The sequence below is a fragment of the Oncorhynchus kisutch genome, linkage group LG26 (assembly GCF_002021735.2).
Source record: "Oncorhynchus kisutch isolate 150728-3 linkage group LG26, Okis_V2, whole genome shotgun sequence".
Lineage (NCBI taxonomy): Eukaryota > Metazoa > Chordata > Actinopteri > Salmoniformes > Salmonidae > Oncorhynchus > Oncorhynchus kisutch.
The window spans coordinates 18,544,865-18,605,812 of record NC_034199.2 but is presented as its reverse complement, the minus strand read 5'-3'; the positions used below and the strand labels follow the sequence as shown (position 1 = coordinate 18,605,812).

The 60,948-nt window shown below is 41.6% G+C and overlaps 1 protein-coding gene across 3 annotated transcripts; it reads right to left on the bottom strand.

The window, feature by feature from the left end:
• Positions 1 to 752: 752 nt before the first annotated feature.
• Positions 753 to 41,174, bottom strand: LOC109871074 (tissue factor pathway inhibitor). Of its 3 annotated transcripts, none has more exons than XM_020461879.2 (7): positions 40,978 to 41,174; positions 9,740 to 9,940; positions 4,393 to 4,569; positions 3,426 to 3,527; positions 2,700 to 2,756; positions 1,623 to 1,820; positions 753 to 1,307 (listed from the first exon to the last, which is right to left on the bottom strand). In XM_020461879.2, exons 1-7 carry the CDS (start codon positions 41,063 to 41,065, stop codon positions 1,240 to 1,242), a joined length of 891 nt encoding a protein of 296 aa, XP_020317468.1. In that variant the 5' UTR covers positions 41,066 to 41,174; the 3' UTR covers positions 753 to 1,239. The 3 variants fall into 3 exon arrangements, with proteins under 3 accessions (XP_020317468.1, XP_020317467.1, XP_020317469.1); XM_020461878.2 differs by having other exon boundaries at positions 9,740 to 9,943; positions 40,978 to 41,173; XM_020461880.2 differs by lacking the exon at positions 3,426 to 3,527 and having other exon boundaries at positions 9,740 to 9,943; positions 40,978 to 41,172.
• Between the last annotated feature and the right edge of the window lie 19,774 nt (positions 41,175 to 60,948).

Here is a 60,948-nt window from a genome sequence, read left to right as displayed (position 1 = left end):
GACCTAGCTAGCCAGTAACTAGTTAACAACAGACACAGATGGAGACCTAGCTAGCCAGTAACTAGTTAACATCAGACACAGATGAAGACCTAGCTAGCCAGTAACTAGTTAACAACAGACACAGATGAAAGGGGAAACACAGTATAAGGATCTTCACCACAGATGAATAAGGTAAACTTTTAATTATATTTGCTAACACACTCCAGTCAAATTTTGGCACCAGTAGAAAAGCTTTCTAGCTATGTAAACCATATCTCTCTGCACGCACACCTTATCCTATGTTGGTTACAAGGCAGTACTTATTTAAATTAGGTAAATATCATGTTACCATTAGTGTTTTTTAAAATGTGAGTTAGGGTGAGGTCACCCTATCCCCTTAATAAAACTGCCTCCTGAATCCAAGTGTTTGACATGGGTACAGGGACCAGTAACTTTATGATCAAACTTTGTAGAAGCAACATTCATTTTTTAATATTTTGGTCCGCATTCTTTTATCTGGTTTCATCCAAATATCCTCCAATTGAATGAAAAACATGATTTTTACTGTTCATGACCTTTAAGGTAAGGGTTACGGTTGAGGTTAGGGTTAAGGATCCTGTATAGAGTCTACGATATGGAAATGATAGCCTATTCTGATAATACAACACTGCCCCCTTGTGTCTGAATAACAGTCTTTTCAGCGGAGCAAATTCCAATTGCATACATAATGCAATATAAAAGGGTGCTTTGAACAGAATGAAAATATCCAGAAATGCAATGTGAATGACTATGCAACATTTTATTTAGGCTCCAATTGGTTGATTATATATGTTCTTTCCAACTATGTTAAAAAAATTTAATGTGCATTTACTCACATGAAGGAATGATCTTAAATACTTACACTGATAATGTAAATGATAGAGCTTTATATTTCATGGGCAGTGCAGTGCTATTGGGTTCCTTAATGTTAATAATTTGTCAATAAAAACAAACTTGTCTGGTGTCCTCAGGAAAAAAAATACAATGATATACCATTTTTTAGGATGTGACAAGGGAAAAAATGTCAAAATGTTGATATTACAAAACCACTCCTCATACAAAGAGCTAAAAGGTTCAAATAACAAAATGACATAATAGGCCAAAACAAGCCTTTTGTACAATTGCTGTAAGACGACCACATAATACCACAGTCAAATAAGAATTAAAAAATAAAGTGTAATTAAAAAGTAGTGTAAGAATGATTTAATACAAGTCCTTGATTTAGACAGTTTGAAATAAGATGTTGGTGTTCTTCTTTATCCTGATGGTCTTCCTTTTGTGAGTGGGATCTGGAAATGGCACAACACAAATGACAAGTTGCAATCTTTTCAAACACTTCTCTATGGCACAAGTCAAGAAAGAAACATTGCATTCTTAAGGTAAATGCTATTTAGCAAAAACACACCTGATTTTTAAACGAAAGGTCAAAGAGTGAAACAAGTGTGGCACTAACACACCTCTTTCAAATAATCAATTAATCATGGTCTTCAGTCTGGATGTTGATCATTTGAATCAGGTGTGCTAATGCTGGGTGGGAACAAAAGCCTGCACACCCAGTAGCTCTATAGGACCGGTGTTGGAGAAAACGGTAACTTGGATCTTACTCGGCTTCATACACATCTTCATGCAGTGTCTCTTGAGGACAAAGTTGTTCTTGTTGCCCCCACAGCCCCTGTTACGCAACCAATGACATCTCTTTGTCTTGGGGTTGTACGCATATCTCCTTCCCGTTCTCCTCTCCTCTCTGTCACACATTGTGCCCTTGTCATTGGTACTGAGACAGAACTCTGGAGGACTGAATTCTGAAAGAATTATTAAGGCAATAGTAAACTGAAATGACGTACAACAATGACTCCATCATACCAAAGACACATTGTATAACACTAAAGAAAGTGTGTAGGCTACATTGCCAATGCAACACTGATAGAACATACTTTAATAAAAACATTTTTTTAAATTTTAGCTTTATGGAAATGAGGCTAATGGTAATCTACTGTAAAAGTGACTACCCACTGGGCACACACTGGCTGAAACAAGGTTATTTCCACACAATTTCAATGAAATTACACTGAACTAACATGGAATAGACATTGAATTGACATCTATACCCAGTGGGTACTTGATTCTATGACTTTTTCTTTTACATTTGAAATTTACCTCAACAAAGGAAACATTGTTTTTACTACCTCAAGAGTCAAACTGTGGAAAAGCCACAAGATGTCAGCCTTGGGTTACGGGAGTACTGTAGGTATCCTATATCACTTCACTGGAATGACAAATACGAATACAGAAACACTCCTTTCCTGAATTCACTGACCTGGGTGGAATTTTGTAACATGAATCATAACTACTTGTCTGTGACTGAGGGATGGCAGACTCCCTGTGCCCCCTTTTAACTGTGTTGTGACTGTATCAGACAGTGGTGGTCTATGAGTACTTACTCACGCCTCATACACCATACCCTCCCATTTTAATAGCAGTGAATCAGTGTTACATGGAAGAAGGAGGTATGGTGGGCGATATGCTGGCTTTATACGTTGTAGTTTGTTTACCTAACTTCTTCTGAAATGGCGCATATAAAATGACTGTCCCTCTTACCTAGCTATTGCAGCAGTTGCAGCATGGTATGTGTGCAATAGTACACATGAGAAATGACTGCATTCCTGGGTTACAGTACTAACCTGTGGCCTGGTGTTGATGATTCTGCTGCATGTTGGAGGCGCTTAAAGCAAACTCATCTGAAAGAGGAAATATTCAGCATATTCACATGCTGCTTTCAATATGAGACTGGAGCATGGTGGAGCATGCATTTCTCCTTCCTTTTACCAGTATTAGAAGTTGTGATACTGTAGTTAACTTAGGAGTTAATATCAACTCACCATGACAGAAGAGATATATACTGTAGCAATACAGTTCCAAAAGGGTACATGGTGTTGTCATTTCTACTCTCTCTATAAACCTTCTCCCTCAGCTTTTTCCTCTCTCCCTCAGAATTGTCTTAAACCGAGCTGACAGGATATCAGCCCTTCCACTTAGTGTCTGTGGTTCATAGTCTTCAGAGACCCCACAACCCCACTTTCCTGGCCCTGCCAATCAGAAGGGCTGACAGAAGGGCAGACTGGCATGCTGGGAAAATGAAAAGCTTCTTGGACAAACAGTTTAATATACTGAGGCTATGTACAGTATCATGAAGAATTACTGTAGGGCTACATGCAACATTAATGCACAAATGAAACAATTACTTTCTGTCTGATTATTGAAACATGTTTAAAGACATCCATTTTGTTAAATCAGATTAGGCCTGCCTGAAATATCTTTGGTGCTACTGCACAATTAATAGTCTTCTTTAATCAATTACTAGAGCTAACATTTGTTTAAGAAATAAAAATACATAAACATCGTCTTACCAGTTACTTTGACAGGTTGTATATTAGGTTTTCTAGTGGGTTTTGGGACGGTGACCTCCAAATGAGGAGTCACATCCAATTTAGGGGCCACATTGGCGTTTTCTGCCATGAAACCAAAACATTAGAGTTTACTTACATAATAAGTTACAGATAGAAATGTAGAAATGTAATAGAAATGTAATATAATACAAACTGTTTACTATTGTTAAAACCTGTTTACCGAGGAACTATTGTAATATGATATACTGTACAACATACAGTTATTATACTTATGGATTCAGATTTATTAAAGAGATAAATTATTTTGAGCCCAATGAAGATGGATTAAGGATTCTGATACAGAATGAAAATGTAATTATCTTTGAGTTGTCATCAATACTTTTTTTTTTTTTTTACATTGTTTGTCCATTCATATTAACACAGACTTCCAGCTAGCGTTGGTCACAGTAGAACAATTTATCCAATATTTTCTTTGACAAATGCAGTAAATAAATTAATTTAAATTAATTCAAATCGGACTAAAATAATTAACTATGCTCAAAAGGCCAAAAAAACCTGATCTAAATGAAAAATGAAGATGAAGCATGACTTGATGGTTTGAAAAAAATCCATCAACAAGATAATTTGCAAGGTAGAGCAACATCGACTGGGCAACTACATTGAAATGACTCTCCTGTGGGTATTTGGTCTTTTAAAGAGGTATGACTGCCTAAAAGCCCAGGCATCACAACAATGACATTAATGCATTTTGAAGAAGTAATATACTCCCCTAGCACATTTCTATTAAAATAAGCCTTGATAGTGCTGCTATGGCCGTAAGTCCAAACCTTTTTCCTTACATTTGAAAATATTGATTAGCCTCACTGATCAAATCTTTCTTGCAAATCATATGATTGGTTGGTCCCTTTTAGACTACTTGGGTGTCACGCAGTGTTTTGAAGAATAGTGTTCGATGCCGATGCACTACCTGGGTTCTGGCACCTGTCCTGGCACTCTTTCATACTCTTGAAGTTATTGGCGTTGCCGAAGCAGCCTCCGTAGTAGAATTGCTTGCACTCCTGGCTCTGGCTGTCAAAGAAGTAGCGCGTCACCAGACCTCGGCATGGCCCCGGAGCCTCATCCAGGTGACAGGGACTCTTGTCAGCTGGGGGGAGATGGACAAAGAGAGATGGAGAGGGCAGAGAGAGAGAGAGAGAGAACATTATTGAGAAACTGAAAAGGGGGAGAAATGGATACTAGCTACTGGGTCATTTGAAAAGATGATAGCTGGGAAATGTGAAAAAGTGCAGTATAGGGAATGGGCTACTGAGACATACTGTTCACTGAAATCAAATACAAATCTACACTAAGGACCCTTCGTACCCAGTCAATTGACTTAAAGGGAAATTGTAAATCATAGGAAAAAAAGTGGTGGCACTAAGACTGGAGTGCTTAGAGAGACTGACTGAAAAGCTGGAGAAAGGAAGAGAGAGAAGACATACTTAGGCATGGAGGAAGATAGTGTGGGCTGCTGACACAGTCATGAATAGATAGATGTAAAATAGATGTGGAGAGAAAGGTGAATTGACTGGAGAAAAAAAGAGAGAGAGCGAGAGGGGAAAGTGGAGATAAGAAAAATACACCACATTACATTGAGGAGAAATGGAGGTGCAGAGATGCTGACTTGAAAATCTTACTGGAGCCATAGTCAAATGCTCTAGTGTCGATGAAGCATGTGATGAGAACTAAGCAGATACAGTGCATTTGGAAAGTATTCAGACTCCTTGACTATTTCCACCTTTTGTTACATTACAGCCTTATTCTAAAATGGATTAAACAGTTTTTTCCCCTCATCAATCTACATACAATGCCCCATAATGACAAAGGAAAAACTGGCTAAGAATTTTTTTTAAATGGATAAAAAAATTTAAAACTTCAATATCATATTTACATAAGCATTCTGACCACTCAGTACAAAGCACTCAGTACTTTGTTGAATCATCTTTGGCAGCGATTACTCCTCGAGTCTTTTTGGGTGTGACGCTACAAGCTTGGCACACCTGTATATGGGGAGTTTCTTCCATTCTTCTCTGCAGATCCTCTCAAGCTCTGTCAGGCTGGATGGGGAGCATCGCTGAACAGCTATTTTAAGGTCTCTCCAGAGATGTTTGATCGGGTTTATGGGCCACTCAAGGAAATTCAGAGACTTGTCCCGAAACCACTCTTGCGTTGTCTTGGCTGTGTGCTTAGGGTCTACGGTGGCAAGAAAAAGTATGTGAACTCTTTTGGAATTACCTGGATTTCTGCATAAATTTGTCATCAAATTTGATCTGATCACAAGTCACAACAATAGACAAACATAGCGTGCTTAAACTAATAACACACAAATTATAGTATTTTCTTGTCTATATTGAATACATAATTTAAACATTCACAGTGTAGGTTGGAAAAAGTGTGTGTGAACCCCTAGGCTAATTACTTCTCCAAAAGCTAATTGGAGTCAGTTAACCTGGAGTCCAATCAATGAGACAAGATTGGAGATGTTGGTAAGAGCTGCCTTGCCCTTTAAAAAACACTCACAAACTTTTAGTTTGCTATTCACAAGAAGCATTGCCTGATGTGAACCATGCCTCGAACAAAATAGATCTCAGAAGACCTAAGATTAAGAATTGTTGGCTTGCATGAAGCTGGAAAGGGTTACAAAAGTATCTCTAAAAGCCTTGATGTTCAGTCCATCAGTCCACAGAATATAAGACAAATTGTCTGTAAATGGTGAAAGTTCAGCACAGTTACTACTCTCCCTAGGAGTAGCCGCCCTGCAAAGACGACTGCAAGAGCACATACTCAATTTTTAGAACATGCTAACATCTCTGTTGATGAGTCTACGATACGTGAAATACTAAACAAGAATGATGTTTATGGAAGGACACCACGGAAGAAGCCACTGCTATCCAAAAATAACATTGCTGCACATCTGAAGTTTGCAAAAGTACACCTGGATGTTTCACAGCGCTACTGGAAAAATATTCTGTGGACATATTAAACTACAGTTGTGTTGTTTGGAAGGAACACACAACACTATCTGTGGAGAAAAAAGGGCACAGCACACCAACATCAAAACCTCATCCCAACTGTAAAGTATTGTGGAGGGAGCATCATGGTTTGGGGCTGCTTTGCTGCCTCAGGGCCTGGACAGCTTGCTATCATTGACAGGAAAATGAATTCCCAAGTTTATCAAGACATTTTTTAGGAGAATGTAAGGCTATCTGTCCACCAATTGAAGCTCAAAAGAAGTTGGGTGATGCAACAGGAAAACGAACCAAAAAAACAGAAGTAAATCAACAACAGAATGGCTTCAACAGAAGAAAATACACCTTCTGGAGTGGCCCAGTCCTGATCTCAACCCAATTGCGATGCTGTGGCTTGACCCCAAGAGAGCAGTTCACGCCAGATATCGCAACAATACTGCTGAACTGAAATGGTTTTGTAAAGAGGAATGGTCCAAAATTCCTCCTGACCGATGTGCAGGTATGATCCACAACTATAGAAAATGTTTGCTTGAGGTTATTGCCGCCAAAGGAGGGTCAACCAGTTATTTAAATCAAAGGGTTCACATACTTTTTACACCCTGCACTGTGAATGTTTACACGGTGTGTTCAATATAGACATGAAAACATATAATTGCTGTTTGTGTGTTTAAGCAGACTGTGTTTGTCTATTGTTGTGACCTAGATGAAGATTAGATCAAATTGTATGACCAATTTATGCAGAAATCTAGATATTTGCAAAGGGTTCACATACTTTTTCTTGCCACTGTGTCCTGTTGGAAGGTGAACCTCCGCACCTGTCTGATGTCCTGAGCACTCTAGAGCCGGTTTTTATAAAGGATCTCTCTGTACCTCGCTCCGTTCATCTTTCCCTCGATCCTGACTAGTCTCCCAGTCCCTGAAAAACATCCCCACATAATGATGCTGCCATCACCATGCTTCACCGTAGGGATGGTGCCAGGTTTCTTCCAGATGTAGATTGATGAAGAAAAATATATAATATTATCCATTTTAAAATAAGGCTGTAACGTAACAAAATGTGGAAAAAGGGAAGGGGTCTGAATACTTTCCAAATTCACTGTATATCATTGATGCAATTTCGATGTTTGAGTTGCTTTGTGTATCACCAACTTTGATTGAGAATATATTACTGCAACACTTCTCACTGCATCCAAGTTGCTTGACATAGGCGTTTCAAAGAGCTGTCACTCAAGGCGAGCTCAAAAATACGAGCTCCTCACCCACAGCCTGTCTTTCCAAACTTTCTGGTAGTTAGCCATGAGAGAAAAAGTAATTTTCAGAATGACTGTTCAGGACCCATAACATTTTAAAGAACGGTTTGTTTACGTTACGCCTTTCAAACTGGAACAACAATTTCAGTAAGGGATGCAAAAAAATCGAACTGATTGGATTAGTTTAGAAAAGGTATGTTATTCATCTTTATGAAGCATAAGATACATCAATCAATCAATAAACCTGCAAAAACTATTTTAAAAAAATCTATCTGCAGTAGAGCATGCTAGAAATTAGACAATGATGGGTGTGGTTTTGATTCAACAATGGCTATTAACACCAAGAGTGGGGTTATGTTACACCAATGAGTGGTTTTGGTTCGATGTGCTGTGTATGAGGTTCAGACCCTTGTATTAGAGTAAAACTAGGCCTTCAAAGTAAGGCCTTATGAAACACTTTTGTTATCGTGTTGCATTATATATATATATATATATTTTTAAATATATATATTTTAAAAATATATATATATTTTTTAATGATAACGTTCACTTAGGATCTCATTTGGTGAAGTCCATTTGACCCAAAAAGTGATGAATGCAACAACCATGTCTCTGTCACTAACAAATAGACATGGGTGGTAAACTCTACAATTCACTCAAAGGTAAGGCACTCTGGGAAATATTCAAATCGGTTTTTACACTAAACCAGTGGTTCCCAACTCCAGTCCTTGATTACTCCTAAGCATACACATTTTTATCGTAGCCCTGGACAAGTACACCTGATTCAACTTGTCAACTAATCCTCAGGCCCTCAACGAGTTGAATCAGGTATGTTTGTCCGGGGATATAACAAAAACGTGTGCTGTTGGGGGTACTCGAGGACTGGAGTTGGAAACCACTGCACTAAGTAGTGTGTTAATTTAACATTGGTTCCAGTGTGTATGTCAGGGTTTCCCAAACTCAGTCGTCAGGACCCTAAGAGGTGCATGTCTTGGTTATTGTCCTAGCACTACACAGCTGATTCAAATAATCAACTAATCATCAGCATTTCATCACTTTAAATCAGCTGTGTAGTGTTAGGGGGGGAAATAGTGATGTTACGGTTGATACTAGAGAGATGAGTCATGCGTCGAAATTACGACATTTGAAGCGGCATCCCGATGCTCATATGACTTCATTAGAAGCATATGATCAATGACATCCAAAGATTCATTTTGTCGAACAACCACCTGATTGGTTTAGTATGGGTTTCGGTAGAAGACAAAAAAGACTGTCCTGTGTGTGCGATGTCATCTATAATAATTTGGCTGTTCTAAATTATTTTCACCAGCAGGTGCCACTAGTGTAAACAATGTTGCTCAAAGGCTCGCGTAATGAACCTATTTGACACAATTGTCTGGAAAATCTCAAGGGCTTCAGGAAGCTTAGTTTCCCCATCACTAGCAAAAACCAAAACGTTCACCCCTTGGGGTCCCGAGGACCGAGTTTGGGAAACGCTGGAATATATGGTCCCACTCTTTCAGTGTTATTTAACAATGAATAATTTGCTGTGCAAATCATTGCTGTGCGTCATTGTCACAGTCTTGCCAATAGATTTGGCTGATAGTTTAAAAGAAAAACATCCACATTTCTTTGAAATGGCACTGTGTGCATTATGGGAATGTGTTTGTGAGTAAATGTTTGGTTTGACAGTCTTATCAAAGTGAAAACAATGATAGCGTTCCTCCCAAAACCATAAAGCACTAAAACTATATTGCTAATTTTAACATATGATTGGACACTGTGAGCTACTTACTATCATTCAATAAAACCTGCATTCCAAAGCAACTACGTCGATGATGTCATTGTGTTTATTGCCTCAAAGATAATGTCTAATCTATTTTGATACATTGGTAACATGGCTGATGATTAAGTTGACCAGGGAACAGAGTAAAGCAAGTACAAACTACAAAAGGTACATATCCGAACAAAATGTGTATGCTTGTTTCATATTTTTCACATATCAACAGTCACATTTGACCTGCAGAGAAATCAGAGAAAAGGTCCAACAACTCACCAGACACCAGGCACATTCCCTCACAAGCTTCCAAGGTCTCAAAATTGTTGGCGTTGCCTCTGCAGCCACCGAACTCAAAGGACTCGCAGTGGCCCGTGTCAATTTCGAAATAGAAGCGCTCCTTTAACACCTTGCAGGGCCCTTCATCCTTCTTTAGGGCACACAACTCGTGGAAAATGAAGAGCTCGGGCTGGGCTCCATCTGCTATGAAAGGAAGAAAGCCAAAGTTGGCATACAGCCATGCACAGATATACAGAATCCCATGGAAATGCTCTAGTGTAATTTAGGTCATCGCTGTGCTTTAACCTGAGGCTTTGGACTAGGTTAGAACTTATCTCTGGTACATTCCAAACGACTCCAATTTTAGTAGTTCAAGACCCCTCGCTGCGTTCGGATAAATTATTTGACATTACAGCCTCGCTGGTAACTCTCAACAGTCCTGAATAGAATTCAACATGTACAGAATTCTCAAGAAATGCACCTAATTAGACGGACTTCCAGTAAGTGCACTCAACAACAAAACCCTAAACAGTATAGCTGTGACTTTCACGGTGATCTTTAAATGCATTCCACCAAACGCACATACCACGTGTTCTACAAGACATGGGAACAGATTACTTGGAATAGTATCAAAACACTGTAGCATCTTCACAGCAAGCCATCAAGATGTTAAATCACCATCTCAGTCTGGGGCTAGATTCAGCCCGCTGTGAAAGTACCGTTCCTTCAGATCAGGGATGGGAGGGGGTTGAGTGACAGCCTGCTTTCCAGTGGTTGGATCACTTAACTTTCAACATCCTGATCTTCATCTGCCAAAAGGGACTGGGTTTTCCTTTTCCACACATTGTAGATCAGGTTAGTTGACCCCTCTGTTTGCTTATGGCTACCTTCTATCATATACAGCTGGTCACACATATAATGATTCAAACAACTGCAACGTGACAATCAAGATCGATACCCTCTATCTTATATCGAAACTTGTCAAACATCAACAGTCATCCAGCGTGTGTCGCTTTGTTTGTGAGGGTTTGATAGCAAAACACCCTGACAACTATTAATTGCTGCGGGATTCCCTGCCCAGCAACACCTGCAGACTCCACAACCCCACCATTTTGCTCAGGCCCCAGCCAGCCCACAGCAGGTCAGCTGTCTCAACAAATACCCTCTCGCCAGCCTGCTGCTAATGAGAACACAGGCGTGGCATTCCAATCTGCCACCTCAACCGCGGATACAATTCCTTCTTGTAACGAGGCCGGAAACACTCATCAAAAATGCAAACCTCTGGGTTTATGGCGGTTCGCTTTTGCAGGGGAGATGAAATGTTTTTAGAGTATGACTCCAGATATTTTTATTTACATTCCTTTGTCCGGGCAGATAACCAGAGAGAGAAGAGGCCCTTCCAGGGGATAATTACACAGCAGGCAGGCAATCCACATTCTGTCTTCGTCTCTGTACCACTAGGCCCTCTTTGGCTGTGTAAACATGCATCTGTCCTTAGACTCCCTGAACAAACTGCACAGGGCAATAACGACAAGTTCATGCCTGGTCTTTCCCTCACAGCCCACACAGCACCACCCTGGGTGCAACAGGAGTCACTTCGCTTGTCAGTCCTAAGATCTTTGAAAAGTAAAAGAGGGGAAAAAGTGACTGCTCATTTGTTCCACCGTGCTTCTTTTAAGTGGAAACTGGGAAAACAGCTTGTTTTTTCAAAGATGTGTAATAAGCGAGGAGAACTCTTCCCAAAGAGGAAAGAGAAAACAGCATGTTCCTATTGATTTTATCTGCCTGGTGAGGCCAAGAGAAATACTGTACAACAGACAGTGTGTATTTCCTTCACTTATTGTCCAATGTCCAGCCGTGCTAATGTGGGCCATCCAAAAATACAACACACCTAGAGACAACCGTATTGTCTCAAATGTTGGGCAACTAAAAACTTGATCTGAATAAAAAAGAAAATCATTGTTATTGCACCAGAGACTATTTTCCATAAAAATATGATCTTAGAAACTTGAAAAAAGTTAGCCTTGGTGCACAGTAACTGTAAACAAGTTGTGTTCTACCTAATCAAGCTATTCATTATTTGAAATAACACAGAATTGGACATATCGTGAAAATCAAGTGACACTTCACCAAAAGACCTCGTTTGACAGTACAGTGCACACATAAGTTATTTTTCAGACCCCTTCTCATTTCTTCCCTTCCACCCTCCCTCCCTATCAAAGTATGTCTGCATCTCAAGACTGGACCAATGTGCCCTTGCACTGAATGCCAATGAGTTGGGACTATTTATGTTCATCTTCCCACAATTATTCAACAAAAGCCTGGTTGATGCCAACCAATAGATCAGCTTTTTCAGCTCACCCCAATACATGTACTGTAGAGCCTGGCACAAAATGTACCAACACATTTTTGGCCTCTTAATTTGGATAATGAGCTGAATTACTCAACACTGGTGATGTGCCTAACTTCTTGGTAATGAAGAAAACAGGCAGGTTGACCCTAGAAGAGGCTTAGTCGTAGCTTGTTTAGAGAAATGTCAGGGGGAAGGCAGCATTAATTTCATTGAGATAGGAGACTTGACATTTGTCAGGCCTGAAAAACAAACATCATTCAAAATCAACAATGTGAGGGCATACTATATTATAACCCCATAACATGATAAATTGAAGAAGACAAATTGGATTGGTTTAAAAGGTGTGTCCAAGTGATTGTTCCAAGTAGTTCCAAGTCCAAGTTAGTCACCATTATCAAAACAAAATGAATCGTGTGGATGAGGATATAAGTCTAACTGTAATGTCAAGAAGTAAGGGTAGGTCAACTGATAGTAACATGAGTCAGCGATTATGTCACCCTTATGACGGAGGGTTCAAGTGTCACCACAATTTATTTATGTGACCAAATGTTGCAAGAGAGGTTTTCATCCTAGTCATAAGGTAGGCAAAGTTGGGTGTGATCACTGTAATGACAGTATATAAAGTAAAGGGCACATCATCCCTGGCTGTGCAAACAAAGCCTAAAAAGATACCAGAGCAACAGGCCATGTTCATTTCCAATGAAATATGAATTTCCAAGATGTAGTAGTTTGGTTCTGCTTTCCCTGTAAGTTGAGAGAGAGAAGAGAGAGAGAGAGCATGAAGTAGTGAGAGCAAGACAGAAATGGGCAGAGGAGAGGCAGGAAGAGAGGCTCAGAAATAAATAGGTGACAAGCACCATTCAACTATGAATCAGAGTATTAGAAAAGGAAGATGATACAGAATGATACAAGGAGATTGATAGATAACGGTGATGACAGAACACGAGTCATGGGTCCTTGAGAAAATCTCACACAAATTAAAGGATACCTTTCAGAGGTGACTAATTATGACCTCATAATCACAAGCATCCTGTGGTTGCTATAGAAGAAGGCTTATCTAACTTCACATTACAGATAAAAGATGCCTCAAGCACTTTCCAAACGAGATCCCCCCAAAAAAACAGATCAAAGGAGCCTGGGTGAAGTGTTTTCTACATGGAGTACACTGTTACAACTTCCATTGATATTAAGTGCTTGGCTCTCCAAGAGACTTTCAGAAAAGCAAGGTTCATTAGCAGACACCTTAGTAACCTCTAACTTCAAACCCATTCATTTTTGTCTTGTTTGCTGGAACTGCAAGCAAAGCCTTAATTTTCTAGAAGTCTACAACAAAAACCATTCTTTTTTTATGTATTAGTGTTGCTCAGACAGTTTCTCTCTCTTCCATAGGGACAACTAGGGATGCAATAACAGATGCATATGTTGTAACCACTTCGCTCAATAACTTATCCCAATTGACCGTATTGGGCTTGAGTTTGGATTCAATATAGGTTGTCTTTAGTGCAACTGCTCTACCATGATATGGCATCTCCAGAAACATCCCTTGACAAGAGGCAGAAAGAGTTATTTGTGTCATTGCTGTCAAGGATGACCAGTGTGTAACCCAAAGGAAGGGACTTGGATGACACTAGTCGACGTGGCGCCAGAGGAAATGGCAGCAGTTTTACGGGCACCCAACTATTGTGCTATTATGCGTTTTTTTTTTGTTGCGTAAATTGTAACTTGTTTTGTACATATTGTTTCTGCAACCGTATCTTACGGCAAAAAAATAGCTTCTGGATATCAGGACAGAGATCACTCAACAAGATTTGACAAAGATTTTTCTTCAACAAACAAGACATCCTCCAAACACCCGGCAGGGCAGATATCCATGTTATTTGCAAGAGGAAGCGACGCAGGTACAGAGGACAGAGCCGGATGCCTGGTCAGGACCCGAAAAAGGCGAGTGGAAAAGCTGCCGTTACCGTCAATACTACTCGCCAACGTGCAATCATTGAACAATAAACTAGACGAGGTACGATCACGAATATCCTACCAACGGGACATCAAAAACTGTAATATTTTATGTTTCAGGGAATCGTGGCTGAATGATGACATGGATATTCAGCTAGCGGGATATATGCTGCACCGGCAAGATAGAACAGCACACTCCGGTAAGACGAGGGGGAGGGAGAGGGGGGCGGCGGTCTGTGCATATTTGTAAACAACAGCTGGTGCACGAAATCTAAGGAAGTCTCTAGATTTTGCTCGCAGTTAAACCAAATTTCCATCAACATGATAAATGTGCAATCAGAGGGGAAAAATATATATTTCACCTGTACTCCACACACAGAGACACGTACAAAGCTCTCCCTCACCCTCCATTTGGTAAATCCAACAACAACTCTATCCTCCTGATTCCTGCTTACAAGCAAAAATTAAAGCAGGAAGCACCAGTGACTCGGTCAGATGAAGCAGATGATAAACTACAGGACTGTTTTGCTATCACATAATGGAACATGTTCCACATCAGTCACTGGCTTTATCAGTAAGTGCATTGAGGACGTCATCCCCACAGTGACTGTACGTACATACCCCAAACAGAAGCCATGGATTACAGGCAACATTCGTAATAAGCTAAAGGGTAGAGTTGCCGCTTTCAAGGTGCGGGACTAACCCGGAAGCTTACAAGAAATCCTGCTATACCCTGCGACGAACCATCAAACAGGCAAAGCGTCAATACAGGGCTAAGATTGAATCATACTACACCGGCTCCGACGCTCGTCTTATGTGGCAGGGCTTGCAAACCATTACAGACTACAAAGGGAAGCACAGCCACGAGCCAACCAGACAAGCTAAAATCACTTCTATGCTCGCTTCGAGGAAAGCAACACTGAGGCATGCATGAGAGCATCAGCTGTTCCAGGCGACTGTGTGATCACACTCTCCTTAGCTGATGTGAGTAAGACCTTTAAACAGGTCAATATTCACAAGACAGCGGGGCCAGACAGATTACCAGGACGTTTGTTCCGGGCATGTGCTGATCAACTGGCAGGTGTCTTCACTGACATGTCCCTGATTAAGTCTGTAATACCAACATGTTTCAAGCAGACCACCATAGTCCATGTACCCAAGAACACAAAGGCAACCTGCCTAAATGACTACAGACCCGTAGCACTCACGTCGGTAGCCATGAAGTGCTTTGAAAGGTTGGTAAAGGCTCACATCAACACCCAGAGGTGTGGGATAATCCCAAAAACCCTAGACCCACTCCAATTTGCATGCTACCCAAACAGATCCACAGATAATGCAATCTCCATTGCACTCCACACTGCCCTTTCCCACCTGGACAAAAGGAACACCTACGTGAGAATGCTATTCATTGACTACAGCTCAGCGTTCAACACCATAGTACCCTCAAAACTCATCACTAGGCTAAGGATCCTGGGAATGAACACCTCCCTCTGCAACTGGATCCTGGACATCCTGATGGGCCACCCCCAGGTGGTGAGGGTAGGTAGTAACACATCTGCCATGCTGATCCTCAACACTGAAGCTCCCCAGGGGTGCGTGCTCAGTCCCCTCCTGTACTCCCTGTTCACCTATGACTGCATGGCCAGGCACGACTCCAACACCATCATTAAGTCTGCAGACGACACAACAGTGTCTGATCACAGCCTATAGGGAGGAAGTCAGAGACTTGGCCGGGTGGTGTCAGAATAACAACCTAGACCCTCAACGTAACCAAGACTAAGGATATTATTGTGGACTACAGGAAAATGAGGACCGAGCACGCCGCCATTCTCATCGACGGGGTTGTAGTGGAGCAGGTTGAGAGCTTCAAGTTCCTTGGTGTCCACATCAACAACAAACTAGAATGGTCCAAACACACCAAGACAGTCGTGAAGAGGGCACGACAAAGCCTATTCCCCCTCAGGAAACTAAAAAGATTTGGCATGGGTCCTGAGATCCTCAAAAGGTTCTACAGCTGCAACATCAAGAGCATTTCCCTTTTCCCTGACTGGTTGCATCACTGCCTGGTACAGCAACTGCTCGGCCTCTGAGCGCAAGGCACTACAGAGGGTCGTGAGTACAGCCCAGCACATCACTGGGGCTAAGCTGCCTGCCATCCAGGACCTCTACACCAGGTGGTGTCAGAGGAAGGCCCTAAAAATGTAATAGACCCCTTCCACCCCAGTCATAGACTGTTCTCTCTACTACCACATGGCAAACGGTACCGGAGTGCCAAGTCTAGGACAAAAAGGCTTCTCAACAGTTTTTACCCTCAAGCCATAAGACTCCTGAACAGGTAACCAAATGGTTCCAGGACTATTTGTATTGTGTGCGTCTTGGGGCTCATCGGAAGTTGGTACAGCCAATCTGGCAACTTCTGTCCGAAGAATTTTGGTTAAACACTAATATGGTGAGACTCTCAAGAACATGTACATGTCAGTTGTTTTGCTCTAGGATGCCCATAGGCCTCACAAGACTCGACTGAAGGTGCCCGAGTGTCAGTTGAAATAAATGAATGGAAGTATATATGGAGTGTTTAGAGACAAAAATAAAGGGTTAAATACATGAAACAAATCTAAAAATGCTTCCGGATCTTTTTAATATCTCTCAGATATAGTACAGACACTTCAGAATAAACTTCCTTTAGTTTTTTAAGGGGGGGGGGGGCTATTTGTTGTTCAATGCATTTGTATGGGCTAGGGCTGACCCCATTGAGTCGACTGGTCGAGTGTTTGGTCGACCAAGTATTTTTTTAGTCGAGCAGTTGCATGTAAAAAAAAATGTTTTTACGGCACATCTTAATTGAAGCCTGTCTCAGTGTACTAATCCACTGCAGAGGCCGCGGCGATGGCACACCAGTATCACCAGCAGTACCTTTCATTCCCATCATCTCTAATCTACAATGTTTATTTGGTAACCACCATTTCTGTTAATTCATTCAATATATTATTGTTACAGTCTTTTACTGTTCTCATTGTCAGAGTGGACACATTGTTTGCAGAAAGCGCACAACCTAGGCTGAAGAGAGTAGGGAATCATGGTACCATCTTAAATCACTGTGAAATATATTTTCAATAATAAAACATGATTGTTTTTTACAGCTGTTTGATGCTGTAAAAATTGTATTTGTTATTATTCAAAATATATTTCACAAGGATTTATATGGTAGAATGATTAAACTTTTCTTTTTAATTACAATGCAAAAACTCTAAAATACCCTATGTGTAGCACCTTTAAGCTTGGTATAGTTAGCATACTTATTATCTATATACTGTATACATATAATTGACCACTTTCCTTTCATAACACTATTTAATTGGAATATGTGTGTGGGGAAAATCATTATTGGTTTCATGGTGGTATCGTCATGGGGATTATAGTTGTTTTTTCACAAAACAAGAGAACACAAAGCTCGAATACTGTATGCACACAGGAGACCTTGAGCAATCAGCAGAGTAATCACCTCTTTGTACTTGTTTGTGTTTGTTTGTTCAAAAAGGTCTCCCATCTGCCAAGTGAGTCCGAGAGGGACTATCGTGGGACCTCTACATTGTAACAGTAGTTTTAGCGGTTAGCTCTGCTAGCACATCAAAGGACATCCCTTAAATGATTTAAAACCTCTTTATTACTACACATTAAACCCTTTGAATTTAAGAACTTAAGAAAAAGGTGCTAAATAGACACAGCTATTTAGCCTGAGTTACAACAAGAAAAAGTTACAAGAAGCTGAAACAAGTGTACAAGCGACACCTGAAGTAAAAGCGCAACCAATGTATACTTGAGGTTACTATTATAGTGCTGATTTTGGACTGCGATATCTGAAGTACAAAGCAAATATAAGTCAGATGCACCTGAAATATCTGAGCGTTTCAAAGATACAATTCACTATCCAGTATTTATGCGAAAATGGTTTCTGCCAAACCAACGAGTCCATCCTTGAAGAGGATGTGATTTTACTGTAGAACCGATGGAATAGATAGGAAACCAAAAAGAGCTTTGTCTGATGTCACCCTTAGACCGATCCACACTGTAAGTGCGCTCTTGATTAAATGGTAAGATCAATATGTACTTGTTTTCTGCAATGCAGGTTATCAACATTAAAACAATACAAATGAGAAAAAAGGGACTCCACATTCAATATACAGTTGAAGTCAGAAGTTTACATACACATAGGTTGGAGTCATTAAAACTCATTTTTCAACAACTCCACAAATTTCTTGTTAACAAACTATAGTTTTGGCAAGTCAGTTAGGACATCTACTTTGCGCATGACACAAGTAATTCTTCCAACAATTGTTTACAGACAGATTATTTCACTTATAATTCACTGTAATACAATTCCAGTGGGTCAGAAGTTTACATACACTAAATTGACTGTGCCTTTAAACAGATTGGAAAATTCCAGAAAATGATGTCATGGCTTTAGAAGCTTCTGATAGGCTAATTGACATAATATGAGTCAAATGGAGGCGTACCTTCAAACTCTGTGCCTCTTTGCTTGATATCATGGGAAATGCTGGAGGAGAAAGTGTCTATATCCACAGTAAAACGAGTCCTATGTCGACATAACCTGAAAGGCCGCTCAGCAAGGAAGAAGCCACTGCTCCAAAACCGCCATAAAAAAAAGCCAGACTACGGTTTACAACTGCAACTGCACATGGGGACAAAGAAAATATCCTCTGGTCTGATGAAACAAAAATAGAACTGTCTGGCCATAATGACCATCGTTATGTTTGGAGGAAAAAGGGGGAAGCTTGCAAGCCGAAGAACACCATCCCAACCGTGAAGCACGAGGTTGGCAGCATCATGTTGTGGGGGTGCTTTGCTGCAGGAGGGACTGGTGCACTTTACAAAATTGATGGCATCACGAGACAGGAAAACTATGTGGATATATTGAAGCAACATCTCAAGACATCAGTCAGGAAGTTAAAGGGTCTTCCAAATGGACAATGACCCCAAGCATACATCCAAAGTTGTGGCAAAATGGCTTAAGGACAACAAAGTCATGGCATTGAAGTGGCCATCACAAACTGACCTCAATCCTATAGAAGATTTGTGGGCAGAACTGAAAAAGCGTGTGCTAGCAAGGAGGCCTACAAACCTGACTCAGTTACACCAGCTCTGTCAGGAAGAATGGGACAAAATTCACCCAACTTATTGTGGGAAGCTTGTGGAAGGCTACCCAAAATGTTTGACCCAAGTTAAACAATTTAAAGGCAATGCTACCAAATACTAATTGAGTGTAGGTAATCTTCTGACCAACTGGGAATGTGAAATAAAAGCTGAAATAAATCACTCTACTATTATTCTGACATTTCACATTCTTAAAATAAAGTGGTGATCCTAACTGACCTAAGACAGGGAATTTTTACTTGGATTAAATGTCAGGAATTGTGAAAAGCTGAGTTTAAATGTATTTGGCTAAGGTATTTCAATATTTTTGAATTGAAAACACTCTAAAGCTTCTAAAACCGTTTAAATTATGTCTGTAAGTAAAGCAGAACTCTCAGGGCACTCATTCTCCCAAACTCTCTCTTGTCATCATAAAAGTTGGCCCAACTTTGACGTCTTCGCCCCCACTCTTCCCAAGCACCTACAGTCCTGGGAACAGTTCCTATGCCTTCAGCGCGGTGTCCGCTTTCAATGGGGCTTCTCATTGTGTGAATCGCGTGCTCACGAGAGTATTGGCGGGCCGAATCCTTTCGGTCACGCGAGAAAACAGGTTACTCTCATGCGCGTTCTGCTCCGGTGGTGTCTTTCTTCCAAGATTGATTAAACGATGCCTGTGTTTCTCTTCGTCCTGAGAATTGCTGTGAAGCTATATAACATGCTAACGCTGCGTTCTGAACATAGTTTGACAAGTTTAGTCGACATATAATATGTAATTTCAACGTTTTGGTGCGCTCCCACTTTACTTTTTGGCTGCATTTCAACCGAAATATGTCGTGTTTGATAACCGAAAGACACAGACTTCAAAACTAAAGCTGTTTTTGGTAAGTATAAACCCTTCCAGGTCTTCTGATGGAAGAACAGCAAAGGTAAGGGAACATTTATGTGTTAAATTTGGGTTTCTGTGGACTCCGAGATAGAGGAGCCAAAATGCTAATTCCTGAGCGCCGACTCACATTATAGCCTAGTGAACGAAATCCGTAACGTTAAAAATAAATGTAACACAGCGATTGCATTTAGAAGAAGTGTATCTTTCTATATATATGTAGAACATGCATATTTAGTCAAAGTTTATGTTGTGTATTCCATGTTAGCTGACGGCATGTGCCGAAGCCAACGTCATTTCTCCGGACATTTGAGTAGCATTTTTTTAACATGGCGTCATTGTAAACAGAGATTTATGGATATTTATAGCATATTATTGAAAAAAACATAAATGTACTGTGTAACATGTTATATTACTGTCATCTGAAGAAGATTTCAAAAGGTTAGTGAAATTATTTTTCTTTTAATCCTGCGTTTGGTGATTGCATATTTTGTTCAATGTGGCTATGGAAATTAGCTGTGTCTTCGGTGTGTCTTCGGTGGTGGTTTGACATAAATATGTGCTATGTTTTTGCCGTAAAATATTTTAGAAATCTGACTTGCTGGCTAGATAAACAAGTTGTTTATCTTTCATTTGAGCTATTGGACTTGTTAATGTGTGGAGGTTAAATATTTCTAAGAATATTTTTGCATTCCGTGCGCCACCGTTCCAGCTGACGGTGGGGGGGCTGATCCCCAATTGGGAACCAACATCTTTGTCAGGCTAAGGTGTATGCAAACTTCCGACTTCAACTGTATATACAAAAGGTATGTGGACACCCCTTCAAATTAGTGGATTCGGCTATTTCAGCCACACCCGTTGCTGACAGGTGTATAAAAATCGAGCACACAGCCATGTAATCTCTATTGACAAACATTGGCAGTAGAATGGCCTTACTGAAGAGCTCAATGCCTTTCAATGTGGCAACATCATAGGAAACCACCTTTCCAACAAGTTAGTTTGTCAAACCTCTGCCTTTATAGAGCTGCCCCGGTCAACTGTAAGTGCTGTTATTGTGAAGTGGAAATGGCTAGGAGTACGAACCGCTCAGCCGCGATGTGGTAGGCCACACAACCGGTACCACCAAGTACTGAATCGTGTAGCATGTAAAAATCATCTGTTCCCAGTTGCAACACTCACTACCGAGTTCCAAACTGCCTCTGGAAGCAACGTCAGCACAATAACTGTTCGTCAGGAGCTTCATGAAATGGGTTTCTTTGGCAGAGCTGCCGCACACAAGCTTCAGATCACCAAGCGCAAGCCAAGCGTCGGCTGGAGTGGGGTAAAGTTCGCCGCCATTGGACTCTGGAGCAGTGGAAACGCGTTCTCTGGAGTGATCAATCACACTTCGCCATCTGGCAGTCCGATGGATGAATCTGTGTTTGGCGGATGCCAGAAGAACGCTACCTGCCCGAATACATAGTGCCAACTGTAAAGTTTGGTGGAGGAAGATTAATGGTCTGGGGCTGTTTTTTATTCTTCGGCTAGGCCCCTTAGTTCCAGTGAAGGGAAATCTTAACACTACAGCATACAATGACATTCTAGACGACTCTGTGCTTCCAACTTTGTGGCAACAGTTTGGAGAAGGCCCTTTCCTGTTTCTGCATGACAATACCCCCTGCACAAATCGAGGTCGATACAGAAATGGTTTGTCGAGATTGGTGTGGAAGAAATTGACTGGCCTGTGTCATGTAAAAATCTTTCCAGTGTGAAATAGATCCCAATCGTTCTGATTGTGTTGTGATTGTGACGTCATGTTGTAAAATGTCTCAGAGCGTGAAAATAATAATAATGGCACGCGTCTCTTGCGGATGGCTGAGCTCCTGCGGATGTCTCTCTCATCCTCAACAAACTTTTCTGGGCATGTGCTTTTGCTAAATCTGCCAATGCAGACTCCAGCATTATGTGCTGAGGGTTTATGTGAGGAGATGTCTTGTGATTGAAAAGACTGCTCTACTTTTTCGATTGATAGCCGTCTTGAACAAATATATGCATTCTCAAAACTAACGCTCGAGGCTGAATGGAAGCAAGTCCCCACAGCAATGTTCCAATGTTTTATAACACACTTTTTGCAAAACTGTCAACACAACTCACTGCTTTACACTCAGTTTGCAAAATAATTACACACTTCTAGCAAAACTGTAAATATTGGTCTCTACATTGCTACACTATTTCGCCAATTGCCTTTCCATATTGACACATGTAATGAGTTCACTTACAAATCAGAGCTTGAGCCCTATAAATAGGCCACAGGTAAACATTTGGTTTGGACAACAATGGAGGCCAATACTGGACAGAGAGTGAGAACTAGAGACAGATGGGTGAGAACTAGAGGAGGACGAGGAAGTGAAGAAGTGAAGAAAGAAGTAAGAGGAGGAGGAAGAGGTGAAGTAGGACATGGGAGAAAGAGAGGACGGGGAAGAGGAAGGGGAGTCAGAAACACAATAACTGATGAAATCAGAGTGACTGTGGTTGACCATTTTGACAACCATGGGATGAGCATGAGGGAGGCTGAGCAACAGGTTCAACCAAATCTGAGCAGCTATACTGATGCAGGTATCATCCGGATGTTACGAAAAGAGAACTGGTAAGTAACTATAAGTTCTGAAGTCTTACTGGTACAGTAATATGTACTGTACTTTCATAATGAGAAGAATCTATCACTCAAACCATTCAAATATTTTTACAGAACTGCAAGAAAACCAGTATCTGGTGAAAGAGGTTGACTGTTCACCCCAGAGCAGGAGACCCACATTGTAAATATGTTCATTGAAAATAACTGCATCAGACTCAGAGACCTGCAGGACCACATTATGGCAGATAACACCATATTCCAAAATGTCAACAGAGTGAGTCTCTCTGCACTGTCTCGTCTACTGAAACACAATAGAATTAGGATGAAGCAGCTGTAGTTTCCCATTCGAAAGAAACTCAGACTGTGTAAAACAACCGAGATATGAATATGTGCAGGTAAGCTATACTATCCTATCATTGGTACTGGATCTGCAAGTCTATGGTGTTACATTCATATTGACTGATCCCTGTCTTCTCGTACTGTGCTACATTGTTGTCTTGTCTCTTTCAGAGAGACATGGAGCTAGAAGCAGATGCAGTGCATCATGAGCTAATATATGTGGACGAGGTAGGTTTCAACCTTGCAAAAACAAGGGGCTGCGGCAGAAATATCATCGGACACCGTGCTATCATCAACGTCCCGGGTCAAGATGGTGGCAAGATAACAATGTGTGCGGCTATTAGTCAAAACGGAGTCCTTCACCATCATGCAATCCTAGGTCCATACAACACTGCACACCTTTCTGGACAACAGACTAATCCCTAATGACCAGCGGCCAGAGCAGCCCAGGTACGTTATCATCTGGGACAATGTTAGTTTACACCGGGCTGCTGTGGTCCGCAATTGGTTTACAGGTCACCCACTTTTCATCGCACTCAATCTCCCCCCATACTCTCCATTCTTGAATCCTATTGACAAATTCTTCTCTGCATGGTGTTGGAAGGTGTATGATCACCAGCCCCACCAACGCATACCCCTTCCACAGGCAATGGAGGAGGCTTGTGGAGACATGGATCAGGGGTCATGCCAGGCCTGGATACGACACTCCAGGCCATACTTTCCACGCTGCCTAGCTCAAGACAACATCGCATGTGATGTGGATGAAGTCTTATGGCCAGACCCACAAAGGCGAGATGTAGTCTAAATGTTTTCTGTTCTTTTTTTTCGAGCACAAATGTTTTTGTTTTCTTCTACTGCGCTTTTGTTGTTTGAGGAGTGTTACAACATTTTGAGAAACAAAATATATAACTTTTTCCCCTTATTTGTATTGATAGTGTGTTATGTTCAGAATACACATCCATACTATACACATTTGGACACCTGTGTGTATGTGTGTTTACTACATGTATGACAACACTTTATTGCAAACTGCTATGCACTGCACACAGAAAAAACTAAAGAAACAAGTATTTTTCATTTATACTATCAGTGCGTAGTTGGTGCTTCGTGTGCTTATTCAAATGATGGTTTGTGTGTACTGTAGACGCAAAAACACAATTTTTATTTTTTTTAAAGAGTGAAGAGTTTTGTTGTTTGCAAGAATTGTTTGCTTTTGCACAAGATGTATAATGTTTTGCTGGTTTGGTTTAAGTATTTGTGGTTAGTGTGTTGAGTTTTGCAAAATAGCCTATAGTTTCAGATAGTGCCTATGGAACTGTAATGCCTTTTATTTTGGAATGAGATGTTCAACGAGCAGGTGTCCATATACACTACATGACTAAAAGTATCTTGTTAGCAGTGAACTGAACTGCTTTGGAACTCAGAACTGCATTCAATACTATTCCTTAGATGGATTAACACGCCACAACGCCAAGATTAGAGCACATACTTGTTTTTCTATAATAACACATACGCATTGTGAAACTGAATGGAATTCCACAATGAGTACGATTTGCCCAGCTTCAGAACACCAAAATGGAATTGTCATTATTATTTAAAGTACTTCCATTCTTTTCGTGCTCCCATATAAAAAATATGGCAAACACACGCACCCACACACCCACACCTTTAAGAGTACCTCTGCGCTCCATCACAATGTCAGTCTAATTACTGTTACTGAGGTCCCCACAGAGGTGATTAGCAGAATCCAATATGACAATATAGCATGCCCTTTCCCTGCACATTCCTCACCCACTACTCATCCCTTTCAGTTGCTAAATATTGAAAGATATGCTTAAGCAGGTGAAAAGTGTATTTTTTCAGGGTAGATTCAGATTCCTTTTCTGTTTTGAAGAAACAGAAAACCCTCATCATGACCTACAATATGTTTTTCCGATTAGACTATTCTCCAATAACTAGACAATCTAGCAATAGATGTAAATTTCTTCTCTGTGACTATGGTTTCCTTCATCAACACATTTGGACTACTGGGGCGATGGTGGAGAGACAAATGCAATGAGGGACACAAAAGAGCAGTAAGTGTGACCAGAAGGGCTAAAGGTGTAGGTTCCAAATGGGTTCTGGCATCAGGAGAGAAGCTTTCAAACCAGAGCCACTATCAAGTGGCCAGGCCTTCCATTGTTACTAAAGTGAGAGAGGGATGAAAAAAAGCATAAAAGCAGGATAAGTTATACGACCTATGAAACAGACTGAAACTAAAGGTTGACTATGCCAAGTCACTAACATAAATGTTGAACTCAAAGAGCTCCTCTTAATGCAAATCCTTTAAAGGCCCAGTGTAGTCAAAAACCTTATTTTTCTGTGCATTATATATATTTAAAAGTTTGGACACACCTACCTATTCAAGGTTTTTCGTAATTTTTTACTATTTTCTACATTGTAGAATAATATAAATAAATAAAAATAAAAAATATGAAATAACACATATGGAATCATGAAGCAACCAAAAAAAAGTGATCAACTAATCAAAAAATGTTTCATATTTTAGATTCTTCAAAGTAGCCAGCCTTTGCCTTGATGACGCTTTGTACACTCTTGGCATTCTCTCAATCAGCTTCACCTGGAATGCTTTTCCAACAGTCTTGAAGGAGTTCCCACATATGCTGAGCACTTGCTGGCTGCTTTTCCTTCACTCTGCGGTCCAACTCATCCCAAACCATCTCAAATGGGTTGAGGTTGGGTGATTGTGGAGGCCAGGTCATCTGACGCAGCACTCCATCACTCTCCTTCTTGGTCAAATAGCCCTTACGCAGCCTGGAGGTGTGTTGGGTCATTGTCCTATTGAAAAACAAATTATAGTCCCACTAGGTGCAAACCAGATGGGATGGCGTATCACTGGAGAATGCTGTGGTAGCCATGCTGGTTAAGTGTGCCTTGAATTTTAAATCATTCCCAGACAGTGTCACCAGCAAAGGACCCCACACCATCACACATCCTCCATGCTTCACAGTGGGAACCAAACTTGCAGAGATCATCCATTCACCCATTCTGCTTCTCACAAAGACACAGCAGTTGGAACCAGACCAAAGAACAGATTTCCACAGAGAACAGATGTCCATTGCTCGTGTTTCTTGGCCAAAGTAAGTTACGATAATGTCCTTTTTGTGTAAGAGCTGTTTGAAAAGACCGCCTGAAATTTCAGTCTGTTTTGGTAGGATGTAGTTTTGGCTTGCCTGGTGACGTCACCGAGCGTTATATTAGTTCAAAACCTCTCCGCCAACAATAACTGCAAATTAGCTCTCTTCCACACTCAGACAACTCCCAGACAGTCCAAGAAAAATGATTGATTGAGAAATTGCTATTTGCTATTTGTTCCTTTTTGACCATCAGAGTAAGTAAGGTACTTAATTGTTACCCCGAAATGATTTCATTATGAGATCAAAAGCTGCATTGGGCCTTTATCAATTCTTACCCTTGCCCTAACACAGAGTACATCATTGGACCTCTACCACTCCCACCCCATAAGGAAACAAATTAAAAGCAAGTTACATAGAGGACAACTAATAGCCCGTATTGCTCACTCTGTTCAGATCGCTTGTGAAAGGCAAGTTCCGACTTAGTTCGACCAGGCCTCTTTTCCACACCTTTTGTACACTCTCCGATATCAGTTGTTCTGTATGAGCACTTAGTATATCATTACGCAACATCTTGCTATGACTTTCCCTACCACGTTACGTGAGAGTTCAGATCGTTTATCTCAAACGTATTGCAGGCTATACACTTAGCAGAATGTCAGGCTGATTGTATCATGGATACCTCAAAGGCATGTGTCTGAACAGATCTCTCTCTATCCCTGCATCAGAAGAACACTTGACCTGGATCTTCTGTTTTCATGAGAGTTAACTTCTCACAGCGTGGCTTGTTATTCTATACAGGGTGACATTTTAACTACAGAAAAATGTGAAGATGTTGCCAAAAATCTATAGGCCTAATTAGGCAAATGTGTATTGGAAAAGGCTTGAGGGCAGTATGTAAACTGGTCAGTAATGTGCAGTGGGAGATCAGGTCGATCTATGAAAACTTCTTAAAAGCAGCTTGGTCATTGCTCTTTTTGTTTCCAAGTCTTCCAGTAACTCAAGCCACATCTCTCGTGGAGCCAGTATCATGTAAATACCATGGATTTCTGACACACATCCCTATAAAGCATTCGACTTCAGCAATCATTTGTAAGTCAGCCAGGAAGAACATAATCCTATCCGATAACAGATGCTCAGTGAAATCCTGATCAGCTCTAACAGACTCAAATAGCCTACATACACTCCCCCCAAAAGATTCAGTACAAGTACTAATATATCAGTATCAACTCAGACATGCACCAGCCTGAACTGACTCATAGGAAGAGGAATGACACATAGGGGGGCATTAGATGGCTGAACACAAAGCTCTAATTGACACCATACAGTCTGTTACTCCTGGCAACTGCTATAGAAAGTGCAATTTGGCCCTTTGTTCAGTTAATGTTTAACTCCTAAAATACACACAAACCCATGTCTTAATGATTTTGAAAGACAGCATTGAAATTTATAAGCTATTAATCACATACTGGAAAGTATTGGAAGCCCTTATGAGATACAACCTTTTTTTTTGCTTGACCAACTTTGTATTGAGGGTGAGGGATAGCCTGATAGCTAGTTAGTAAGAAGCTGATGGAAAGAATGGGCCAGGAGCAGGCATTGCTTCTCCAGATTAGGGCTTGGAGATATGGCCAAAATACCATATTACCGTATTTCTCAAAGTTTTGACAGTGTTTTACAGTATTTTATGTTTTAAATTTGCTTTATGATAGTGCGTGACCCTAGGGTGGCTACACATACACTCTTAAGTGATTCCAATAGGTCTTTCTCCAGTCGGATTATTTTTTACTGTTCAATTCAACTTCAACCATAAATAATTTCCTGCATTTCCATCAATGTGCATTTCCTACACTCATTTGAGATCATTTCCACACTGCCACGTCACGCTGCAAAAAAAAAAAAAACGAGGCCTTATTTTTTAAACAGTTGTTGCAATTGCGATTTGACTTGCGATTTAGATAAAAACACTTGGGTGAAATGTTGGAATCGCGGAAATATAATTGTTATTCTAATCTTAAATGTTTCCTCATGGCTGCGTTTCAAACAATCTACCCTCGCCTTATGCCCTTGGGGGACTCCCCGTGGCCATCGTTCCAAACACTTAGCCAAGTAAGGGAAGTTGGCAATGTAAGCCCTCGTTTGTAAGCCCTCGACACACTTCTGGCGCTGACAGCGATGGCCGCCTCGCGTTCCTAGGAAACTATGCAGGTGGTGAGGGTAGGTAACAACATCTCCACCACGCTGATCCTCAACACTGGGGCCCCACAAGGGTGGGTTCTGAGCCCTCTCCTGTACTCCCTGTTCACCCACGACTCCGTGGCCATGCACGCATCCAACTCAATCATCAAGTTTGCGGACGACACTACAGTGTTAGGCTTGATTACCAACAACGACGAGACGGACTACAGGGAGGAGGTGATGGCACTCGGAGTGTGGTGTCTGGAAAATAACCTCACACTCAACGTCAACAAAACAAAGGAAATGATTGTGGACTTCAGGAAACAGCAGAGTGAGCACCCCCCTATCCACATCGATGGGACAGTAGTGGAGAGGGTAGTAAGTTTTAAGTTCCTCGGCGTACACATCACGGACAAACTGAATTGGTCCACCCACACAAACAGCGTTGTGAAGAAGGTGCAGCAGTGCCTCTTGAACCTCAGGAGGCTGAAGAAATTTGGCTTGTCACCAAAAGCGTTTATTGTTTTTGTTAGTTTATTCATGTCTAGTGTCTTTATTAAAAAACATGAATAACCACCACGCTGTGTTTTGGTCCGCCTCTCCTTCACCTAAAGAAAACCGTTACAGAATCACCCACCACAACATGACCAAGCGGCGTGGTAAGGGGCAACAGCAGCGAAAAGAGGAATGGACATGGGAGGACGGTTTGGACGGCAAGAATATGGACTATACTACTTGGGAGGAAATAGACAGTTGGGCGGTCGACCCAGGGAGAGTGCCGGAGCCCGCCTGGGATTCGATGGAGCAGTGCACGGAAGGTTATAGAAGAATGGAGTTGGAGAAGCAAACACGGCGGCGTGGTAGGAAGCCCAAGAGTCAGCCCCAAAAATGTATTGGGACACACACACAGGAATTGTGGCGAAGCCAGGTAGGAGACCTGCGCCAACTTCCTGTGCTTACCAGGGGGCTAGAGAGACCGGGCAGGCACCGTGTTATGCTGTGAAGCGCACGGTGTCCCCAGTGCGGGTGCATAGCCCGGTGCGGTACATTCCAGCTCCGCGTATCGGCCGGGCTAGAGTGGGCATCGAGCCGGCTCCACGCAGCTGGTCTCCAGAGGCGCCAGAGCTTCCGCCCCTCAGTCCAGTGAGGTCATTAAGTAGGGTCGCCGTGGCTAGGAGGTCACGGAAGCGGACAAGGTGGGGGACTAAGACTACGGTGAAGTGGGGGCCACGTCCAGCACCAGAGCCGCCACCGCGGACAGATGCCCACCCAGACCCTCCCCAATAGGTTCAGGTTTTGCGGCCTGAGTCCGCACCTTGGGGGGGGGGGGGTACTGTCACACCCTGACCATAGTTTGCTTTGTATGTTTCTATGTTTTGGTTGGTCAGGGTGTGATCTGAGTGGGCATTCTATGTTGGATGTCTTGTTTGTCTATTTCTATGTCTGGCCTGATATGGTTCTCAATCAGAGGCAGGTGTTAGTCATTGTCTCTGATTGGGAACCATATTTAGGTAGCCTGGGTTTCACTGTGTGTTTGTGGGTGATTGTTCCTGTCTCTGTGTTTTGCACCAGATAGGGCTGTTTTAGGTTTTCGCACGTTTATTGTTTTTGTTAGTTTATTCATGTCTAGTGTCTTTACTAAAAAACATGAATAACCACCACACTGTGTTTTGGTCCGCCTCTCCTTCACCTAAAGAAAACCGTTACAATAGTACAAAAACACCAACTCATCCAATGGCATATATGAATGATCAAGTCTAGATACTCCCATCTCAAGTAAACTACCTCTTTGACCACACTCCTGGACAAGCTCACTGAGGGGAGTGAGCCTCTAGGTCATACACTATCCCAGGATAAGTGTAAGATCAGAGAGGACATACAATGTTTCCAGACACTGCCATACACCTCCCCCAATGGGAAAAGGAGGGAGTGACTGGCGCACAGACATTGTGGAGACAAGTAATTGGTTCCCCATTAATCACGCCATCCCTTCACATGGTTTAAGAATAGGTAAAGACACATTCACATATGAAGACAATGTTCCATTCTGTCCTCTTCCCTTTCTGATATTCTGCATAGCACCAGGGACATGTGAAAGACAAGCCTGACCTCTCCCCTCTCTGGGCCCCAAGTGACTGAGCCCCAGCTGAGGGAAAAGTGCAACTGCCAACACTATAGTCCAAAAGGACACATTCTAATGACAAGTATCTCACATACCATATTATGCAAATAAAGCATCTTAATGATCTATGTTACCCAACTAATTCTGATTGATCCGTCACACCATGCAGACAGAACATGGTCTCATAGTCAAGCAACAACAAATGCACTCTTTGAGTGATAAGGGGCGGGGCAAGGTCTGTGAGGAAAGCGGCATGGAGAGAGAGAGAGTACTCAAATAGAAATGTAAACTATAAAAACGGACGTTACACACGGCATATCACATTTTAACAAACCAAACATTCAAATACTATAGAAGGTAAAGTAAAAACCCAAACCGGTCCGTGCATCAATACCGCTATATAGTAAAATACGGTATACCACCCAGCCCTACTCCAGATATAGCATCGTAAATTGACAGTGGACAGGACATAGGGATTAACCTGTGGCTGATGCTCCAGCCAAGTACTGTACATTTGTCATTTCAACGCTGTGTCAAGCAAGTGCACAGCCATTTTCTCACATACTCCACTGTATGTCCCTGTGCAGTGCAGAACATGTCTGGAAGTGGAGAAAAATGACTTTATATGTGCAATTGAACTGACTCCCAAGAGAAGACATATCTTTTCCTGCAGCGACGGAAAAGTCTTGCTGAGTATCTGTGTCGCTCTGATGAAGATAAAGCTGAATATGTATGACAATATTTTACACTGGATATTTCTCTTTTTGTTTACTCTGGCTGCGGGAATAGAAGTGACGGAAAGTGAAAGTAAATAACAAAAAAATTAACGCAACATGCAACAATTTCAAAGACTTTACTGAGTTACAGTTCACATAACGAAATCAGTCAATTTAAATTCATTCATTAGGCTCTAATCTATGGATTTCACATGACTGGGAATACAGATATGCACCTGTTAGTCAAAGATACAGTTCCTTAATAGAAAGTTACAAGTAAAAGTGTAAGTCATCCAGTAAAATACTACTTGAGTAAAAGTCTAAAAATATTTGGTTTAAAATATACTTAAGTATCAAAATTAAAAGGTAATTGCTTAAATATACTTTAAAATTCCTTATAATGTGCAAACCAGACGGCACCATTTTATTGTTTTTAAAATGTATGGATAGCCAGGGGCACACTCATTCAGACATTATTATTTAGGTCAAGGAGTTCAATCTTGGTTTCATCAGACCAGAGAATCTTGTTTCTCATGGTCTGAGAGTCTTTAGGTGCCTTTGGCAAACTCCAAGCGGACTGTCATGTGCCTTTTACTGAGGCATTACTTCCGTCTGGCCACTCTACTATTAAGGCCTGATTGGTGGAGTGCTACAGAGATGGTTGTCCTTCTGGAAGGTTCTACCATATCCACAGAGGAACGCTGGAGGTCTTTCAGAGTGACCATTGGGGTCTTGGTCACCTCCCTGACCAAAGCCCGTCTCCCCTAGTTGCCTAGTTTGGCCGGGCGGCCAGCTCTAGGAAGAGTCTTGGAAGAAGTTTGGAATCACCATCTAAGAATGATGGAGCCCACTGTGTTTTTAAGGACCTTCAATGTTGCAGACATTTTTTGGTATGCTTACACAGACCTATGCCTCAATACAATCCTGTCTCGGAGCTCTACAGACAATTCCTTCAACCTCGTGGCTTGGTTTTTGCTCTGACATGCACTGTCAACTGTGGGACCTTATATAGACGGGTGTGTGCGCCTTTCCAAATCATATCCAATCAACTGAATTTACTATGTGGACTCCAAAGAAGTTGTAGAAACATCAAGAATGATCAATGGAAACAAGATGCACCTGAGCTCAATTTTGATATATATATACAGTGCCTTGCGAAAGTATTCGCCCCTGTTACGGTTTTCTAGGTGTGAAGGATAGTCGGACCAAAATGCAGCGTGTAGATTGCGATCCATGTTTAATGAACAACGTACAACACGAATAAACACAAACACTACAAAACAAAGAACGTAACGAAAACCGAAACAGCCTATACTGGTGCTAACTAACATAGAGGACACTAAGGACAATCACCCACGACAAACTCAAAGAATATGGCTGCCTAAATATGGTTCCCAATCAGAGACAATGATAAACACCTGCCTCTGATTGAGAACCACTCCAGACAGCCATAGACCTTGCTAGATAACCCCACTAGCTACAATCCCAATACATACACACCGAAACCCCAAGACAAAACACACCACAATACAAAACCCCATGCCACACCCTGGCCTGACCCAATACATGAAGATAAACACAAAATACTTAGACCAGGGCGTGACAGGCCCCCTTGAACTTTGCGACCTTTTGCCACATTTCAGGCTTCAAACATAAAGATATAAAACTGTATTTTTTTGTGAAGAATCAACAACAAGTGGGACACAATCATGAAGTGGAACGACATTTATTGGATATTTCAAACTTTTTTAACAAATCAAAAACTGAAAAATTGGGCGTGCAAAATTATTCAGCCCCCTTAAGTTAATACTTTGTAGCGCCACCTTTTGCTGCGATTACAGCTGTAAGTCGCTTGGGGTATGTCTCTATCAGTTTTGCACATCGAGAGACTAAAATTTTTTCTGTTTTTGCTTTGTCATTATGGGGTATTGTGTGTAGATTGAGGAAAAAAATGTATTTAATAAATTTTAGCATAAGGTTGTAACGTAACAAAATGTGGGAAAAGTCAAGGGGTCTGAATACTTTCCGAATGCACTGTATAGTATCTGTGGTGGAATTGATTTAACTGTAAAATGTTTTCACTTTCCGTATAGTACCAGAGCTGGTGTTTAAGACCTAGACCCTTCTTGCACTCTACAGGTTTACTATTCTGATGTCTTCTCAATTTGTATCATTCTGGTTGCAAAAGCATATTACTTAACTGTTGAAATTATCCACCGCAATATAATATACTCATCATGACCATGACACCTTCTGTTAATAACCATCTCATTCCAGTTTGAAATGGTTTTATGAATGCTTATAAATGGCGAGAACATGTGCAGGGGATTTTTATTTTTTACTACTTGCAAGAATGCGATTGCAACAGTACGTTTTTTTTAAATCATGGGGGAGGGTACTGAAACAGTCTCATGTATACAAGGAGAAAAATTACCTCAATGTTCAATGTACTGAGCCAAGTCAACAGATTTCATGATATAACCACATGCACAAACAGACAAGCTCCAAGTTCCGCTGCATTAATATTTCAATGTGCCGTTACGAACACCAATCTATTTTTGAAAAGAGCTTTAGTAAAACATTCATGACAATAACAACCCTGTTTGGATCAGTTCATATTGCTTGTATGCGAAGGATGCAGATATGCTGCCTTCATAGCTGCCTGGCAGAGAAGACAAGTACAATTTTCAATTGACAGCAGGCCAGAAAATTGATTGCTGTACACTCTTAGAAAAAAAGGTGCTCTGTAGAACCATACAGGGTTCATCAGTTTGTCCCTTAGGTGAACCTTTTTTTGTGTTGGGTAGAACCCTCTGTGGATTTCTACCAAGAACCATTTTATCATCTAAAAGGTTCTTCCTAGAACCATCTATGAACAGTTCCACCAGCCTTATTAGCCTTCGCATTGAATTATTTATGACAATATATACTTCATAAGGCCTTTCTTTGAAGACCTAGTTACACCCTAACACAGTGGTGATAGGAAACTCCTGGTTTACAGGCCAAATCAGGCCTGCAAATCATATTACGCTGGCTTGCAAAGTGATGTGTAATTCCCATTGGAATCCAGCCAGTTAGAATATCCCAAAAATGGACTTGTTTCTCAGCTGCAACTTGCATTTAAAATGACTGCAAGGGTAAGAAATATTGAATACTGAAACTCTCTCACTCATCTAAACTGAAACAACCATCTCAGTAACGGTTCCAATAAATCAAATTACTACCAGATTGTATTGTAAAAAAAAAAACGGATGTTATTTATCTTTCTGTAGCATAAAATTAATTAATCAATCAATGTACACGCAAAAACACTATTACAGTAAAACAAATTCTGAAAATCTCCCTGCAATAGAGCATACTCAGAAATATTATACAGTTGAAATCAGAAGTTTACATACACCTTAGCCAAATATATTTAAACTCAGTTTTTCACAATTCCTGACATTTAATCCAAGTAAAATTTCCCTGTCTTAGGTCAGTTAGGATCACCACTTTATTTTAAATATGTGAAATGTGAGCATAATAGTAGAGTGAATTATTTCAGCTTTTATTTCTTTCATCACATTCCCAGTTGATCAGAAGATTACCTACACTCAATTAGTATTTGGTAGCATTGCCTTTAAATTGTTTAACTTGGGTCAAACATTTTGGGTAGCCTTCCACAAGCTTCCCACAATAAGTTGGGTGAATTTTGGCCCATTTTTCCTGACAGAGCTGGTGTAACTGAGTCAGGTTTGTAGGCCTCCTTGCTAGCACACGCTTTTTCAGTTCTGCCCACAAATGTTCTATGGGATTGAGGTTAGGGCTTTGTGATGGCCACTTCAATACCATGACTTTGTTGTCCTTAAGCCATTTTGCCACAACTTTGGATGTATGCTTGGGGTCATTGTCCATTCGGAAGACCCATTTGCGACCAAGCTTTAACTTCCTGACTGATGTCTTGAGATGTTGCTTCAATATATCCACATAGTTTTCCTGTCTCGTGATGCCATAAATTTTGTAAAGTGCACCAGTCCCTCCTGCAGCAAAGCACCCCCACAACATGATGCTGCCAACCTCGTGCTTCACGGTTGGGATGGTGTTCTTCGGCTTGCAAGCCTCCCCCTTTTTCCTCCAAACATAACGATGGTCATTATGGCCAAACAGTTCTATTTTTGTTTCATCAGACCAGAGAACATTTCCCCAAAAAGTGTGATCTTTGTCCCCATGTGTAGTTACAAACCGTAGTCTGGCTTTTTTATGGTAGTTTTGGAGTAGTGGCTTCTACATTGCTGAGAGGCCTTTCAGGTTATGTTGATATAGGACTCATTTTACTGTTGATATAGATACTTTTGTACCTGTTTCCTCCAACATTTTCACAAGGTCCTTTGCTGTTGTTCTGGGATTGATTTGCACTTTTCGCACCAAAGTATGTTCATCTCTAGGAGACAGAACGTGTCTTCTTCGTGAGCGGTATGTCGGCTGCGTGGTCCTATGGTGTTTATACTCGCATACTATTGTTTGTACAAATGAACGTAGTACCTTCAGGCATTTGGTAAAATTGCTCCCAAGGATGAACCAATTTTTTTTCTGAGGTCTTGGCTGATTTATTTTGATTTTCCCTTGATGTCAAGCAATGAGGCACTGGGTTTGAAGGTAGGCCTTGCAATACATCAACAGGTACCCCTCCAATTGACTCAAATGATGTCACTTAGCCTATCAGAAGTTTCTAAAGCCATTACATTTTCTGGAATTTTCCAAGCTGTTTAAAAGGCACAGTCAACTTAGTGTATGTATACTTCTGACCCACTGGAATTGTGATACAGTGAATTATAAGTGAAATAATCTGTCTGTAAATAATTGTTGGGAAAATTACTTGTGTCATGCACCAAGTTTGATGTCCTAACCAACTTGCCAAAACTATAGTTTGTTAACAAGAAAATTGTGGAGTGGTTGAAAAATAATTACTCCAACCTAAGTGTATGTAAACTTCCGACTTCAACTGTATATGGTCCTATGTAGAATCCTTCTTGCCTTCCAAAGAATCATCAAATATCCCTTTTTTCCAAAAAAGTTTAGGATGTTAAAGGTTCTAGGTAGAACCCTTTATCTTACAAGAACCCTTGTCTCCCAAAAAGAGTTCTTCAGATCAAAATGTTTTTGGGTTGAACCCTATCTCTCTGCAAAAGAGCCCTTTTGGAACCCTTTTTTCTAAGAGTGTAGATAAGCAGGTCTGAAAAGTTTACCAGATGGCTTACGGACAAAACAAACCCAAGAAGCATGCTGCAGCTTAAATTGCCTGCAGGTGAGATTTATGGTCAATTGAAATGGACTCTGTCCCATACAAATAGAAAATTGGGACCAAACACTGACTGAGTGTTGAAATCCTAACACATTTTCACTGGTAGAACCACCCCAAAAAGTTGCTCTTTTACAGATCTCCTGGAAATATATGTGATCTAACAACAGTAGCCTACCTCAAACTCACAACAATACACTACAACAGAGTTACAGTAGACGTTACTGAAGTCAAACTGCTATGGAATTCCCCTTTGCATATGGCCTGGGGTTTTAGGATAACGAACCACATCAAACACTGAGTGAACAGCTAATTAAATTTCCCCTCAAATGAATGGGAGTGAGATTGTTTATGCTTTTCGCCCGCACCAGACAATTGAAGGGGCCTTAAAGGGATTGTGTGAGATTTTGTCTACTTACCCAGAGTCAGATGAATTCATGGATATCATTCTTATGTTGTTGTGTCCAGTATGAAAGAAGTTAGGTCGTTTCAATGAGTTCATCTGACTGTTTTTATCTCTATTTAACTAGGCAAGTCAGTTAAGAACAAATTCTCATTTTCAATGACAGCCTAGGAATAGTGAGTTAACTGACTTGTTCAGGGGCAGAACGACAGATTTGTACCTTTTCAGCTCAGGGATTCAACCTTGCAACCTTTTCGTTACCAGTCCAATGCTCTAACCACTAGGCTACCTGCCGCCCCTGTGGGTAAATAGATCAAAAGGCTTAATTGCCAAAATATCGCACTATCCCTTTAAGAGTGCGGATCCATTTCACTGTTGGTACTACTGTTGAATTTATAAAAGTTACGATACTCTATGACTGTTTTTCCTCTAATTCACCCAAATGATATGCAATTAGCAAATGACAACATTCTTCTATAAGCAAACCCTTTTTGTAGAGTGCAAACACTGCTTATTAGCATTCACGCATATTGTATATTCTAAGGTCATGGTTGTGATATACAGGCCAAATAATTGTTGTATGTGTGTGTTTGTGTAAATCATAAAAAATGTATTATCAAACTTGTACAATGTGAGGTGCCATAAAAAGGTGAGCATGCAAACAGACAAACTTGTTAAAGACCAATCTTATAGGGGCTCAATGAACACAACACATTTTCCAGAAAATGTGGACTTGTATAATGACTGGAACAGTGTTAAATTTAAGGTCCCGAACTAGTCTTTCTGATGACCATGTAAAATAGCCTTTTCAGTGACTAAAATATTTTTGGAGGATAGAAATTCTAAAAATGTGAGAGTTATTTTGGTCTCATGGCTAACTATCAGGAAGTTTGAAAAGACAGGCTGAGTGGGAGCTTATAATCATGAACTTGCCTTGACTGACAGCTCATTGAAATGCCCATGTCAAGATACTTGGATGCAGTGTTACAGTAAAATCATCTCAAACACATATGGTGATACGCAAAGCAATGCAAACAACAAACAAAACTTTTTAATACATGTCTCTTGAGCTGCAGAGTTTTGAATGACCCCCCCCCCCCCCATTTCGGAGGCAGGTGGTTCAAAATAGTTGAGGGTTGTCTAACTTTTATGTATGTTTTTTTTTTTGCGTTGGGGAGGGTTGTGTGTTTTTTTTATTGGTCACAAGGGAGAGTAGTGTGTTTTTTCCCAGGTTTACATTCACCATTTTGCAGGTTTTACTGTATAATTTCTTCCATCCTAGACAAATATCCTTATCTGCTTATGCGCAACGTTTTTCCGCATGCTAACTATGCCAGTCAAGTCAATACAGTCTACCAGTCTAACTGTCTATCCTGCCCTTTAGCCACCATTCATAACGGAAAAGTGGTGGGTGGATCGTTTTTCCAGATCTGCTATATGCTAACTAGCAATTATACCACACATAAAATCATCCAAAGCGGCACCAATTTTCAATATAAGCGGAGAGGCCATGGTACGGCTTTGCGAATGAAAGAACAGTGAAGACATGAGACATGCAGCTCAAAAAACTCCCCTATTGATGTTATTTATGGACAATACAAGTATCCTACCCAGACTAGCCTCCAACACCACATTGCAAAAAATAATTGCATTATTGTTTCAAATTAGTACAAAATTCTACTCTACACTGCAGTGAACATGGCAGTGAAAATGTCATTAGAATAACAGCAACAAAGGCCTGTGATTTGAATATTGAATATACAGTTTACAAGGTATAGAAAGACATAATAGCAGGCCAGTCTCGCTGTATTTTAATTGCTGATACTGAGATGCACTGTCTGTTGCGGATCATCATGCTCCCAAGTCGTCCCAATAATGTGGCCACACCACAGGAGGCTGCTGAGGGGAGGACAGCGCATAATAATGGCTGGGATGGAGTGAAATGAATGGTATCAAACACATGGAAAATATGTATTTGATGTGTTCGATACCATTCCATTGACTCCGTTCCAGCCATTACTATTAGCCCAACCTCCCCAATTAAGGTGTCACCGGCTGCCTGTGGACCAAATATGTTCCCAGCAGGCCCAGTTATTCAGGAAAGCTTAACGCATGCTCTGCCTCCTCTCCAATCCGAGCAGCTATTTCTTGAGCACCTCGAACCCATAACACTTCAATAGCCGAAATATTTATAATTTCACTTTTTAAAATGTATTACCTTTTATGTGTGGCATAAACACAACCATTCACAATTTTTTAAGCTGATGAGGTTACTCTCCTGTAGGCTACCTGCGCACGTTTGTCCAAAATATAATTCCAGCAACCAAACTGTGCAGATTGCGGTGTTGAAAGTGAAAACCATGATGTAATTTGTCAGTAAGCTTTGCTTATTGGTTGTTGACCAGAAACCTGTTGGTGGCAGATGTGTTGCATATCCTGTATTTTATATCATTATACAGTAGCGTCCACAATTTTGAAAATATGATTTCTACCTAGCTGATCATTTTCTGCAGCCGGGTCTGATCGTAGTGTAGGTCTAATGAATCATGAAGGGTAAATTAGTTCTGGTGATCGGCGAACCCTGGCCTCAACCCTGTTCCTGATACCGCACAGCAGCAAACCAGCCAGCCTTAGTCCAGACCTGCCGAACCGTCTTCACCACTCTCAGCATCCCCCATTCCAAGTCAATACAGGGGACCACCAGGCAGTCAGTGGGTAGGCATGTCAAGAGCTGTGAACAGCCGAGAACCAACCAACACCACAAAGGACCCGCTAGAGGCCCTCATCCAAATCTGCAACGAAATGATCAGACCTACCCAGCAGAGTGCTACGCAAGTGCTAATTTTCACATTTACATTTTGGTAATTTAGCAGACGCTCTTATCCAGAGTGACTTACAGCATTAAACTAAAGAAGATAAACAAGAACATATCACAGTCATAGCCAGAAAGAATGTCATGGTACCGTTACTGAGGATGTTGTTGAAGTGAAGCGGGCAACTTGAAAGTTTATTATGGTAATAGAAAATAAAAATAAATTGTATTCTAATTAAACTGTTACAAAATACGGTAATTGTACTTTAGGCCAGTGAAATACAAGTTACAAAATCGCTATTACATACATACATGCCTGCACTATAAATCTAACCACCGTGCTTCCAGTAATGCAGTGTAAATTCTGGAAATACAGTTTGTTGCTGTAGTCAGGTGTTACAGTACTATGCTGTAAATGTGTAAAGACGAATCTGTCTTTTAGTTTAAAAAAATGCTCAACTTAATTGAGTGACCAATATAGTCTATGTTATTGGCATCAGCAGAAAGCATCAGCCATATTCCTGTCAGTGCCACTTGACATTTCCTCCTCCAGGTTAGATGAACATCATATTGTATTTGTGTCTCCCCTTCTCGTGGGCCTATTGTATGGATCAGATAACGCCGTTTTTAATTGATCTGTTTGTCAGTGTCAGCAGAGTAGGCTAAAATAACATTTTTGTCGGTTTAACAGTGTAGCAGAATTGCATGAAATGTGTTTATAAAAGGCAACATTTTACCCGTGCGTAGAAATAATACATTTATCTAGCATAGGCCCAAAGTCTACGCGCTCAGCCATGCTTTCAAGTGACTGAGTTATATTATTAGCCTACATTATAATTAACTATCTAATCCACAGTACTCATCAGATTAGGAATAGTATGCTATTTTAGACAAGTCTGCAAATGCGATACAAGGAACGCTTTATTATAGGTGCATTTTTTATCAAACTCACGCGCCGCCTATGCGATTGTACGACATGCACATCTGTGCACAAACCCAATAACCCTTATGATTAACTATTAACAATGATGAAGGTACATTATTTGCAACAACATAACCGAACTAAAACGTGAACATAGCATAACTCCGTTTTCTGTTTATCAATTGTGGGGATATCACGCGCAATCGGGTGATATTGAATTTGCGAAATCCAAATTACGCACGGGCTTCTTGACACATGAAGTATAATTCGGGAGAAATGTTGTAAAACATATATCTTGAAACAACTAAACAACTGTAGATCGTTACATGGGCACACAATGGAGAAAATGATTAATAAATAAGTAAAAATACGTATCTTACCTATTTCAGAGCCCGAATCACAAGATCCCAAATAAGCGAAATGAACTAAAACAATGCATGTAATCAACCAGCTATTCATTGCAGCCATATCAGCGTTCGGAGAGTAGACTACAGTAAAGTTGTGGTGTGAAAACTTAATGAACTTTTCTTCAAGAGACTGATGGTAGTAGCAGTTCACCCATGCACTTCCGGTTGATAATAGACTATTGGCTATATGTACTCACCTTGATAGTGAGCTGAACACACATTCTTAAAACTGTTTATATTCATATTTTCGAAATTAAAATATATGACTCAATTTCTGGTATTATTATCATCACTGTTGTTATTCACTCCTACTGTATTGATGATAGTGCGGTGTTGAATTTGTGTATGAATGTTAACCTACACGTCAGGTAATATAAATAGGAAAACATTTACATTAATAAATTGTATTCATACTGTGACGGCCACCGTTTGGTGCGACGCAAACTCGGTGGAGAGCGTGGTGAAATGGAGAAGACAGTAACTGTGTTCGAATACCCATACTAACAGACCATATACTACATACTGTTAGTTCATTTTAGTATTCTGTAAACGAATGGTATCGTTTCAGTTGAGCGTATTAGAGCTTTGCCTGTCTACCGAAAGTTGATGCTGTTGCTATGCAACCTCTTGCTAGCTTGTTAGCATAACAAATGACTAGCTAAACATTTTATGATTTTGGGTGTGTTTGTAAATTCAATCTGGACTGCCAGAGTGCGCTCTGGGGGCTCTTAAATACAGAGGACTGTACGTTTCTCTGAGCATCTCAACGCACACTAGACGCTCTGGCCGAGGGGTAGGGTTGATCCGAGTTTTCAACAGCAGTCAAGCACCAAAGCTAACTGGCTAACGTTGGCTAGCTTCTTCCAGACACAGATGAGAGAACACCGCACTCTGACCATTTTACTCACCCTAGCAGAGGTGGTTAGGCTGTTTTCATGTTATCAAGGGCATTGGTGAATGTAACTGTGCTGTTGGCAACAATTTAACTATGTTTTTTTTTTTACAGACAAACAGCCATATGCAACGGGTGGTGGGCATTGGTAAATTCATCAGTTAGTGAGTGCTCTGAAATCGGAGTAGAGAGCCAGAGCTAACAATGTTAATTGAAAAGTATAACAGCTTAGCTAAGAATGATGTGAATAATCAAGTCAGTAAACGTTGGGTAGTTAGTTAGATAGAAGATAGTTAATATACTGCCTGGCAAGTTCGATGTAGTAGTAGCCAACTAATGTTAGGTAACTAGCTAATATACTGGTACATACTGCTGTAATGCTTTGCGGTTTGTAAGGATAGCGTAGCCAACAAATTGTCAGCCAACATAACATGAAATGTTACATTACTTTATTACTGTACATTGCTCAACATTAGCTTAACATTTGTCATAATTAGTTCAAGCAATGCCATTTGTATTCGCTCTCGTTGGACCTGGGCATACTCGTTGAACTTGCATATTTTCGGCCATTTTCTTCAAATCTGAAAACGTTGTGAAGCCACCCCAATTTTCTGAAGAATTGCATTATGGGCCCTAAAACCACGGAAATAGTGTCCACTGCATGTATACTTTGTATTTTGGCAAATTTAGTACGACATCTGGGATTTTTGACATACTAACCATATCCATACTATGACCAATAAGCATACTATATACTCAATTCACATCACAAATAGTATGGTTAGTGTGGTCAGTATGAGTATTCAAACACAGCTACAGTCTAACCTGCTAAGTTTTGATGCAGAGTCTTTGCCCGACAAGGTCAAGTTAGGATGTGTTAAATACCCTCCTGTGAGAGCTTTTTTGTTCCTGAAATACTATGATGTTTTAAGTGCCAAACTTATGGTCATGTTGCGGTGTATAGGAGTGAAGAGACGAAGGAATGTGTAGTATCAGTGGAGAAAGTTGTGTGTGTCTGGTGAGAGAAAGGCAGGTTGGGGTTGCCAGGGTCAGAGTAGTACCAAAAGTGTAGTATGCTGAAGCAGTTAACCCTCCTGTTATGTTGTGAGTCAGTTTTACCCATGTCTAAAATTCTAGTTAACCTCTCTTTTTCTCCATGAAATTAATTAACTTTTCCTCATTTAGGGTCATGAATCTAACTTTAAAATGTGGACACACTAATGTGTTGTGTTGTGGAATGTCTGTGCAGATTTTGTATACAAATATGATGTCTTGGGTCATTTTGACCCGGAGGCTTTCATGTGTATCGATATTTGCATAGGTCCAAAATAAACAAGGGTCTTTGACGTATTTTTTAGCTTTGATTGGTTCTGATTGCACTTTTATAATTATGTTTGGGTGAAAAGGAGTTTCCCAAGCTTCTCCTTCTCAGTGCGAGAGCAGCAGATCTCTGACAGACAGTCAAAAATGAGCTCCAAAAGATTTTCAATCAATGAAGACTTATCACAAATTCTGGACTGTGACAGTGAAATAGGAGAAGAGGTTTCAGAGATCGAGGACAATGCTGTTGATGATCCAGATTTTGAATCTTTCTTTGGTGAAGAGGATTCAGAGGAGGGGTCTTCCATACCATCCCGCCCATCAGATGAGAGGGAGAGCACACAACAGCCATCATCCAGAGAAGAGAGGATGTGGAAGTCTAAAGATGGTACTATAGAATGGACACAACAAAGTCAAGGTAGACTGTCAGCTTCCAATGTAATCAAAATTGTTCCAGGGCCTACACAACTTGCCCCTCCCCCCTCGCCAAGACAGTAAAACCAGCACCACTTGTGTAGAATGCAACAAATACATCTGCAGAAAGCACACACGTACATTGTGTTCAACATGTGGAGAAAAAGACTGATGGGATAATTTTGACCAATGGGGTCAAATCACACCTAAGTGTTAATGTTACTGGGAAGTACAAAAAATGCCTATTGGGGAAAGAAAATGCTTGTTTGTGAGAAACATGTTAGAGAAACATAGTTCTTAAATATAGAGTTTTTTCAATCAAATGTTCTTGTAATTCTTCCTTCTGAAAGGTCTGACAAAACAAAGTTTTGTCTGTTTTTATTTGATTCTTTCACTGTCTTGAGTGTGTTTAAACTGTGCGGGTCAAGCTGACCCATACCACAATGGACGTCATTTTTTCCCCCAGCAAAGCACAAGGGTTAAGAGAGTGATAGAGGAAGATGGGTACAGGGTGAGTGATCCTCAGAGGATTCCTGTAAGTAGGCAGAGACCAATAGAGAGGCATGGGAATAATACAGTGGGTATAGAAAGTCACCACACCCTTTCAAAATGTTCACCTTTTGTTGCCTTACAGCCTGAAATTAAAACACATACAATTGGATTTATTTACACACAGTGACCCACAATATCCAAGTATAAAAATGTAGAAATAAACCGTATAATTATTTTAGTACAACAGTAATATACCCTATTTGGATAAGTGAACACCCCCCTTAGAATTGCAATTACAAACTTGCTGAGGTGTAACCAACCACCTTCCAGATCACAAATCAAGCTAATTGGCTTCCATCTGTGATCAATTGTAGCGACTTTGATTAGTTCAGAGTAAAAGCAGTTCATAGAGGGCTCCACTGCTTAGTAGTGCAATTTATAGCAAAGAATCCACTATGGAAAGGTACTTTCAAAAGATCTATGAGATAAAGTTGTGGAAAGGTACAAGTCGGGATGGATATAAAAATAATTCAAAGGCTTTGTCTATCCCTCGGAGCACAGTTAAGACCGTTATTAAGAAGTGGAAGGCGTATGGCACCACCCAGACCTTGCATTGATCAGGCCGTCCCTCCAAACTGGATGAATGGGCCAAAGAACACCATGCCTACACCTGGCAAGGAGGAGACTGATCAGAGTGGCTACCAAGAAGCCAATGGCGACTTTGAAGGAGCTTCAGGCCTTTATGGCAAAGACTGGTCAATGTGTGCATATGACCACAATATCACAAGCGCTCCACAAATCTGGCCTCTACGGGAGGGTGACAAGAAAAAAAGCCACATAAAGTCTCATTTGAGCTTTGCCAAAAAGCACATAGAAGATTCTGAGGCCAAGTGGCCAAATAGGGTGCAGGCCAGGCAGCAGGCTGTTAGCCAGCCTGCCAGCATAGCGGAGTCTGCCACTAGCACAGTCAGTGTAGTCAGCTCAGCTATCACCATTGAGACCGTGTCTGTGCCTCGACCTGGGTTGGGCAAAACTAAACATGGCGATGTTCGCCTTAGCAATCTCTCAGTATTGAAAGAGATCATGATACCTCACATCTCAAAATAGGGCTACTTAATGTTAGATCCCTTACTTCAAAGGCAATTATAGTCAATGAACTAATCACTGATCATAAACTTGATGTGATTGGCCTGACTGAAACATGGCTTAAGCCTGATGAATTTACTGTGTTAAATGAGGCCTCACCTCCTGGCTACACTAGTGACCATATCCCCCGTGCATCCCGCAAAGGCGGAGGTGTTGCTAACATTTACGATAGCAAATTTCAATTTACAAAAAAAAATGACGTTTTCATCTTTTGAGCTTCTAGTCATGAAATCTATGCAGCCTACTCAATCACTTTTTATAGCTACTGTTTACAGGCCTCCTGGGCCATATACAGCGTTCCTCACTGAGTTCCCTGAATTCCTATCGGACCTTGTAGTCATAGCAGATAATATTCTAATCTTTGGTGACTTTAATATTCACATGGAAAAGTCCACAGACCCACTCCAAAAGGCTTTCGGAGCCATCATCGACTCAGTGGGTTTTGTCCAACATGTCTCTGGACCCACTCACTGTCACAGTCATACGCTGGACCTAGTTTTGTCCCATGGAATAAATGTTGTGGATCTTAATGTTTTTCCTCATAATCCTGGACTATCGGACCACCATTTTATTACGTTTGCAATTGCAACAAATAATCTGCTCAGACCCCAACCAAGGAACATCAAAAGTCGTGCTATAAATTCACAGACTACACAAAGATTCCTTGATGTCCTTCCAGATTCCCTCTGTCTACCCAAGGATGCCAGAGGACAAAAATCAGTTAACCACCTAACTGAGGAACTCAGTTTAACCTTGCGCAATACCCTAGATGCAGTTGCACTCCTAAAAACTAAAATTATTTCTCATAAGAAACTAGCTCCCTGGTACACAGAAAATACCCGAGCTCTTGAAGCAAGCTTCCAGAAAATTGGAACGGAAATGGTGCCACACCAAACTGGAAGTCTTCCGACTAGCTTGGAAAGACAGTACCGTGCAGTACCAAATAGCCCTTACTGCTGCTCGATCATCCTATTTTTCTAACTTAATTGAGGAAAATAAGAACAATCCGAAATTCCTTTTTGATACTGTCGCAAAGCTAACTAAAAAGCAGCATTCCCCAAGAGAGGATGACTTTCACTTTAGCAGTGATAAATTCATGAACTTCTTTGAGGAAAAGATTATGATTATTAGAAAGCAAATTACCGACTCCTCTTTAAATCTGCTTATTCCTTCAAAGCTCAGTTGTCCTGAGTCTGCACAACTCTCCCAGGACCTAGGATCAAGAGTTTTAGTAATATATCTCTTGACACAATGATGACACAATGATGAAAATAATCATGGCCTCTAAACCTTCAAGCTGCATACTGGACCCTATTCCAACTAAACTACTGAAAGAGCCGCTTCCTGTGCTTGGCCCTCCTATGTTGAACATAATAAACGGCTCTCTATCCACCGGATGTGTACCAAACTCACTAAAAGTGGCAGTAATAAAGCCTCTCTTGAAAAAGCCAAACCTTGATCCAGAAAATATAAAAAACTATCGGCCTATATCGAATCTTCCATTCCTCTCAAAAATTTTAGAAAAGGCTGTTGCGCAGCAACTTACTGCCTTCCTGAAGACAAACAATGTATAGAAAATGCTTCAGTCTGGTTTTAGACCCCATCATAGCACTGAGACGGCACTTGTGAAGGTGGTAAATGACATTTTAATGGCATCGGACCGAGGCTCTGCATCTGTCCTCGTGCTCCTAGACCTTAGTGCTGCTTTTGATACCATCGATCACCACATTCTTTTGGAGAGATTGGAAACCCAAATTGGTCTACACGGACAAGTTCTGGCCTGGTTTAGATCTTATCTGTCGGAAAGATATCAGTTTGTCTCTGTGAATGGTTTGTCCTCTGACAAATCAACTGTAAATTTTGGTGTTCCTCAAGGTTCCATTTTAGGACCACTATTGTTTTCACTATATATTTTACCTCTTGGGGATGTTCTTCGAAAACATAATGTTAACTTTCACTGCTATGCGGATGACACACAGCTGTACATTTCAATGAAACATGGTGAAGCCCCAAAATTGCCCTTGCTAGAAGCATGTGTTTCAGACATAAGGAAGTGGATGGCTGCAAACTTTCTACTTTTAAACTCGGACAAAACAGAGATGCTTGTTCTAGGTCCCAAGAAACAAAGAGATCTTCTGTTGAATCTGACAATTAATCTTAATGGTTGTACAGTCGTCTCAAATAAAACTGTGAAGGACCTCGACATTACTCTGGACCCTGATTTCTCTTTTGAAGAACATATCAAGACCATTTCAAGGACAGCTTTTTTCCATCTACGTAACATTGCAAAAATCTAAAACTTTCTGTCCAAAAATGATGCAGAAAAATGTATCCATGCTTTTGTCACTTCTAGGTATAGACTACTGCAATGCTCTACTTTCCGGCTACCCGGATAAAGCACTAAATAAACTTCAGTTAGTGCTAAATACGGCTGCTAGAATCCTGACTAGAACCAAAAAATGTGATCATATTACTCCAGTGCTAGCCTCTCTACACTGGCTCCCTGTCAAAGCAAGGGCTGATTTCAAGGTTTTACTGCTAACCTACAAAGCATTACATGGGCTTGCTCCTACCTATCTCTCTGATTTGGTCCTGCCGTACATACCTACACGTACGCTACGGTCACAAGACGCAGGCCTCCTAATTGTCCCTAGAATTTCTAAGCAAACAGCTGGAGGCAGGGCTTTCTCCTATAGAGCTCAATTTTTATGGAACGGTCTGCCTACCCATGTCAGAGACGCAAACTCGGTCTCAACCTTTAAGTCTTTACTGAAGACTCATCTCTTCAGTGGGTCATATGATTGAGTGTAGTCTGGCCCAGGAGTGGGAAGGTGAACGGAAAGGCTTTGGAGCAACGAACCGCCCTTGCTGTCTCTGCCTGGCCGGTTCCCCTCTTTCCACTGGGATTCTCTGCCTCTAACCCTATTACAGGGTCTGAGTCACTGGCTTACTGGGGCTCTCTCATACCGTCCCTGGGAGGGGTGCGTCACCTGAGTGGGTTGAGTCACTGATGTGGTCATCCTGTCTGGGTTGGCGCCCCCCCCTTGGGTTGTGCCGTGGCGGAGATCTTTGTGGGCTATACTCAGCCTTGTCTCAGGATGGTAAGTTGGTGGTTGAAGATATCCCTATAGTGGTGTGGGGGCTGTGCTTTGGCAAAGTGGGTGGGGTTATATCCTTCCTGTTTGGCCCTGTCCGGGGGTGTCCTCGGATGGGTCCACAGTGTCTCCTGACCCCTCCTGTCTCAGCCTCCAGTATTTATGCTGCAGTAGTTTATGTGTCGGGGGGCTAGGGTCAGTTTGTTATATCTGGAGTACTTCTCCTGTCCTATTCGGTGTCCTGTGTGAATCTAAGTGTGCGTTCTCTAATTCTCTCCTTCTCTCTTTCTTTCTCTCTCTCTCGGAGGACCTGAGCCCTAGGACCATGCCCCAGGATTACCTGACATGATGACTCCTTGCTGTCCCCAATCCACCTGGCCGTGCTGCTGCTCCAGTTTCAACTGTTCTGCCTTCTTATTATTCGAACATGCTGGTCATTTATGAACATTTGAACATCTTGGCCATGTTCTGTTATAATCTCCACCCGGCACAGCCAGAAGAGGACTGGCCACCCCACATATGCTCTCTCTAATTCTCTCTTTTTTTCTCTCTCTCGGAGGACCTGAGCCCTAGGACCATGCCCCAGGACTACCTGACATGATGACTCCTTGCTGTCCCCAGTCCATCTGACCGTGCTGCTGCTCCAGTTTCAACTGTTATGCCTTATTATTATACGACCATGCTGGTCATTTATGAACATTTGAACATCTTGGCCATGTTCTGTTATAATCTTCACCCGGCACAGCCAGAAGAGGACTGGCCACCCCACATAGCCTGGTTCCTCTCTAGGTTTCTTCCTAGGTTTTGGCCTTTCTAGGGAGTTTTTCCTAGCCACCGTGCTTCTACACCTGCATTGCTTGCTGTTTGGGGTTTTAGGCTGGGTTTCTGTACAGCACTTTGAGATATCAGCTGATGTACGAAGGGCTATATAAATAAATTTGATTTGATTTGAAGTGGCAAAAGGTGCTGTGGTTAGATGAGAGTAAAATGTAACTTTTTGGCTTGAACTCAAAACGATATGTTTGTATTGAACGCAATACATCTTCCGACCCAAAGAACACCATGCCTACAGAAGAGCACTGTAGTGTGGGGGTGTTAATCTTCAGGAGGGACGGGAGCACTTGTCAGGATAGAAGGGAAAATGGACAGTGCCAGTTACTGACAGATTCTTGAGGAGAACGTGCAACCATCTGCCAGGGAAGATGGTTCACATTTCAACATAACAATGACCCAAAGCACACCACCACAGCAACCGTAACATGGCTGAAGGACATGAAGGTGAATGTCCTTGAGTGGCCTAGTCAGAGCCCCGACCTAAATTCCATAGAGAATCCGTGGAATGACTTGAAGAGTGCAGTTCATGATCAGTCACCATGAAATTTGACTGAGCTTGACCAATTCTGCAAGGAATAATGGGAAAATATTGCACAGTCTATGTATGCAAAGTTAGTAGAGACGTATTCAAAGAGACTCGTGGCTGTAATTCAAGCAAAAGGTAGTAACACCAAGTATTAACTCCGTGGGGTGTTCACTTACCCAAATACGTTCTTTTTCTGTTTCTTTCGTTTTTTTCACTTGGATATTGTAGGTTACTGTGTAAATAAAGCTGGAAAAGTCAGATTTGATGTGTTTTCATTGTCATTATCATTAACATTTTATTATTTAAAGGTCATGAACAGTCAAACTCATGTTTTTCATTAAATTGGATTAAAGTATGATGACCAAAGTATGAAAAATGACTGTAGCTTCATAAAGATACTGGTCCCTTCCCCCATGTGAAATCAACCTAACTCTCAATTTAATACACCAATGGTAACATGTTATTCTCTTACCTAATTTAAATAAGTACCGCCTTGTAACCCACATTGGAGAAGGCGTGTTTGCAGGGGGTCGTGGTTTATATAGCTAGATAGCTACTCTGCTGGTGCCAAAATGTTATTGTTGGGTGTCAGAAAAGATCATTAATGGGCCTCCCGAGTGGTCAAGCGGTCTAAGGTACTGCATCGCAGTGCTAGAGGCATTACTACATTATTCCCGGGCTGTGCCATAACTGGCCGTGGCCTGGAGTCCCATAAGACGGTGCACAATTGGCCCAGCGTCGTCTGGGTTAGGGGAGGGTTTGGCGGGTGGGGCTTTACTTGGCTTATTGCGCTATAGTGACTCCTTGTGGTGGGCCAGGTGCCTGTAGGCTGGTGCCTGTAGGCCGACCCCCATCGCTAGTTGAACGGTGTTTCCTCCGACACATTGGTGTGGTTGGCTTCCGGGTTAGGTGCGTCATGTTTCGGAGGATGCATGACTTCACCTTTGCATCTCCTGAGCCCGTTGGGAGTTGCAGTGATAAGACAAGATCGAAAAAGGGGGTAAAATACAAATAAGAACATTGAATTAAATGTTTACCCTAGTCATCAATGGCAAAGATACTTATATGTTTCCCTTTTAATCTGTGTCTGGTGTTAACTATATAGTTACTGGCCAGCTAGGTTTTCAGCCAGCATGGAACAAAAGGGGGAGGGTCATTCAAAACTCAGACACGTGTCACGTCAACACATCTGTCAGTGCTGCTGTGAACCACATCAGAAGGATCATTCAATGTTGTTCGAGTTGATTTTTGTATTACCAAATTAGCTTGAGATGGATTTTCCTGCAGCCCTACATACAAGTTTCTTGACATAGGCGTTTCGAAGAGCTGTCAGTCAAGGCAACCTCATGAATATAAGCCTCCTGCCCACTCAGCCTGTCTTTTCAAACTTCCTGGTAGTTACCTATGAGAGAAAAAGTACTGTTCAGAATGACCGTTCAGGACCTTTAACACATCACAGTTGTAACCTTTCATATTTGGCCTTCTTTGGCAACCAAATGAAATTCTCTCTCCATAATTTGGGATGTGATGAACAGTTGCAAGATATCCCACCAAGAAAAATGTAGTTGAAAAAAATGATTGTGCCCAACTTCCAGTCTGTTTGGTTTTGGTTGAAAGTTGAAAATATTTATTTTTCAGGTTGTTGTTTCAACAACTTGAAAACAACTTAATTTCAATGTACTTGCAGGCTATACACATGACGCAATATTTAAAATTGCTATATGTACAATTTTATTAACAATCATACAACCCCAGTATTTACAAACATTATTTCTTTACAACACTTAAGTGCTAAATGTCTTTATTCCACTACTGAAGAACCATGTCTCAAATCATCATACTTACTTATTATTTCAAACATCCATCCCTCACCATTAAATTAATTATTGCCAAAACATATTAACAAAGAGGTTTCTATTCAGTTTTGATATTTCCACTTCATGTAGCATTTAGTAATCATCATTATTTATGCAACCAACTGAGAATGTTTTTGTACAATTATATTATATCAAATTCTTACTCAACTTACTTAACCAATGTCATCATATTGTCATCATATTGCAACAACAAAAAAATTGACCCAATGAACTGAATCTTGCAAAACCTATTTACAAATATGTGTAAAAGCAACACATATCTTTGTCCATCTAAGTATGAAAAACAGTATAAATTCAGTATGTACACAACATGACCAAAAGTATGTGGACACCTGCTCGTCGAACATATCATTACAAAATCACGGACATAAACTCTTCTGGGAAGGCTTTCCACTAGATGTTGGAGCATTTCTGCAAGGACTTGCTTCCATTCAGCCACAAGAGCATTAGTGAGGTCGGGCGATTAGGCTTGGCTCGCAGTTGGCATTCAATTCATACCTAAGGTGTTTGATGGGTTTGAGGTCAGGGCTCTGTGCAGGTTAGTCAAGTTCTTCCACACCGCCAAACACAGATTTGTCCTTTGGACTTGCAGATGGTAAAGAATGATTCATCACTCCAGAGAATGCATTTCCATTGCGCCAGTGTCTAATAGCGGTGAGCTTTACACCACTCCAGCCAACTCTTGGCATTGCGCATGGTGATCTTAGGCTTGTGTGCGGCTGCTCGGCCACGGAAACCCATTTCATGAAGCTCCCAACAAACAGTTTTGTGCTGACATTGCTTCCAGAGGCAGTTTGTAACTCGGTACTGAGTGTTGCAAACATGGGCAGACAATTTTTACGCTCTTTAGCACTCGCCAGTCCCATTCTGTGAGCTTGTGTGGCCTACCACTTTGCAGCTGAACCGTTGATGTTCCTAGACGTTTCCACTTCACAATAACAGCACTTACAGTTGACTGGGGCAACTCTAGTAGGGGAGAAATTTGACGTTGAAAGTTCCTGAGCTCCTCAGTAAGGCCATTATACTACCAATGTTGGTCTATGTCAGCAACGGTTGTGGAGGAAATAGCTGAATCCACTAGTTTGAAGGGGTGTCCACCTACTTTTGTATATATAGTCTCTCTTCCACTATGTCAAAATTGTGCATGGTAATTAAGTTTACTATCACGTTTATACTAATTCAGTGCATTTTTGTTGAACATTAGGTCAAAGTATTCAACTACAAAAACTGAAACAAACAAATGGATCAAACAAAGACAAATAGAAGGCGAAGGCTGAAGGCGTGTGGTGGTGGCTTGGTAAACAGCGCCCCCGGCTCTACCAGGGGCATGCTTCGAGGTGGTCACGTTTTGTGGCCTTGCAATACAAACACAAACAGTTATATTAAATCAAACTCTCAAAGTAATGGATATGGTGCATCTGCTGTATGGCCTCGGTTACACCAAGCACTTAAATGCGACTTCTGTCTTCCAATCACTCCAAGCTGCATTAGGTCTGGATGCACGAAAGTCACATTGTACTCGCATTAAGTTCAGATCTGCCAGGGAGGGAATTGTGTTCGGAATTTGACATAGTCTGGATGCAATCAGGCCACCAAATATGCATAAGCACTGTAACGAGATGGGGTGAATGACTGGGGAAAAGGACATTGCTTCACAAATTACTATTGTAATAGCAAAGAACAAATGTGTGCCTGAAGGGAAATAAACGTTCATACAGCGAGCTATTACATGATCGGTGGACAATTTGTGCTAATGTAAATTAACATAGATAATGTAACATATTCACTTTTGCTTACGTGATGAACCTCTAAGGGGATATAAACATTTACCATCTTAATCATGTGTGACCTCTCACCTCTCGGGGTGTAGAAGTGTTCTTCTTAACCAGTCCCTCAACAGCTCTCAGACTGAGCTCCACCCTCAGAGGAGAGGAAGGCTGGGGAGGGATGGAAGGATGAATTGATCAATCGTTCAACAAGTCAGCAAAATAAAGATTGCGTTGATAAGCTTAAATGTCCATCTCCCACCCATGGAGAGACCTACAGTATATACTGTGTATTACCATCCAAACAGCATGGCTCGTCTCCTGGTCAGCTGATATATCTATAAGGGGTGAGCGAATCATCACTGGTTCATACACACACAGGACAGGAACATAGAGCCTTGTTAATACAACACTACTTTGCCATGCCTTTGTAACTGCCCGTGGGAAGATTAATTAAGTTGTAATGAATTGAATTAAATATAAAACTTCAGTCTCACAGACATTTTATTCATAAATGTAGTGTATAACGAGGTATTACAAGGGTTATGGGTTTGAGTATAATACCGCTATCTCTTACCGATCCAGCTCTGGCACAGCGACTGCAGCCCCTGGACGCACGCACGCACACACAGTTAACAACATTGTCATAAATACACATAAATCATCACAACAGTAAAGACGTTGTTGTACACTCACCTGTATAAGTAGTGGCCTCTCCCTGTGCTCTGCCAGATAGCCGAGAAGAACCCTCAAAACATGATTCTGGGAATGAATTTGAAGACTTCAGCTAAAACAAAGCCTTTTTCAATTCCAACCATGATGGATGACTAGATTCATAGTACAGAATGAATGACTGATTGCCCAGTTCACCAACTCACCTCATACATGTATTGGTCCAGGAGCATTTTATGGGTGACGACAAACTGGGCTTTTTTGTTCTTCAACACCAGGTTCCCCATGATCCTGGAGCCCTGTCAGGCCTAGAGGAAAAATAATACTTACAGTACGAAAGAAAGAGATGAGACAAAGACACAGACACTTTTTTCTAACCTCTAGCTATATCCCTTTCCCTTACATGTTAATAGCCTGCACAAGTTCAGTGAGCACACTCTCCAGCTAGCACTCTGGACGGTCTCCAGCAGCTTTCAGCACACCGTCTGCCACACCATGTCTGAGTGTGTGCAGGACGAGAAGCTAAGGGCCAGCACCTTAAACACTAACCGTGCAGAAAGAGACACACAATTACAGTTTATAACTCTTCTGATGAATGCAAATGTGTTGTGGTTGGCAATCATCAATGCAGGAGGATCACGTAATGTTTTAATGTAGCCTTTACTTACCACCGTGTCCCTGAACACAGACAGGGGTGGACTTTGTGATTTGGAGGCCCCAGTCTGAGCCATTGCAATTTATTGCCCTGGCCACATCTGCAGTCCTCATGCCTCCTTGCAACATGCCTCAGGCACATTCCCGCAGATGCGCAGGGACCCGGGGCATCTTTCTTTTGGTGTTTTTCAGTCAGTAGAAAGGCCTCTTTAGCGTCCTAAGTTTTTATAACTGTGACCTTAATTGCCTACTATCTGTAAACTGTTAGTGTCTTAATGACCGTTCCACAGGTGCATGTTCATTAATTGTTTATGGTTCATTGAACAAGCATGGGAAACAGTGTTTAAACCCTTTACAATGAAGATCTGTGAAGTTATTTTCATTTTTACGAATTGTCTTTGAAAGACAGGGTCCTGAATAAAGGAAGTTTATTTTTTTGTTGAGTTTTTGTATTCCATGAATCTAATGCTGTCTGCCCAAAAATAGTATTACATGCCATAATCCTTTCAGCCAGACAGTATCAGATACATGAGCTATACATACATGTCCTCTGTCTCGGCTCGACAACAATGGAAATATTGTCAGCAGCACCTGTCTTTTTCCTAAGTATTTTTTTTTTTCAACTGGCTCCTCCGTCGCAACGTCCCCAGAATGCCTACCCGCTAGCCTGCTTGCCGCTGACCGCTAGCTGTCTAGAGCACATCGGACTGTTAGCTTAAGAGGCCCATCGGACAAATTCTTTGGCCAGTATACCTATTTTGCCAATTGGCCTGGTTTATCACATGGAGCCCTGCTGATCCGTCTGCTGACGTAACAGTACGAGATGGCCACAACAGACTTTTTCCATCCTACAATCTGTGCTTGATGTTCTCAATCTCACACAAATTATCAACGAACCCACCAGGTACAACCCCAAATCCGTAAAAACGGGCACCCTCATAGATATCATCCTAACCAACCTGCCCTCCAAATACAACTCTGCTGTCTTCAACCAGGATCTCAGCGATCACTGCCTCATTGCCTGCGTCCATAATGGGTCTGCGGTCAAACGACCACCCCTCATCAAATCAAATCAAATGTATTTATATAGCCCTTCGTACATCAGCTGATATCTCAAAGTGCTGTACAGAAACCCAGCCTAAAACCCCAAACAGCAAGCAATGCAGGTGTAGAAGCACGGTGGCTAGGAAAAACTCCCTAGAAAGGCCAAAACCTAGGAAGAAACCTAGAGAGGAACCAGGCTATGTGGGGTGGCCAGTCCTCTTCTATAGAGCTCCATTTTTATGGAACGGTCTGCCAAACCATGTCAGAGACGCAAACTCGGTCTCAACCTTTAAGTCCTTACTGAAGACTTATCTCTTCAGTGGGTCATATGATTGAGTGTAGTCTGGCCCAGGAGTGGGAAGGTGAACGGAAAGGCTCTGGAGCAACGAACCGCCCTTGCTGTCTCTGCCTGGCCGGTTCCCCTCTTCCCACTGGAAGTTTATTTAGTGCTTTATCCAGGTAGCCGGAAAGTAGAGCATTGCAGTAGTCTAACCTAGAAGTGACAAAAGCATGGATTAATTTTTCTGCATCATTTTTGGACAGAAAGTTTCTGATTTTTGCAATGTTACGTAAATGGAAAAAAGCTGTCCTTGAAATGGTCTTGATATGTTCTTCAAAAGAGAGATCAGGGTCCAGAGTAACGCCGAGGTCCTTCACAGTTTTATTTGAGACGACTGTACACCCATTAAGATTAATTGTCAGATTCAACAGAAGATCTCTTTGTTTCTTGGGACCTAGAACAAGCATCTCTGTTTTGTCCGAGTTTAAAAGTAGAAAGTTTGCAGCCATCCACTTCCTTATGTCTGAAACACATGCTTCTAGCAAGGGCAATTTTGGGGCTTCACCATGTTTCATTGAAATGTACAGCTGTGTGTCATCCGCATAGCAGTGAAAGTTAACATTATGTTTTCGAATAACATCCCCAAGAGGTCAAATATATAGTGAAAACAATAGTAGTCCCAAAACGGAACCTTGAGGAACACCGACATTTACAGTTGATTTGTCAGAGGACAAACCATTCACAGAGACAAACTGATATCTTTCCGACAGATAAGATCTAAACCAGGCCAGATCTAAACTCATCACTGTCAAACTCTCCCTAAAACACTTCAGCGAGCAGGCCTTTCCAAATGACCTGGCCCGGGTATCCTGGAAGGATATTGACCTCATTCCGTCAGTAGAGGATGCCTGGTTATTCTTTAAAAGTGCCTTCCTCACCATCTTAAATAAGCATGCCCCATTCATAAAAATTAGAACCAGGAAAATATATAGCCCATGGTTCACTCCAGACCTGACTGCATCCTGTAGCATCCTGTAGCACTAACTCCAAAAAGTTCTGGGACTCTGTAAAGTCCATGGAGAATAAGAGCACCTCCTCCCAGCTGCCCACTGCACTGATGCTAGGAAACACTGTCACCACCTATAAATCCACGATAATTGAGAATTTCAAGAAGCATTTTTCTGCGGCTGGCCATGCATTCCACCTGGCTACACCTACCCCGGTCAACAGCTCTGCACCCCTCACTGCAACTTACCCAAGCCTCCCCATTTCTCCTTCTCCCAAATCCAGATAACTCATGTTCTGAAAGAGCTGCAAAATCTGGACTCCTACAAATCAGCAGGTCTAGACAATCTGAACCCTCTCTTCCTAAAATTATCAGCCGAAATTGTTGTAACCCCTATTACTAGCTTGTTCAACCTCTCTTTCGTATCGTCTGAGATTCCCAAAGATTGGAATGCTGCCGCGGTCATCCCTCTCTTCAAAGGGGAGACACTCTAGACCCAAACTGCTACAGACCTATATCTATCCTACCCTGCCTTTTTAAGGTCTTCGAAAGCCAAGTTAACAAACAGATCACTGACCATTTCGAATCCCACCGTACATTCTCTATGCAATCTGGTTTCCGAGCTGGTCATGGGTGCACTTCAGCCACGCTCAAGATCCTAAACGATATCATAACCTCCATCGATAAGAGACAATACTGTGCAGCTGTATTCATCGACCTGGAAGGTTTTCAACTCTGTCAATCACCACATTCTTATCGGCAGAATCAACTCCAGATTGAATTTACAAACACACCCAAAATCATAAAATGTTTAGCTAGTAATTTGTTACACTAACAAGCTAGCAAGAGGTTGCATAGCAACAACATCAACTCCTGATATACAGGCAAAGCGCTAGTACGCTGTCACGACTTCTGCCGAAGTCGTTGCCTCTCCTTGTTCGGGCGGTGCTCGGCGGTCGCGTCGCCGGTCTTCTAGCCATCATTGATCCATTTTTCATTTTCCATTGGTTTTGTCTTGTATTACCACACACCTGTTTTCAATCCCATTCATTACCTGTATTTATCCCTCTGTTTCCCCTCATGTCTTTGTCAGAGATGGTTTATTGTCGGTGTTGTTTGTGGTATAGGTGCGCGACGGGTCCTCGTACCCATCTGTTCTTATTTAGTGTTATGGAGCATGTTACATGGACATTCATTAAAAGACTCAATTTTACACTCCATTTGACTCTCCTGCGCCTGACTACCCTGCCACCTATACACACTACTCTGACTGAAAAAAATATGAAGTCAGCAGGAGAGGACACTCATGGAGGTGGAGGAACGTGTGGAGATTGACTGTTTGAGCGCCGTCATGGATTGTATTGTCCAGAATATGGACCGCTGGGAGAGACAGGGAGAGACAGGGAGTTTCTCAAGCGCCTCCACCACTACAACCGGGATCTCCCTTGAACGCCTTTTCCCCTCCTGAACTGAACAAGATCCATTTATCCCTACCCACGGGATACAATGGAGATACTGCCGGCTGCCAGGGTTTCCTCCTTAAACTGAACTTATATCTGGCCACGGTCTCCCCAGTACCATCGGACCGTGAGAAGAGTTGCGCCCTCGTCTCATGCCTCACCGGGAAAGCCCTGGAGTGGGCCAGCGCTGTGTGTAGAGAGGAGGATGCAGCGTTGGACCATTTTGAGGAGTTCACCCGCCATTTACGGATAGTATTCGACCACCAACCCGAAGGCAAAGCAGCGGGTGAGTGCCTCTATCATCTGAGGCAGGAGACGAGGAGTGCACAGGAGTTTGCTCTGGAGTTTAGGACCTTGGCTGCCGGCGCTGGATGGAGCGACAGGGCCCTGATCGACCATTTCCATTGTTGTCTACGCGAGGACGTCCGTCGGGAGCTGGCCTGTAGAGACACCACCCTCACATTTGACCAGTTGGTGGACATCTCCATCAGGCTGGACAACATGCTGGCTACTCGTGGACGTCTAGATCGGGGTCTGGTTGTTCCATTCTCCCGCACCCTCTCTCCCGAACCTATGGAATTGGGAGGGATGGTGCGCAGGGAGACCGGAGGGGGTTCCCGCTCGAGCACCATCTATGGTCGCAGAGAGCACACTGCTGGTCGGTGTCGGGTTGGTTCCTCTGGCAATAGAGAAGGCAGGCATGGCACTCTGGCATCACCCCAAGTGAGTAGGCACCATTCTCATCCAGAGCCCTCTGTTGCACTAATGTTTGTCTCTGTCACTTTTCCTGACCCCCCCCCTGCATTCCCAGTATAAGGCGCTAGTAGATTCAGGCGCGGCTGGGAATTAATAAAAATGTAGCTCATAGTTTAGGGATCCCTATTGTTTCTGTGGATATGCCTTTCCCTATTCATGCCTTAGATAGTCGAACATTAGGGTCAGGGTTTATCAGGGAGGTCACCGTACCTTTGTGTATGATAACGCAGGAGGGCCACAAGGAGAAGATTAGTCTTTTCCTTATTGATTCTCCTAGGTATTCTGTGGGACTAGCACAGGCCTACCCTGGTTAGCTTGTCATAACCCCACTGTTTCTTGGCCACAGTGGGCTCTCAGTGGGTGGGCATAGGCCCACCCACTGGGGAGCCAGAATGAATCTTTCCCCACAAACGGTTTTATTACAGACAGAAATACTCCTCACTTTCATCAGCTGTCTGGGTGGGTGGTCTCAGATGATCCTGCAGGTGAAGAAGCTGTATGTGGAGGTCCTGGGCTGGTCTGTGGTTGTGATGCCACATTTTCTAAAACAGCTCTGGTGGGCACTCCTGCAGTCAGTATGCCAGTAGCACGCTTCCTCAAAACTTGAGACATCTGTGGCATTGTGTTGTGTGACAAAACTGCACATTTTAGTGTCCTTTTATTATCCCCAGCACAAGGTGCACCTGTGTAATGATCATGCTGTTTAATCAGCTTCTTGCTATTATATTTTTGTTTAGTATATATGTAAAAATGGACAGTTGCAAAGCATGCTGAGTATTATTCTAATGAGCTCCGACCCGAAAAAGGCCAATAATAATACCCAGTGTTCTTTGCAGGTCATTTTGTTATGTTCATTTTCGCATGTACATTTGTCTTTAATTTATTTATTATTTATGTCTTTTTGCACCACATACTAACATACACATACGAACAACAACTTACAGACGCACACAAACAACAACTGCATCTCCTCTGTCCAGACCCACATGCTCACCACCTCCATCCCTAGTGCCATCATTATTGTTTGCCTCATGAAGACTGTTTATTTGTCTAAATCTAAAATACTATTTAGTGCTTACTCAAGAGAACTGGGTATTCAACAAGAATGCTACAGTGACTTACAACCAAATTGTATGAACAGCTAATACATACCCATAGTACATAAGTACATCTACTGTTCAGTGTGTCTCAGGTGTAGAAACACACAAGTGCAGAGAACTGTAGCTACAGATTGTTACACCAGATAATGAGGATTTACACAAAGATTTTTGCAGACATCTTGTCTATTTCATGTCTTCTCTCATTGATCGAGACAGGTGGGTTTCCACCCTAAAGTGCTGCATGTCATGATGACAGAGACCTGTCTCGATCAGCGAGTGAGATGACTTGAAATAAACATGATGGCGGCGCACATACACTACATGAACAAAAGTATGTGGACAACTGCTTGTCGAACACCTCATTCCAAAATCATCGGCATTAATATGGAGTTGTACCCACCTAAAGGTGTTTGATGGGGTTGAGCTCAGGGCTCTGTGCAGGCCAGTCAAGTTCTTCCACACACGATTTCGACAAACCATTAATGCGTAAGTACAATTACTTTGATCCAGTTTTTCAAAAGTACTGACTAAATTGTTGCTTGTGGTTGTTCTAAATGATCCTCTAATTACACAAGTTGCTATTTACTTTAGTGAACATAGTCAATGTAGC

Excerpts from the sequence above, each read along its gene's own strand:
- LOC109871074 (XM_020461878.2), bottom strand. The coding sequence starts at position 41,065 with ATGGCTGCAATGAATAGCTGGTTGATTACATGCATTGTTTTAGTTCAT. Across the intron at positions 1,821-2,699 it reads TCATCAACACCAGGCCACAG|AATTCAGTCCTCCAGAGTTC; the intron begins GTTAGTACTGTA and ends TAATTCTTTCAG. Across the intron at positions 1,308-1,622 it reads GAAGATGTGTATGAAGCCGA|ATCCCACTCACAAAAGGAAG; the intron begins GTAAGATCCAAG and ends TGCCATTTCCAG.